Raw genomic sequence first — 68,958 nt, forward strand, 5'->3', positions numbered from 1 at the left:
CTAATCAACACTGTAACAGTTTCCAGCCAATTTAAAAAACATGATCATAAGAGTGCACTATTTTTCAACACCGTTGGAAACGAGCCTGTAATTCACAGTATTTCTGCAGAGTCAATTTGACTTCACTTCTGATGTAGGATTTCTTCACAAAGGAAAATGATGGACTGAAATTTCTACAACGATACTGAATTTAATAATGATTATTTTGTTAGATTTCAGAAAATCCAAAAAACAATGAAAACATAATGTTGCACATCGAAAGTGTTTCACATCCAAAAGGATGAGGTCTGAACCCCCCACTCCTGCAGTTTATATGTTACACACATGCCATCCAATGGGATCTTCTACACAGCTCTTCAACAGTGGTTCCTAACAGATGGCTCAACACTGCATCAGGCCATAAAAGCATGGCTGGTGTCCCCAACTACAAGCAGATGTTGCAAAAACAGTAAAAATGTATTTGAATAATTACGTATCTAGCTAAGTCTGACTTGGTCATCATCTGAAGAAATGTGAGAAAATTACTGGTTACCACTGCTCCACAAAGTCCATTTTAATATATATTTGATATGCAGCAATACTGACTTCTGAAAACTGCTCGGTTTAGTGCTACTTTCACTTACCTGATATGCAGTGCAATACTGACTCTGAAAACTGCTCGGTTTAGTGTTACTTTCACTTTAACCGATATGCAGTGCAATACTGACTTCTGAAAACTGCTCGGTTTAGTACTACTTTCACTACCTGATATGGTGCAATACTGACTTCTGAAAACTGCTCGGTTTAAGCATTTCACTTTACCTGATATGCAGTGCAATACTGACTTCTGAAAACTGCTCGGTTTAGTGTTACTTTCACTTACTTGATTATATGCAGTGCAATACTGACTTCTGAAAACTGCTCGGTTTAGTGCTACTTTCACTTTACCTGATATGCAGTGCAATACTGACTTCTGAAAACTGCTCGGTTTAGTGCTACTTTCACTTTACCTGATATGCAGTATACTGACTTCTGAAAACTGCTCGGTTTAGTTACTTTCACTTTACCCGATATGCAGTGCAATACTGACTGAAAACTGCTCGGTTTAGTGCTACTTTCACTTTACCTGATATGCAGTGCAATACTGACTTCTGAAAACTGCTCGGTTTAGTGCTACTTTCACTTTACCTGATATGCAGTGCAATACTGACTTCTGAAAACTGCTCGGTTTAGTGTTACTTTCACTTTACTGATATGCAGTGCAATACTGACTTCTGAAAACTGCTCGGTTTAGTGCTACTTTCACTTTACCTGATATGCAGTGCATACTGACTGAAAACTGCTCGGTTTAGTGCTACTTTCACTTTACCTGATATGCAGTGCAATACTGACTTCTGAAAACTGCTCGGTTTAGTGCTACTTTCACTTTACCTGATATGCAGTGCAATACTGACTCTGAAACTGCTCGGTTTAGTGCTACTTTCACTTTACCCTGATATGCAGTGCAATTCTGAAAACTGCTCGGTTTAGTGCTACTTTCACTTTACCTGATATGCAGTGCAATACTGACTCTGAAAACCTCGGTTTAGTGCTACTTTCACTTTACCTGATATGCAGTGCAATACTGACTTCTGAAACTGCTCGGTTTAGTGTTACCTTCACTTTACCCGATATGCAGTGCAATACTGACTTCTGAAAACTGCTCAGGTGTTACTTTCACTTTACCCGATATGCAGTGCAATACTGACTTCTGAAAACTGCTCGGTTTAGTGCTACTTTCACTTTACCATATGCAGGTAAGTGCATACTGACTTCTGAAAACTGCTCGGTTTAGTGTTACCTTCACTTTACCTGATATGCAGTGCAGAGCTCAAATTATGTTAAAATGCAAACCGAGACCTGATAATGCTTGGAAGATACATTGTATGGATTCTCACTGCCTGCAATATTGTGAAACATTGTGAACTATTCTGATTAAAAGAATTTTACTGTTACTTTGTTATGTACGTAGAAACAGAATTTAACTACTTTAAAGGAAAAACAAATTCCTGTTTCATAACAATGTTTGATGATCTTATTCACCAAAAACATTGGTGAATTATAGAAACTGACATTTTGACATTAAAATATGTACAAAACAACCATGTTATCAGCACTTGTATACATTTGTAGCAAAGAGAAAATTAAAAAACAAGCAGTTACATTCAGTGCAAACATCCTGCTAGTATACAAAACAAATATATCAATAAAAAACACTTAAACCATTCTTAACTTAGAAAATGCTGAATTTATTTATAACAAGGGTTACAAAACCATAGATCTACATTTTAGACAGTTAATGTAACAGTGCCCTTAATGACAAGAATAATTTCACCACTGAATTTACCCAACAAACATTGTGTACAACAATTAGAACAGAAATGATATAACAAACATTGTGTACAACAATTAGAACAGAAATGATATCACAAACATTGTGTACAACAATTAGAACAGAAATGATATCACAAACATTGTGTACAACAATTAGAACAGAAATGATATCACAAACATTGTGTACAACAATTAGAACAGAAATGATATCACAAACATTGTGTACAACAATTAGAACAGAAATGATATCACAAACACAAACAATTGTGAACATATCACAAACATTGTGTACAACAATTAGAACAGAAATGATATCACAAACATTGTGTAAACAATTAGAACAGAAATGATATAAACAAACATTGTGTACAACAATTAGAACAGAAATGATATAACAAACATTGTGTACAACAATTAGAACAGAAATGAAATATAATAAACATTGTGTACAACAATTAGAACAGAAATGATATCACAAACATTGTGTACAACAATTAGAACAGAAATGATATCACAAACATTGTGTACAACAACTAGAACAGAAATATCACAAACAAAGAAAGTTTATTCTTTTGGTAAGTAAGACCTTGAAATTCAAATAACTGATTAAACACAAACATAGTTGCCTTACACTACAAAAAACAAAGGAAAAAAAATCTGTCACATTTTACTCCAGCAAATTCTGTTTACTAAATGAGAAACTACATGTCAATACAGGTGATAGTCACTTCTTGTTCACTGGTTTTTACTTTTTTTATTCACTAGTTTCTCCTCCACTCTGTTTCTTTTCTTCTGCCTTCTTCTGCTTAAGGCGCATCAGTTCTGCATCCCTAAAATATACGAACAAAACTAAAACTGTTCACCTGAATTTTAACATGTTAAATACACTACACATTCCCTAGTTTAATGCTGTTAAAATTATACCAGGAAATAAAAATTAATTGGCTAATTACATTAATTATATACGAATCTGTCGAAACTGTAATGATTTGAAATATAGGTGATTTCAATAACTGTAAAAATGGAAAAAATATTTATAAAAAAACTAAAAGTGAGGAAACAAGGTAGGAATGGGTGTGATGATATAATAAAACTTCTGTATAATCTCATATTTGGTCCATGCCCACTTTGTTTACTTTTTATATTCTGTATACAATTAGCTAGTTGGACTAAACTTATCAAACTTGGTTATGTTTATCATACAATGACTTGTTTCCTCACTTACTATTTTTCCAATTGTTCATTTCTGTGCATTTTCTTTACCTAGTGTTCGTATACATTGTGAGTGTACGTGTGACGACACATTCCATTATGTGCAGTGTCATTTGGTTTATATGTAGTGTACACTGTATACATACTAAAGGTTGATAAGTTAATCTACACAACTATTTAATGCTAGTATTAGTACATAGTTCCTGTAATATTGTTCTATTTGGCACTATTATAAACTATGGTAAATGTTTGAAACTACGAGAAACATTAAACGATACCAATCGGTAAGTGAGGTTAAGAAACTTGTGGTCTTGTAAATTGTTTATATCTGTTTTACTAACTTTCTCAAACAATCCCATCACTTCTAATTTTGTATGCAGTTTGTTTATCACATCAGAGTCTCTCAAATAATCTGAAGATTTATTATTTTGTTGTTACAGGTGTATATGAATCAAGAGTTTGTACTGCATGTGTTGTGTATCCACATCATTACTGCATGTGTTGTGTATCCACATCATTACTGCATGTATTGTGTATCCACATCATTACTGCATGTATTGTGTATCCACATCATTCTTATGATACATATTATAAAAAGCCTGCTTGTTACCGATACTTAGTGTATTAGAAATCGAGTATATTACAAAATACTCAAGTGAGAAAAACTACTAACATACAATCTTATAAGTTATTTATTTCTCTTATAAAAGATTTGGCATCTTGTAAGTGTACACCTTTTAATATTAAGTTGTAAATACAACCAACTATTTTGTCATTAATTAAACAATAACTTAAAAAAGGTGGATTACACCGAACAATTGTCACAAGTGACTCCTTGCAGCCACAGAACAAATGTCACAAGAGTCTCCTTGCAGCCACAGAACAAATGTCACGAGCATCACAAAAGTCTCCTTGCAGCCACAGAACAAATGTCACGAGCATCACAGGAGTCTCCTTGCAGCCACAGAACAAATGTCACGAGCATCACAGGAGTCTCCTTGCAGCCAGATTACATTTAAAGATGTCAGACTCCTTTGCACTTATATCAAACTTGGTGATCATCCGCTATACAGTGTAATAATTCCATTAATGAATACACATAAGCTAGTCATAAAACAAATTATAACTTCAGCATCACAAAGCCAGGAGAAGCTGGATAAAACGTTTGTGTTTGGAGAAAGTTTCTTTACCGCTCACCAATTGCACTTTCAAGCTTCATGCTTTTAATCTATGCATCGAGGTGACGTTCAACCGAACCCAAGTTATTGTCCCCAGAAAGGAACCTTTACAATTAAAATAAACAAGAGAATTACTGAGAAGAATAATGGAACCAAACCCTTGTTGAACCACGTGTACCCCTTTACAACACTGGTTTCAGTTTATATACCTGTGTTTACGTTCCTCAAGTGTCAGTCCCTTATTTCCGGTTTTTAGTTCAGCACTTTTCTTTTTGTTCTGTTCCTGTTGTTTCTTCACGGCTTTCTGCCGGGCCAACTCACGCTGGTTTCCACCTGTTCACAAAACAAAACATTTTACACCACTTTGAGTGTACAAACAGCCACTAAGATCAAAGTCATTAAAAGAATTTGAATTCCTTGAAGGCCACAAAACTACATTCAAAATATTCAGTTTTTTTACTTTGTTACTATATTAAGGAAGTTTGTTTTCCATTCTAGTAAAAAATATTTTGTTGGAAGAAACAAAAGTAAAAGGAACTCAATAGAATATACAAGATTTTTTTCCCATAACTACATCTAGCAAAACACTTATCTTGATTTCCATTTCATCCTGGATAGAATTTGATCAATTTCTTTTTAAATTAATTTTAAGAATAACCTCTCTAAAGAGGTAATGTATGTTTAAAGATGGAATTGTGTTTTCTTTCTTTATGTGCACAGACAGGTGAAAATATTAACCCATGAGCTTTATCTCATTTGGTTTGTGTGACAGGTGAAAAATATTAACCCATGAGCTTTATCTCATTTGGTTTGTGTGCCACAAATGACCTTCATGCTGGTCTATCACATAATACATTTTATTGTCACTTTTATGAAGTATTGATGAAAAAAAATGAGAATGTTTTAAACAGGATAAGAGAAATTTAATTATAATGGTCTAAGATTACACGCGACATTGGTTTGTTTGAACAAGTTACATGATTGGCTCGAGAGGAAGAGTGTGGCGGAGTTAATTTATCCAACCATAAAGGTCTTAAAAATTTAAAAACTTCATGTGGCTTATAATTTTGATGCTACAACTATTAGTAATTTGATTATTTTAACACTAAACACCTGTGCTAATACTAACAGTTTCTCAACTAACCCTTCTATATTATTTCAGTTGTTTAAAAATATATCATGCCTAGCAGACAAGGTCGTTTTGTTTTTTTAACTGTTCTGAGGAGGAGTGTCATTACATCACAGTTTGACAAGTGAAAATCTTTATTATATATTCTGTAACACATTTCTTCTGCCAATACAGAAGTATGTCTAATACATGACATATAAGACAAAAGAGTTTTAATATAACATGGGACCTATTGGTCTACATTGCCTGTCCCAAACTCTCAACTAAAGAAAATTCTCAAAGCCAGTCCTTATCACTCATATAATTATCATTCTTTCTCTTAAACTCACTTAAATTTACTGTCTCTACAATATGTCTCCTATCCTACCAAAATGTATATTTGATCTCCTAGCCTTACTGTTCTGACTGTTAGATATGAAAAAAGAAGTTGACACATCAGCTATACCAATCCTCTTCACAATCTCAAACACCTCAACCAGGTCATCCCTGAGCTGGCGAGCCTTACTGTTCTGACTGTTAGATATGAAAAAGTTGACACATCAGCTCTACCAATCCTCTTCACAATCTCAAACACCTCAACCAGGTCATCCCTAACCTTTCTTCTTTCAAGATGACAAATTCACAAACTTCAACCTCTTCTTCCATTGTAGTAACCCTTCTTTTACATTCTTTCCAACAACTCAGTCTTTCCTAAGGTAAGGAGTCCAAGACTGGTCACAGTATTCCAAATGTAGATTACAATAAAATTATAACTTCTTTAGACTTGTATTCAATATGTCTGTTTATACAACCTAAAATACTATTTGCCTACCTCTAGCAACAGCACACTGCTTGGATAGCTTAAGAGATTGACTGACTCTTACGCCAATATCTCTTTCTTTTGTGATGCTGTTAAAGTTGTCTTACATTTATCATAATTAAAATACATATACTATTTATTTGTCCAAAAACCAAAATATTCATATCATCTGTAAATTTAAGTAATTCATTGACTATTTTTAGTCATTGTCATTCATGTAAATCAAAAAGAGCAAAGGTCCTAATACTGAGACCCAAGGTACCCCACTTGTGACAATAATCTAGTTTGGGTTAAACTCTAATATAACAACCCTCTTCTTTTTTCCATCCAGCCACTCTTCTATCTAATTTGCTAACTTAACCCCCACACCTACAGATGTTTCTTGCAAGCCCTTTATGTGACACCTTGTCAGATGCTTTCTGGAAATCCAGATACATGAAATATACACTCTATTCCTGATCTACATAAGCAGTAACCTTTTCAAGGAATGTCAAAACATTTGTGAGGCTTTAGTAAAACCATATTGACTATCCAACAAAATATTAAACTTTGTTAAGTGGCCTTGTGGTCCTACAGCATCTTTTATTAAACTTTCAAAAAATTTTTGCATAACTGATGTAAGACTAATAGGCCTACTATAACTGAGACAATTTTTAATCACTTCTCTTATAAAGATGATATTACCTAACTTCCAATCGTCTGGTACATGTCCACTATTCAATTTCAAGGATTTACAAAACAAAAAAGGCAGAAAGTAACTTGTATATCAAATCCTTAACTTTTTTCAAAACCCTTTTGTGCTACTGAAATATAAGAGAAGATAAATAATTTTCAAGTATAATTACGTTAGAAGTAAATACTATTAGGTTCCTACGTTTTGTTACAGTATACTATAATGTGTGATTGATGAACTACTAGTTTAGGCCTAGATGAATTAATTAAGAAGTGAATACAGTTGTTTAAATGTTAAACATCTGACGCATCCACCTTTTAATGTTCTTTTTTTACAATTTGATATTTAATGTTTACAATAGAGATAAATATTATCACTGATAATAATAATAATATAACGGTAAGAGGTAACTTGTATCACAAAGATAATAGAGCAGCTGGCCCAGTATTTGAACAACTCGTCTTATTATCTCGTAACAGCGGTTAAAATTTAAAAGTCAAATATTTATAAACTGATTGCCAGAATTGAAATGTTCTGATACTTACGCGCCATTAAAAGGATGGAATCAAAGACTGATTCTTCCACAGAAGAGAACAAACTACAGCTTCGTCACCAACTACACGTTACAACTCCAAACTAAAACATTAGTCATTACATTTCCTAATTTTAGAGCACTGTCATAAATTATGTATATAGGTTAATAAATACAACGTATCAATGACCCGTTGGATCGAAGTTTTCAGACTGCTCCATCGGTGGGTTAATCTCTAGATTTTAATGTCTGTGAAAAATACTTTTAAATACCAAGTATTCTGAAATTGAAATGCAACAAACTTTATTCTTTTAGTATAAGATATACCAAATGTTTTAAACCAATTATATAAAAAGAATATATTACTTAATATTCTAACTATTTTGTGACAGCTTTTACTTTTCGACATAATTTTTTATCGAGGGTTCATAGTATCCCAAATTATAAGTTGCATTTGATTTTGAAAATATTTAAATTTCGAACGCGCAGAGTTTCTTAGTTACTAAATGAACATTAATATATATTTTTTTACACTCAACCGTATATAGTAATGTATGTAGAGAACAATTTACACTTTCGTTTTTTTACTTTACTTTTAGACATAAACATTTTAAAGCTTTTAATATTATAAGACTCTTTAAAAGTATTGTGTTACAGAAAATGAAAGGATAATATGTAAGAAAAATAAATTATTTGTTTGGTTCGTTTTGCATATTTGAGCAGAGCCACACAGAGGCAACTGCCTTAGTCATCCACGATTTTCTTATTAATTAGAACACTTTGTAAGGCATGTAACACATAAGAGCAATTATTTTACACATATGCATTTCTAGATATCAGGGGGAAGAAAAGCGCACCCCTGTAGAGAGTGAAGTCTATTAGGTTTTTAAAATGTTAGGTTGTCGTTTTAAATTATTTAATTTACCCTCACAAAAGTATTGCTACCAAATCGTTCAAACGTCTATAAAAACTATCATCCATCAGTTGGTTTCTTTGGGTTTGCACAATTTGCACAAAGCGACAAGAGGACTATTTCGGGTAGTAGTCTCTAAATTAGCATTGAAAGACAAGTATGACGGGAGATAGTCGTCACCATCAACCGCCGACTCTTGGGCCACTCTTTTACTAACGAATAATGAGATTGACTGACACATATAACGCCCTCACAGCTGAAAGAGCGAACGGTTATGATTCAAGTGCCCTAATTATCTGGTTATGTCGAGCCGCCATCTGATGAAGAATGGTTGCTAGATTATAATACAGAAAACTCCATGGTGATTTATCAACAGAGACGAAGTTAGACGCACATGATGGAAATATTGCCTACCATATTCTCAGGCATCATATATATGCATAATATTCCTTATCATTAAATAAACTGCAAAAATTTTAGTTCGATTACATAGCACAAGCCCGCTGTGTCAGCTTGTATGAATTATGTTTATTTGCAATCGACAAATTTGCAAAACACTACTATGAGGGTTCTTAGTTTGTTTCTCAATTTGCTGCTTCTCAGAATGAAGTGTGTGATTGATCTAGCTGGGTTACAAGTGGCAAATACAAGACACACATGTCTCTCTCTAATCAAAGTACTTGAATTTGTTGGTGAGAGAAAACAAATGTTATGTAGCCTGAGCATTTATAATGTTTCAACATATATATGGATTTCTAGTCCGAGTACCAGAACATGGTCTGTACACAAATATTTTAATACTCTTTCTGAACACAAATTAATGACGGAATAAACATACTCAGTAGCTTCTGTACAAAGCGCTACAAATGTGAATTAAAATCTAATTATTGGCTACTTATAAATTGAGAAGTTTAAAATTTCAGAAGCAAGCCAATAAGTCGTAAATATATTGTAAGAGGTACAAAAAAAAAAAAAGTCTGGTATCAGGTAACTGACTGACACAAGAATGTGCATAATTAAAAGTTTAAACATGTATCTATTACCCAGAGAAAATGAGGCCTAACGATAACCGAGTTATTATATGTCAAATTTTATTTTTACGAGCACAGTGACCCCAAATGGAAAAGCGCGGAACTAGATAGAGACATATTACGCTTCACCACTACCAAGTTAGAAAACAACTCAAGAGTACCGAGATATAAAAAAAAGTCTTGATAAAGTCTCCTCATGTACGTGAAAAAAGTTTAAAGACAACTAAAATCAATGGATCAATAAAGCATTTTGTATGCTTTGAATTCAAGACTATTCCGTTTGTGCTGTTCACCACCGGGTAAATGCTGCCATCTAGGGATATTGTTTAACACATACGTAAAATAATTTTTTTAATTATTAACAAGCTTCACGATAAAAAAAACTGTTAGTTCAAAACACAACTTGTTAATTGAAATTATACAATAAAAGAATATCTGTGAGTTCAAAAACTAAGACTAAAAGTGTGCTAGTTACAGTCGTATAATTGTGGTTATGGCTTGTATATGTACCGGTACAATCATATAATCTTCATTAAAACAGTCCTCCGTTGATACAGCGGTAAGTCTTCGGATTTACAACACTAAAATTCGGGGTTCGATTCCCTCGGTTGATTCAGCAGATAGACCGACGTGGCTTTGCTATAAGAAAAAAAAACACGCACAAACTGCTGAGAATCTTGCACTTAACGTACAAAAGTATTTGGCCCGGCACGGCCATGTGGTTAAGGCACTCGACTCGTAATCCGAGGATCGCGGGTTTGAATCCCCGTCACACTAAACATGCTTACCCTTTCAGCCGTGGGGATGTAACAATGTGATGATCAATCCCACTATTCGTTGGTAAAAGAGCAGCCCAAGAGTTGGCGGTGGGTGGTGATGATTAGCTGCCTTCCCTCTTATATATGCATAGATCTTATAGATAACACCGCCTTCTACATTCCGACACTCAGTTACACAACCCCTTCCAAACATGTGGTCAGCTTCCGGTCAGTTACCTCTTTTTTTCTTTGTGAACCTGACGATGACGGAAGAAGGTCGAAACTTTGTTCGCTCTTCTATGTAAAATATTTTCTCAACCCAAACGAGCCGTTTTTGCATATATATTTCTCTACAAGTGGGTTTTTTCGACATCACTATTGGCCCGGCATGGCCAAGCGCGTTAAGGCGTGCGACTCGTAACATGAGGGTCGCGGGTTCGCATCCCCGTCGCGCCAAACATGCTCGCCCTCCCAGCCGTGGCGGCGTTATAATGTGACGGTCAATCCCACTATTCGTTGGCAAAAGAGTAGCCCAACAGTTGGCGGTGGGTGGTGATGATTAGCTGCCTTCCCTCTAGTCTTACACTGCTAAATTAGGGACGGCTAGCGCAGGTAGTCCTCTTGTAGCCTTGCGCGAAATTCAAATAATTAAACATGTATATATGTATCGGATTTATTTGACCACCTATTAGCCATATTTAATTTATCTCTATACTCTGGATACATCCCAGTTTCTTGGAAGCAAGCTAACATTTTAATGTTCCACAAAGAAGGAAAACCAGCCAATAAACCAAACAGTTATCGACCGATCAGCCTGACCAGCTGTGTAGGCAAAATTCTTGAAAGAACAATAAGCAACAGACTCTTCACATTTTTAGAAATTAATTCAAAATTACCAGAAGAACAAAACGGATTTAGAAAATATAGACAAACAACAAATCATTTAATTAGATTAACTGAAATAATAATAAACAGTTTTAATTAAAAAAAAAGAATGCACTCTCGCCTGCTTTCTCGATATCGAGAAAGCATTCGACACTGTATGGCACAATGGTCTTCCTATGAAATGGAACTACCGCGTGGAATTATTCGCTGGTTATCTAACTTTTTGGAAAATAGAAAATGTAGAATAAACGTAGAGGAAACCTTCTCGGTGTTCTTCACTCCAGAAGCTGGCGTCCCTCAAGGAGGGATGGTTAGCCCTATTCTCTTCATCATGTATGTAAATAATATGCCACTCAAAGACCCAAACTATGGATACGCGTCATAGTTCGCTGATGATGTAGCAATTTGGAAAAGTGCCCCTACACCAGAAATAGCAGCCACTAACTTACAACCATAACTAAACAGATTATGTGAATATTGTGAAAAATATAGAATTAAAATAAATACAGCGAAGACAGAATTAGTAATATTTTCAAAACCAACGAAACATCAAAAAGTTCAACCTCAGATTTACATGAACGGAGAGCTTCTCCAAACTGCTACATCTGCAAAATTTTTAGGGTTAACGTATGATTCTAAACTTATATGGATAAAACATGTAAATAACATAAAAATTAAAATTTGGCGAAGAATAAACAATGCTAGGAGTCTAACTGGTAAAAACTACGGAAAAACACCAGAAAACATCATTAAAATATACAAGACATACATTAGACCTGTAATAGACTATGCAGCTCCTGCATAGATCAATGTAAGTGAAAAACAAATACAAACCAAACTCCAAACATTACAGAATACACTAATTACGTCATCATACAGAATACCTAATACCACTTCCTCAAAGTTCATGCATAATTACTCAAACACACAAACAATACCACATAGACTTCTACATAGTACAATAAAATATTTTGATAAAAATTGGCGAAAAAATGAATTGTTATGTGAACTAGACAGATATTGCATATCTGATGAAGGAAGACCTAAACACCTCTTCCTGTTAAATTTGTACATCAGATCTTTAAGATAAAATAAAATTTTAAAATAATAATAATAATAAAATAATGCCAAAATAAAACAGGCCACCTACGTTCTAGACTTATTAAAAAGAAAGAACAACATAAATGGGCATTGTCCTGAAAAGGACCAGATTAAAGTTATATTACTTCAGCCATTCAGAATTTACTCGTAATATATTAATCAATCCACTCCAACTGGAAGGAGGAAGAGGTCTAGTGCACCTAACCCTCCTGGGTATACAAATATATATACCCAAACACCAGAGAGAGAGAGAGATCAGATGTAACCATATAGTCCTGGTTATAACACATATATACTAGGTATATAACGAAGTGAATTATTGGTATTGTGTATTGGTTTTATTTGTTCTTTTTCTTTTCTTTTCACGATAAAAAAATTGTAACTGAAAATACAAGATTGAAAAAGCAATAAAAATACTATACTAAAATACCAATGAAAGACAAATAACACGTTGAGCATACTAAGGATAAAATCCAATCATTATTTCGTCAAGCGGCACCTAATTAACGACACCAAAACAAATTAAATCCGATAAGAAGTAAAACCAATCTGTATTCAGCTAAAGTAGACACGAACAAAATCAGTTTGTTGAAAATAAAACAAAGTTCGAAGACGGCCCTAAGAGCATCTTGATGTACTCAATCGATTCGAAGTTCTCGGCGTCTTTTTAACCTATGAGATATCTAGTTAGCTCGTGCTGTTATTGTCACAGATCATAACGAGATTATACAGATGGGCTGAGCTTGGCTGAATGAAAAGTGGTATTTATTGATAAGATAAAGCATTAGGCTTTTAACAAGAGCTAAACTACGACACAGTTTTCCAGTTAATATGAGTATATATATATTAAACTGACGGTTTTATAATGTATATATTAATTCGAAGTTTAGTTAATTTTGTTTCATTGGTTTTAATTTCTAGTGTGATTTCACACACAAAATTCTGCAGTATTACATGGTACTGCAGTATCAACTGACATTACTTTAAGCATTGGTGTTTTATCTCTGACTCAGAGCATACAGCAAAGCGTGCCATGCAGTGTTTGTTAGAGATTAAGAAATATGATTTATTTTGTATCATGACTCGAAAGTTTAAACATGAACCTAAACTATGAACAGCAGGAACGTGCAGTCTCTAACACACCAGTCACGCTGAGTCGGTGACAGAAATGTCTCTCAACAGACATTTTATGGGGTCTTAGTTGTGGAAAATATTTGTCTGTTGTCAGGGTTCATTAGACTAATGCATCATGTACAGTAGGTTTCTACTGGTGTTTTTTTTTTAATTTCTCAAATAAATGGACGAAGATAAGTTCAAACTATATGTTATTAGTTTATCTTAAGTTATTTTTCTCTTTAATTAATATAAAGTTTTGGTTAGTAATATCTATGACAATTAAGGGCTAAGATTTTCTTTCCTTTTTTGCTGAAAACGTAGTTTACTGTGGACAGGGAAAAATGATAACTTATGCAAAACATTTTATCTAAAAAAATTGCTATAAAAGACCTTGATACTTGAAACAGATTTTCCTTACGAAAATAAAAATAACACCGAAGAAAAAAATTATACTATTTAGTGTTATAGATAGATTAGAAAGATATAAATCAGTTTAAGCTTTCGCTACCCAGCTGAATTTTATTTTTTAGTTTATTAAAAGTTTGGTGATAACTTCATTTTCTCACCAGAGGGTAGTCGTATTAATAAGAAACGAAAAACAATTTGCCGTCGGGAGAAAACCAAACAGTTACTACATGTCATGATTACGTTCTTTTTATCACGTTTAGTGTCTATTTCAATAAGAAACTACATTAATATACTAAATATATTACAAAAGAAATACTTAAGAGTTGGCTGCCGTTAAACAAGTTACGAGAAACTTCAAGTAAATTTAAAGTTTCCATAACCAGTTTGATGGGATTATAACACTTGTTATAAAAACAACGCCATCATCCGGACCCCAGGGAAAACGTTTCAGAGTTAATTAAAATATCTGCTTCGATTCTATTATTATCTGTCTGTACGAAAGAGCTCTTCTTGAAATCTTTTCGGTTTATTTCAATACTATATTTAAATTAAACGCCGTTATAGAAAAGTTTCTGAAAGCAGTTCCATGTTCGTTTTTGCTGTGATATATAAAGTATTTGTAATTTAACATAATTTTAGTAGGGCTAGGTGTTATCCTTGGTCCCGGCATGGCCTAGCGCGCAAGGCGTGCGACTCGTAATCCGAGGGTCGCGGGCCCGCGTCGCGCTAAACATGCTCGCCCTCCGAGCTGTGGGGGTGTATAATGTAACGGTCAATCCCACTATTCGTTGGTAAAAGAGTAGCCCAAGAGTTGGCGGTGGGTGGTGATGACTAGCTGCCTTCCCTCTAGTCTTACACTGATAAATTAGGGACGGCTAGCACAGATAGCCCTCGAGTAGCTTTGTGGCGAAATTCCAAAACAAACAAACTGTTTATGTAAACTATCCGAATTTGTTTTATTTCTTTCCTAGTTTTGATCTGTTACCCTTCAGTGGCATAGTGGTATGTCTGCGAACTTACAACGCTAGAATCCAGGTTTCTATACCCGTGGTGGGCAGAGCACAGGTAGCCTATGCTGCTGCTTTGTGCTTAATTTCAAAAAAATAAGACATTTTCACTGCGACGTGTATAAATTAACACCTTTTCTAGTGCCAGGTCCATTTTTAGATACACGATAAATAACGAAAATACTTTTTGGTTTTACTGTGTCATTAGCTGAAACTGGAAATGGATAAATGTAGGGAAGTTAAAGCGGAAGTATGGTTTCTTTGTGATGAGTTGGCGGTGGGTGGTGATGACTAGCTGCCTTCCCTCTAGTCTTACACCGCTAAATTAGGGACGGCTAGCACAGATAGCCCTCGAGTAGCTTTGTGCGAAATTCCCAAACAAACAAACAAAGTTATCCTTGGTTTCGTTACATAAATGTTGAGTAGGGGAGAGAGGCTACACTTGGTATTTTAATAAGTACCGAAGAAAAGAAAACTAACAAATGTGAATAAATTTTATTACTCAAAGTATTCCTGATTTTTTTTTAAAACTTATCGTGTTTTTCTTCATAAGTGCCTGTTATGGCCTGGTGGTCAGGACATCAGCAATCTGCAGGTCACAAGGTCGAATCGTCCCATTGAATCTTTTATAACCTTTCAGCTGTGAAGATACAAGTTCAGCCTCATTATTCATCAGTAAGGAACAGTCCAAGAGTTGGTGGTGTGTGGTGTTTCCTTCTTTATAGCCTATTACTTAAGAATTAGGAACAGTTTAACGTAGAAGATGGTTCTCGAGTGCGCGACATTCATCAAAATAAAATTTTACTAAATTTTTGGAATAACTAATTCACAACAGTATATCAGTTTTGATACATGTAAATAATAAGTATTTTATTTTTTATTATTAAAATATAGAGAAGATAATTTACGATTACTTCTGCTTATAGTTTTAAACTTTCAGGTTTATCATTACTATAGATACAAATAGGCCTAGAGTGTTAATATTACACATAGCAATGTAGATACGAACTTCAACATTTTGTATATTTGGCATTCCTCAACGATATACATTTTAACAGTTAGACCTAGTAATTAATTTAAGTGTTTAATATGTATCATAGCCGTTATAATTTATGATAATATTATTATATCATTTAATGCATAACATTTCATATAATATGATATATAATATTTGATGTATACGTTTGGTTTGAATTTCGCGCAAAGCTACACGAGGGCTATTTGCCCTAGCCGTCCCTAATTTAGTAGGGGTAAGACTAGAAGGAAGGCAGCTAGTCATCACCACCCACCGCCAACTCTTGAGCTACTCTTTTACCATCGAATAGTGGAATTGATCGTCACATTATGACGCCTCCACGGCTGAATGGGTGAGCATGTTTGGTGCGACGGAGATTCGAACCCGCAACCCTCAGATTACGAGTCGAGTGCCTCAACCCACCTGGCCATACGCTGTGACAAGGGTGCTGTGATGGTACACATTAATTTGAAGAAGAGAATCTGTACATTGGCCAATACTATAATCTAAGATGCGAACCACTCAATGATACAGTTTAATTGGATTCTACAATTAGTGCTGTTACTATAAGCAAGTGATTTTCAAGGTAGGTAACACTAGTTTTAATGGTTACTGCATTTACATTAGATTATTATATTATCACCATTACTAAAAGTAAGTAATATCCAAGGTAAGTCATACCAGTTTCAGTGGCTGTTACGTTTACCCTAGATCCTGGAACTGACATTTATTACAAGATAATTAAAAACAATCTAAATTACCAACTTAATAACAATATCTGTAATTAACACTGCTGTTACGACAGTTAGATTGAACAACAATACCTAAATTAACACTGTTACGACAGCTATATTTGGTAAATATACCTGAATTAACACTGTTACGACAGCTATATTTGGTAAATATACCTGAATTAACACTGTTACGACAGCTATATTTGGTAAATGTACCTAAAATAACACTGTTACGACAGCTATATTTGGTAAATGTACCAGAATTAAGTACTAAATTAACACTTTTACGACAGCTATATTTGGTAAATATACCTGAATTAACACTGTTACGACAGCTATATTTGGTAAATGTACTTGAATTAACACTTTTACGACAGCTATATTTGGTAAATGTACCTAAATTAACACTGTTACGACAGCTATATTTGGTAAATGTACCTAAATTAACACTGTTACGACAGCTATATTTGGTAAATATACCTGAATTAACACTGTTACGACAGCTATATTTGGTAAATGTACCTAAAATAACATTGTTACGACAGCTATATTTGGTAAATTTACCTAAAATAACACTGTTACGACAGCTATATTTGGTAAATGTACCTAAATTAACACTGTTACGACAGCTATATTTGGTAAATGTACCTAAATTAACACTGTTACGACAGCTATATTTGGTAAATGTACCTGAATTAACACTGTTACGACAGCTATATTTGGTAAATATACCTGAATTAACACTGTTACGACAGCTATATTTGGTAAATGTACCAGAATTAATACTGTTACGACAGCTATATTTGGTAAATGTACTTGAATTAACACTGTTACGACAGCTATATTTGGTAAATGTACCTGAATTATCACTGTTACGACAGCTATATTTGGTAAATGTACTTGAATTAACACTTTACGACAGCTATATTTGGTAAATGTACCTAAATTAACACTTTTACGACAGCTATATTTGGTAAATGTACTTGAATTAACACTTTTACGACAGCTATATTTGGTAAATGTACCTAAATTAACACTGTTACGACAGCTATATTTGGTAAATGTACCTAAATTAACACTGTTACGACAGCTATATTTGGTAAATATACCTGAATTAACACTGTTACGACAGCTATATTTGGTAAATGTACCTAAAATAACATTGTTACGACAGCTATATTTGGTAAATGTACCTAAATTAACACTGTTACGACAGCTATATTTGGTAAATGTACCTAAATTAACACTGTTACGACAGCTATATTTGGTAAATGTACCTAAATTAACACTGTTACGACAGCTATATTTGGTAAATGTACCTAAATTAACACTGTTACGACAGCTATATTTGGTAAATGTACTTGAATTAACACTTTTACGACAGCTATATTTGGTAAATGTACCTAAATTAACACTGTTACGACAGCTATATTTGGTAAATATACCTGAATTAACACTGTTACGACAGCTATATTTGGTAAATGCACCTGGAAACACTGTTACAATGGTTAATGTTACAATTAACAATGGTTAAAGTGCAGAGTACGTTTTTGTCAGCAACGAACCACAAACCCTGAATCTTTGGATCAAAGTCGGAGTACATTAAGAACTAAACCATGCGTGGCTTTAATAGCAATGCACAAAAATGTTGTCAGTTCCTCAAACTTTAGTTGCACAGCAAGTATTTAAGTTATTGTGGCGAAACGACATTTTTGGGCTATAGTAATCAAATGTTCAATACTTAATTTTATAGTTAGAACATTCACTATAACAACAAATATCTCATAAAGATAGCTAAGGGTTATGTATAACTAGGTGACTGTGTTACTTGTTTCGTTTCGTCAAAAAACAAACAAATATATATTAGGTTTGTTGTGCAACGACGAAACGTTTATTAGCACACATGTTGAACGTTTCACGTATGTTACAGAGCAGCGAAAATAAACAGAAAAGTAAAACAATATTTTAATCGAATTTCAATTTGTTTTGACCTTCGGTTTCCGAAAACCGAGTAAATGTAAGTGACAATTATGAACTTTACCAAGTAAAACGTCTAACCTAAATAACCTCAGAACAAAACTTTAACCTGTTTATCTACGAAACTAGAATAAAAACGGCTTTCTTACTGTTTCTCGAAGTGATATAATCCATTCAAAACTACAGAGGTTTAGTACTGATTTGGTAACAATACCACTGAAGGCTACAATATCTTATCACACCGTGTTTTACTGATTTGGTAACAATACCACTAAAGGATAAAATATCTTATCACACTGTGCTTTACTGATTTGGTAACAATACCACTGAAGGCTACAATATCTTATCACACCGTGTTTTACTGATTTGGTAACAATACCACTGAAGGATAAAATATCTTATCACACCGTGTTTTACTGATTTTGGTAACAATACCACTGAAGGCTACAATATCTTATCACACTGTGCTTTACTGATTTGGTAACAATATCACTGAAGGCAACAATATCTTATCACACCGTGTTTTACTGATTTGGTAACAATACCACTGAAGGATAAAATATCTTATCACACTGTGCTTTACTGATTTGGTAACAATACCACTGAAGGCTAAAATATCTTATCACACTGTGTTTTACTGATTTGGTAACAATACCACTGAAGGATAAAATATCTTATCACACCGTGTTTTACTGATTTGGTAACAATACCACTGAAGGTTACAATATATATTATATAAGAGATTCAATCCATTTTTTCGCTGAACTTCTAAGATAGAGATGATATAAGAGACAAGACTTTAATTTAATAGACAAGAGATAGAGAGCCGTAAGAAACGTAGATAGACGATGAGAGACAAATAGAGAAACAGTGCCAGGAAAAGAAAAATTACAAGATAAACGGATAAGAAAAAACAACAACTTACGTTTAGAAATGCAAAAAGAGACAGATACAATGTTTTACTTACTACTAATGAACGTTAGCGCAGTGCACCTAGCTATAAGTAGTTTTTCAAACCTACATTTGTCACAGTATTACTTACACCTCTGTCACACCCTCCCCCTAGAAACTTGCTGGTCTTGAATCACCCAGAAACCTTAGACAATCTCAGCCTGGATTTAGGCGTTCCGGCGAAGCTTCTAAGAAACGACTTGCGTAAAAATCCGATGAAGTTAACTCAAATTAATAGAAACTTTCTACTGTATCGATCGCACATAAATACTGATGAGGATTTTGTTGTTTTTTGCGTCAGAAATGTAATAGTAGAAAGCACTAATTATCACGACAGAAATCATGCTAAGATTTGACTATAGTCGAGGCTCAAGAAAACGACTGCTGTTAGAAATGTATTGTTTAATAGGAAGAAAAGAAAGCAGAAGTTAGTATAATTTATTCTGGAGACAATTAGTTAAGAGAGAGACTCGTTATGGAAGATTTTGAGCCAAGATACAGGAATTTATTTGTTGTGACACACAGTTACATAATGGCCTATTGTGATCTGCCCACCACGGGGTCGAAACCCGGTTTTTAGCGTTACAAATCTTCTGACTTATCGATGAGATACATGGATAGGTTTGCTTGGTTTTGAATTCCGCACAAAGCTACATAAGGGCTATCTGCGCTAGCCGTCCCTAATTTAGCAGTGTAAGACTAGAGGAAAGTCAGCTTGTTATCACCACCCACCGCCAACTCATAGGCTACTTTTTTTTCCTGTCTTGAAAGAAAAAATATATTTTGTGTTAAAACTTGCAGTTAACATTGTGGGGGCGTTATAATGTTAAGGTCAACACCACTATTTGTTGTTAAAAGACCAGCACAAGAGTTGGCGGTGGGTGGTGCTGAGTAGCTGCCTTCTCTCTAGTCTCACGCTGCTGAATTAGGGACGGCTAATACAGATCTCGTATAGCTTTGCGCGAAATTCAAAACAATCGAACAAACAATAAACTTAAAGTTCAACACACATCTTACTTTTACTGTTCGTATCTTCTGATGCAGATCGAATCTCAAGCGCTACCTAACGGTAGCAACAAATATTATTATTATCGACGTGCAGCTGATCGTTTCATAATATACGTTTGTGTTTCCATCCCTAGTGAAACCTGTCACACTCTGATAAAAAGAACAACTTTAGTAATGTATGAATGCATTACTCTAAGTGTGTTTAAAACTGTATTATTTTAACACATGTGGTTATCTGTGGTATATTTCTAGTTAAGCTTCCAACATGGACACATCAACCAGAAAGAAAAGTGTCAAATAATTCCTCGAACAAGAACCAGAATGCCATTATAACCACCATGAATCTGAAGATTTCAAAACTTAGGAAATGGTAAAGTGAACAACACTATAAATATGTAGTTACAAGCTAGTGACATCGCTGTGTATTATGTGTACTACATGAAGTGACATCACTGTGTATTACGTGTACTACATGAAGTGACATCGCTGTGTATTATGTGTACTACATGAAGTGACATCGCTATGTATTATGTGTACTACATGAAGTGACATCGCTGTGTTATATGTGTACTACATGAAGTGACATCACTGTGTTATATGTGTACTACATGAAGTGACATCGCTGTGTGATATGTGCACTACACTATAAATATGTAGTTACAAGCTAGTGACATCGCTGTGTATTATGTGTACTACATGAAGTGAAATCGCTATGTATTATGTGTACTACATGAAGTGACATCACTGTGTATTATGTGTACTACATGAAGTGACATCGCTGTGTGATATGTGCACTACACTATAAATATGTAGTTACAAGCTAGTGACATCGCTGTGTATTATGTGTACTACATGAAGTGACATCACTGTGTATTACGTGTACTACATGAAGTGACATCGCTGTGTATTATGTGTACTACATGAAGTGACATCACTGTGTTATATGTGTACTACATGAAGTGACATCGAAGTGATATATGCACTACACTATAAATATGTAGTTACAAGCTAGTGACATCGCTGTGTATTATGTGTACTACATGAAGTGAAATCGCTATGTATTATGTGTACTACATGAAGTGACATCACTGTGTTATATGTGTACTACATGAAGTGACATCACTGTTGTGTGATATGTGTACTACATGAAGTGACACCGCTGTGTCATATGTGCACTACAAGAAGTGATACCGCTGTGTGATATGTGTACTACATGAAGTGACAATCGCCTGCTGTGATATGTGTACTACATGAAGTGACACCGCTGTGTGATATGTGTACTACATGAAGTGACACCGCTGTGTGATATGTGTACTACATGAAGTGACACCGCTGTGTGATATGTGTACTACATGAAGTGACACCGCTGTGTCATATGTGCACTACAAGAAGTGACACCGCTGTGTGATATGTGTACTACATGAAGTGACACCGCTGTGTGATATGTGTACTACATGAAGTGATACCGCTGTGTGATATGTGTACTACATGAAGTGATACCGCTGTGTGATATGTGTACTACATGAAGTGACATCGCTGTGTGGTATGTTCACTACAAGAAGTAACATCGCTGAGTGTTATGTGTACTACATAAAAATACAATATCAATTCCGTTTTAAGTGGCGGCTGTAGAAAGTCATATTTTTGCATGTTTCGGGGCGTTTTACCCATTTTAGCCCCCCCTTACCCCAAATGACACAGCGGCATGTTTGCAGACTTACAAGCTAAAAACCAGGTTTTGATACCCGTGGTGGGCATAGCACAGATATCCAATTGTGTTGCTTTGTGCTTTACTTCAAAGAAACTTTTTTTATATAAATCTAACGTGTAATATCCTCTTTCAGTTAACAGACAACCTACAATCATGCTCGCTGATTCACAATACAGGGAATATCGAACGCCTCCTGGTTGTAGAATTGATCGATATCAGAATTTGTTTTTATTCTAGAAAATATTAAGTGCGTCTATGAGTGAAGTTAGAATAAATAAATGATATCCAGTGTTGTTACTTTCATCGGTCGATCGGGCTACATGAATTTTGAACGACAACAACTCATAGCTTTTATAATCAAGTCTTTTAAAATCGTAATAATTTTGTAATGTTTATAACTTCCATTTTGCTTGTCTCATGGTGGCTGAGCGGTAAGTTTAAGATAATATAAATTGGGTTTTGATACTCGCGGTGTGTAGCTTTGATCTTAATAACAAACAAATAAAATTCATAGTGGCGATAATAATCAGTGATGACGGGAAAACCGACTTGTAGAGAAAAATATATATGTAAAAACGGCTGGTTTGGGTTGAGAAAATTTTTATGTACAGGAGCGAACAACGTTTCGACCTACTTCGGTCATCGCCAGATTCGCTCCTCTACATAAGAAATTTTCTCAACCCAAACCAGCTGTTTATACGTATACAGTGGCGACAATCTGTTTATTAAAGAAAATAAACTGGTTTACTCAGCGCTTACATATTGTGCGTCAAATTATCAAGGTCATTTGTAGAGGTCAAAGTTCACAAAGGAGATTATCTGAAATAAAAAACTCATGAGATTCCATAATTTAACGAATAACTTTTATCATTACGACAGTGATAACGTGACTGAGTCATTTTCTTAAATTATATTTTAACATAGTAACAGATTAGTGGACTGAACATGTCGATTAACAAGGAGCCTAAAATCGGAAGTCAACCAGTTATCTATTTATATTAACAATAAATGTTAACAATAATAGGTTTTAACGTACAAGTAATCACTGCCGAGACCCTGGTTGTTAACAATAATAGGTTTTAACGTACAAGTAATCACTGCCGAGACCCTGGTTGTTAACAATAATAGGTTTTAACGTACAAGTAATCACTGCCGAGACCCTGGTTGTTAACAATAAAAGGTTTTAACGTACAAGTAATCACTGCCGAGACCCTGGTTGTTAACAATAATAGGTTTTAACGTACAAGTAATCACTGCCGAGACCCTGGTTGTTAACAATAATAGGTTTTAACGTACAAGTAATCACTGCCGAGACCCTGGTTGTTAACAATAATAGGTTTGTTTGTTTGTTTGTTTTTGGAATTTCGCACAAAGCTACTCGAGGGCTATCTGTGCTAGCCGTCCCTAATTTAGCAGTGTAAGACTAGAGGGAAGGCAACTAGTCATCACCACCCACCGCCAACTCTTGGGCTACTCTTTTACCAACGAATAGTGGGATTGACCGTCACATTATAACGCCCCCACGGCTGGGAGAGCGAGCATGTTTGGCACGACTCGGGCGCGAACACGCGACCCTCAGATTACGAAGCGCACGCCTTAACGCGCTAGGCCATGCCAGGCCCAACAATAATAGGTTTTAACGTACAAGTAATCACTGCCGAGACCCTGGTTGTTAACAATAATAGGTTTTAACGTACAAGTAATCACTGCCGAGACCCTGGTCGTGTGTGATGATAATGGTGCAAAACATTGTGTTTTATATTATATTATCGTAATGATTCACGGGAAATAACAACTTAGTAAGATGAAGCACAGATGTGATGTGTGTAGCAGTTGTAGATGTTACGGTAGAAATTACCGATTGTGAAACCAAGAAACAAGGTAGAACCAACTTACAACAATAAGGTTTCAAAATGTATTAAATCACAATGAGAATATCTTTTAAAGTAATAATAGTTGCACAACTTTTAGTCTAACAATATTTACATAATTACGAATCGATATTGATACACGCACAGAAATATTAATAATTAACTGACCTGAACAGAATCGATAATTTTAAATGAAATATACGCCTTAACAAGTCCAATTTTACCGTCGAATACAATTTCAGCTTTTGTATTTTTTATCTTACCGCCACTCGCAATTTCAGGTTTTCTAACAGCTCGAGCGTTATGGCTTTCGGCAGTCTGTTAGGCCTCTGCAGAAGGTATTAACTTCACGCCTCTATAAGAGCGAAATTTATCACTGAACTGTAGAAACTTCTAGACTGTAAATAATTACCGCACGTTAATGTCATCTCATTCTATTTGGAAAGTTCGATTCCAGTAAGTTCGTTGACCTCCAATGTGCATTCCAGAAAGTTTCGGCACGTTACGAATTTCTAGGCCAAGTCAGGAGCGGTCCTAAATATTCAACAACTTTTCCGTTGTTAAGGGGTATTCGATTAGAATAATTCCTATTAATTACGCTGAGGATCTGATCAGGTTTATTTGGCATTTAAATTTTGACCACGTATTGAGTTCAATAGAAACAAACAGCAAGATTTACGTCTAACCATTATAGGATTATTATTTAAAATTAACATGAAAATTTTGCTCAAGATGTAAAATCTGTATGGAACAGTTCTTCCCAAATTTAATCCCAATCCACACTCGAATCTGGATTAGGAATAACTGACACATTTTCTGTAGTTGGGAGATAGGGCATTGTCTGGGTTCTGAGTTAATAATTCTGCAAAGTTTGACGGGACTTTTACCACATTTAATAGGCACATTAAGGTTGAACTTTCATACCTCGCTACAAAAAAATAATATGGATTATTGATCATTCTGGATCTGAGAAGGGTTTTTGAGCTTTCGAACGTGACATCTGACGTTATCCAATATAAAACACGATGTTTTGAGACGTAGCTGTGGGAACATGGTGTGTAATCTTTGTGATTACTCTTGTTTTTAATTGGATTAACGTGACTTTCGTAAAAAGAACTGGCGAATCAGCAAACTCGTCTTATTGTCCCTGAAGTGAGTGAAGCAACCGCAGCGTCGACGGAAGGAAACTGAGTTATCAATTCTAAGAAATTATGAATGAAAGGAAAAAAGGACATTTATTAATTTGTCAAGCACCATGTATCTGTAATACGAAGTGCTGGCGAGGCCTTTTGCCAAATACCGGAACTTACCAAACCGTCTGAGATAGTTAAAAATATAACTGCTAAGCCTAATCTAATCGTTACATAGAAAAGTTAAGAATGTTGTCATAGAAACCTATGTATGTATTCAAGCATGTTTCTCCAAGTAAAACTTTACGTTTTTAAACCTAAGCTTCTAGGTAATCATGTAAGTGAAGACTAGTTGGTTAGTTTTTAGTCAGGTGGTTGTTTGTTTTTTTATGGAGGGAGTTCCTTCGAAAGGAAAACGTTAATGCTAATTATTCATATATTTTCCTTAGGAAACAATTTGGTTTGTATTTCGCGCAAAGCTACACAAGAGCTATCTGCGCTAGCCGTCCCTCATTTAGCAGTGTAATACTAGAGGGAAGGCAGCTAGTCGTCACCACCCACCGCCAACTCGTGGGCTACTCTTTTACCAACGAATAGTGAGATTGAACGTAACTTTATAACGTCCTCATGGCTGAAAGGGCGAGCATGTTTGGTATGACGGGGATTCGAACCTGCGACCCTCAGTGCCTTAACCACCTTGCCATGGCGGGCCGAAACAATTTGGTGTTCATTAATGTTGAATTTTTTTTTTTTCGTTAACTCTGCAGATGTCAAATCAGTGTTGTTACGAACAGTTTAGTCAGTTTGTTGACGTCACCAATTTACATCGATTTATCTTAAGACTATATTAAAATAAGAACATTTCCCGAGGTAAAATAAAGAATTGAAATTGATTAAAACACGAGCTAGGTCTGTTTAATGAAAAACAGTAGGGGGCGTACTTAAGTGTATATATTATCTTTATAAATATTTTTATATACCGATAACAAAGTTGTGTGAACAAGAGAAAAGAAAAACCAGTTTCTTCTCCAAATACGAACTTCAGGAAGTCCTAACGACTTCCCAGCAGCACAATGGGTTGTCTGCGGACTCTCGCCACTAAAAACCGGTTTTCAATACCCGTTGTGAGCAGAACACAGATTGCCCATTGTTTAGCTTTGTGCTTAATTCTAAACAAACAAGTCTTAAAGTGTCGCAGCTTATGGTATTCAAATATCTATTAACTGAGTTTTCTTTTTTTCATCATGAATCTTCCCACACGTTTTTATTTACTAGAAACTAAAACAGTGTGTTTATTTTTACCTTTGTTTTGATCCGACAAAACTTCCTTCTGTTCTGTGTCCACTACAGACTGTGGAAACAAAAAGGAATGATTTAAATACACTTAGAGATTAATGACTTTGATTTAGAATACACGAGTTACTTTTTCCCAGTCATCACGTATTGGTTCACATTCTGCTTGTATCGTGAATGTCGTATCTTAACATTCCTACGAAAAGTGGGGCCTAATAGGCCCCAGAGCAACTTGAAAGGTTATTAATATTAGGCTAATAATTTTGTATTTAAATGAAATTGCCATTTAAATCCATTAATGAATGGATTAACGAGATTCCCACTGTCCCTATCTACTATCTAGCGAAACCACAGCCAGGGGAACGGGCTTGGAGAAATCAGGACTAGAAACGTCTTTTCATAGGAGTGTTAAACACTGAAAAGGTTTCTTAACTCATTAATTTCACATGTCGTCATATTTAGTTAATACGATTATTTTCCACTAAGACCTTCCAATCTTTTTCTTGGTTTGTTTACTCAACATGCTGAATGAATTTATTAAAATAATTTTCTCTTACCTATCTTCAATTAACTCGTGTGTAGTTATCGAGGAATATTTTAAGAGACAAAACAACAATTCTACAGAATCAATCCTATATTAACACAAAATTATCTGCACCAGAGAACATGAACATGCTCGTGTTTGAGTTAAAACGAACACGGTTTGTTCGTTTCGCATAGTTTGAGGAGCAATGTAACATCAGTTAGCAGGATTGAAAGGAGAAACGTTCTTAAACCAGTTAGAAACTTCATTTGCTCAAAGTTTTAAACCGTGATATCAAATACTTGATGTATGAGTTATCTAACAGCCAAAGTTTTAATTTCAAGTTTAATTCAGCTGATCAGAATCTTATAATTTATACAATTGGTCTCCAAATACTGTGAAACCAATTATGTACACCGTCTATATTTATTCTTGAATATCTAATATTTATCCGTGAGTAAAAAAAAGTATTAAGTTGTAACAAAGATATATTTATTACTTGTAACCTGAACGGTATGTTTTGGGTCACTTAGGTTAAGCAGCCAGGTCAAAGGTCAATAGGACTCAGTTTTGAAATAAGTAACAGAATAAAGGCAGTTATTCAGCAGTATCTCCTTGGATGGATTTAATATGAATATGCGGATTTGTAATCAGTCAGTATCATCTTGCGCGCGAACTTTGGACCTTCAACTCCGCAGCCCGACACGCCAGCCACTTGGTCTGATAACAAATATTCCCTTTAAATCTAAATAATTAAAACCCCAATATGCCATTAGTGATTTTCTACTAAATTATCATTGACGGTTTACATGTATCTGTTTTATTTCGTGTTACTATCCAATAACATCTATATTTCTGTGGTGTTCGGAGTAAAAGATAAACAACTGTTTATATTTGTTGGTTTTTTTTATGTGAATAACTGTATCTAAAATTCAAGTTCAAGAACGACCGAGAACTGAGACCTTTGACCTGAAACATTTCCACAAGATTTAGCATAAAGTGCTAAGTTTCATGTTCTAGGTAATTAGAAATGCCCTGTTAGTAGCCCTGTGAGAAGGTCCTTAAAATATTGCAATTAGAAATGTCTTGTTCTTACAATATTACAATTAGAAACGTCCTGTTCTTACAATATTACAATTAGAAACGTCCTGTTCTTACAATATTACAATTAGAAACGTCCTGTTCTTACAATATTACAATTAGAAACGTCTTGTTCTTACAATATTACAGCTAGAAACGTCCTGTTCTTACAATATTACAATTAGAAACGTCTTGTTTTTACAATATTACAATTAGAAACGTCTTGTTCTTACAATATTACAATTAGAAACGTCCTGTTCTTACAATATTACAATTAGAAATGTCCTGTTATGTCAGTGGCCCTGTGAGAAAGTTCTTACAATATTACAATTAGAAACGTCTTGTTCTTACAATATTACAATTATAAATGTCTTATTAGTAGCTGAATGTGAAAGTTCTTAGAATAGTTTAAATACAAATGTTCTGCTATGTTAGTAGTTTTGTAGAAAGCGTTTTAGTGGTTGTCGGAAAAAACAAACCACTTTGCTCCTACAGTGAGCACGTAAGTGTTTGGTATTAAAGTGTTACGTGCATGTGAAACACAGTGGTTGAGAAGAGACAGTAATAACGTAGAGAACATGACACAACAGTATTTTAAACCACAGGTTGTTTATTATATGCACCAACTCAAATATTAAATGTACGTTCTAGAGATTCCTCATGTTTTCTGCTGTGTCTCATCAGTAGTGCTATTTTTTCTGCTGTGTCTCATCAGTAGATTTCCCCAAAGTGCAGTTTGGTCTTATAAACTGGAAATGCGTGACGTTTTGAATGCAAAGAGTCCGAACTTTCTAACAAATTTTATTTTAAACAAAGAGAAAAAATATGAGTATGTTTTGTATTTATCATAGATTAAATAGACTTCTGTTACAAGGTAACATCTATAATACCTCAAATGGTAACATCTATAATATCTCAAATGGTAACATCTATAGTTCCTTAAACGGTAAAATCTATAGTACCTCACATGGTAACATCTATGGTACCTTAGACGGTAACATCTATAGTACCTCAGAAGGTAACATATATAGTACCTTAGAAGGTTATATCTATAGTACCTCAGAAGGTAACATCTATAGTACCTCAGAAGGTAATATCTATTATACCTTAGAAGGTAACATCTATAGTACCTGACATAATAACATCTATAGTACCTGACATAATAACATCTATAGAACCTCACATGGAAACATCTATAGTACCTGACATAATAACATCTATAGTACCTGACATAATAACATCTATAGAACCTCACATGGAAACATCTATAGTACCTCATATAATAACATCTATAGAACCTCACATAGAAACATCTATAGTACCTCACATAATAACATCTATAGTACCTCACATGGTAACATCCATAGTACCTTACAAGGTATTATCTATAGTGAAGACACTATGTAAGAAGACTCGATTATTCCGTATAACAGATTTAAATTTGATAAAACTTTACAGTTTCTGGTCAAAACCCTCAGTTAAAAACATCTTAGAGAATCAGTAATCGAATCAATTTTTATTCACTTTTGCTCGCTACTCTAATTGCTGAGATACGTTTAAGACAATTACATTATCAGATAATCGTGAAGCGTTAGCTTCCTTATATCAGAGCAACAGAAAAACTGTAATGGTTTTGACTTATGCGCATGCGTTAAATGAGAAGATGAATTTCATTTTTAACAAAGTTGCATCAAACTCTCGCTACATTTTCGTCCTATGTTGCTCGTGTGATAAACATTTAGTTTCCCGAAAGAAACACGAAAACTGGGTCTTTTTTAGGAAACTCTAAAACTTGTTCATTTCCAATCAGCTTGTCCTAAAGTTAGAAAACTTAATTTTTGTGGATGAACAATTACCCCTTCTTCTACCTGCTAATAATTTTACAAACATGCACCGATCAACACAAAAGCACACTATCCATAGAAGTTAATTATTACACAGAAATGGATAAAGATACGCTTCAGGTATAGCAAATTTCTACTCGTTAAAGAAATTGTTAAACGTAAATATTATTCAAAACTAAACAGTATTAACAATAATATGAATAACAAAACACTAAATAACCAACATTGGCAACATTTATGTATATATTTAATTTTCCTTTGTTAACGTTCGATATGAAATGTCTAATCAGGTTTGTAATAAAAACACATCTTTTAGAAACTACGTTGAAAACTTCTAATCAGAATCTAATATTCTTCACCCTAATTGTCGTGGATGAGATCATAATTAATATAAGAAATTTGGATATTAATAAAATAAGCGTGTCAAGTCCATATAAAGAACTGGTGATTTAGTTGGTCTGATACGAAGAATATATAATAATATTACAAAAGAACCACCTAGAAACTTCTAACATTATTTTGCTATAGTAGTGTTTCACAACCAATCCAACAGCCAATTTTACTTTTATTCCTATTCTCTAAAATAAAAGAGCTATTTACTTTAATTTGTTTGTTTGCAGTTCGCCACAAAGCTGCACAATGGACTATCTGTGTCCTGCCTGCCAAGGGAATCTAAACTCGGTTTCTAGGGTTGTAAGTCCGAGGACATATTGCTGTGCCACTGTGGGGCTACCACCAAACTTCGCTGGGTCTACTATTTTCAAATGGGTTTTATCTTTTATTTGTAACTAAACACAAAGCTGCACAATGGACTATCTGTGCCCTGCCCGCCACAGGTATGAAAACCTGATTTATAGCGTTGTAAGTCCGCGGATGTGCCTCCGCGCCACTTGGAGGCATTTGCTTCCGATTGGAAAGGTTTGTAATATATATTGTAATATATTATCAGGTGCTAGTTCAAATTTCAAAAGTTTCAATATACAGTTTTTGCAGTATCAGACATTTATCACAGACTAACTGATTTAGTAGATAAACACAGATTTACACAGCTAATTCTGTTTGATTTATGGAAAGCATCCGATACGGTTCAACATAATTATTTTTATTAAAAAGCGCCATCATTACATTATAACAAGGCGTTGTTCTTGAACCAGTTGGAAGTTATCTTACAACTAGACCTTAATGTACACTTGTTCAACTCACAGTTAGAAAACATTTCTTTCCAAGGACCTTCGTTACTTTTATATCAACATGTTTATTTGTTAAGAATATTAACCAGTCACGACCCTTAAAACGTTGTGGTAGTTTTCATTCTGTTGTTGTTTTGAGCTTCGAACACAGTTGGTTTCATGTGTCTCTAAACGACATTTAAACAATATATTACAGCCGTTATCTTTTCGTTAAATCATTACAGTTTCTACAATGACAAAGGAGTGTATGTTTCTAGGTTCAGTAATGTATCTTCGATATTTCATGTTCTGGCATCTGAAACTTCTAGTATCGTTATAATACAGCGAACTTTTGTTGTCAGCACATGTAATTTAACAAAAACCTGTTTCTTATTGCATATTTTCACGTTTAATTTCTATTTTATAAGCACCCGAATGTACGAATCTGTCTCACAAATACATTAATATATGTATACACATTTCAATGATGTTTTGATATATAAGAAAAATAGATATCATTTCTCACAGATATGTATACAGTAGGTGGTAGTTTTAAATATGAGTAGACTTGTTGGTAAGTTTAAACTTTTTATTTCGTTTTCGCAGTAGAGTTTTTAAGAAAACATGTTAAATGTTATTTACATTGTATCCCTACAGCTGGGTATTGAGGGCCTACCTCTACACATATTTATCCTACAAGGATTCATCTCACTATCCGTGCTCTATTGTTTATACATTATTTTTATGGCCTGGTGGTTAAGGCGTTTGACTCGCAATTTGCCGGTAGTGGGTTCAAATCCCTGTCATTGACTATTCTTGTCTTTTCAGCCATGGGGGCGTTATAATGTAACTATAAATTTCACTATTTGTTGGTAAAAAGGTAGCCCAAGAGTTGGCGGTGAAAGGTGATGACTAGCTGCCTTCCCTCCCTCTAGTCCATCACTGCTAAACTGAGGACGGCTAGCGCAGATAGCCCTGTGTAGGTTTGCGTCAAATTCAAGCCAAACAAACAAATTTTCGTTAAAACTGTCACTTCTTCGATATGTTTGACAAGTTTTGTCTTTTATGTAAAGTACGCGAAATAAAAGTCACTGTTAAAGCTGAACGAGTACATAATCTTAGAGATTGGTTGTGTTACGAAGAGACACTTTCTTTACATGCATTCTAATTAACAGTTGATTTTGAACAGAAAGGTAAAGAAATATTTATTTTTATGTTATATTGGAATACAATGAAACTGTTTAAGGTAGAAGTGAATGTAGAAAAAAAAAGAAACAAAGAAAACCACACAGATAACACATTCCTCAGCTGCTCTGTTCCCACGCAGCTCGTAGCGCCATCTGTAGAGATGGAATCTGTGCTGATCGCATGGCCGATGTCCTACAGTTTATCGGAAACTTTTGAGCGGTTACAAACGAGATAACACTGCTTTATCGACTGGCCCTAGATACCGTCAAACTAAGCTCAGAAGCTGTCTTTTGAGCAGAAAGCAATGAAACATAAGGACTTCTTGTTACCCATGGAGGATTGAAATAATACCCGACATGGGAAATCTCCCAAACTTGTTAAAGCAAAGCCGTTTGCTGATAGTTGTCTTGTTTGTCGCAACGTTTAAGTGTAAGTAACTCGATTACTAGTCATTTTTATTGACTTATTCCTAATGTGTTTCCATTTTCGATGAAACACTTGTTCTGTTAACAAATCATTTTGGATATTCGAGCAGGAATTACTTCTCTAGCGGTCAATAATTTTGAACTGATAGGTATTGTTCATTAGTATTCTAACAAAATATTTTATTCTCTGTTAGATTTAAAAAGACAACAACTTATCTTTACGTAATGGTTTTCATCTATCTGTATTTTCCACGACTAAAAATATTTATATAGTTTGAAATCACCGAATTTTCACTTCATTCGTAATATACTGATTTAAGTTTTACTTCAAGCGGTGATGATATTTATTCGACTAAAATAACTTTACTGGAAACCTTACACTATATAATATAGATACATTTTCACACTATATAATATAGATACATTTTCACACTATATAATATAGATACATTTAAAGTGACCATTATGTTTTTATCGGATACCAAAACATCAACTGCTACATAATATCCAAGACTTATTGGTCTACTATTGAGATAGACGTTGGTAATGTAACTAAAGGCGGAGTCCTTCACTGCTGATGGCAAGGCCTACCTGAGAAAATCTAATTAACTATTCAGGTTGTTAACAAATAAATTTACCATTTTGTTCACCCGAATAATGTTGTAAAACATATATATATATATATGATAAATCTGTCGGCTGGAGCAGTTATTCTGTAAGATGGCTAATGCTAGTTATTCTGTAGGATGGCTAGAGCTAGTTAATCTGTAGGATGGCTAGAGCTAGTTATTCTGTAGGATGGCTAAAGCTAGATAATCTGTAGGATGACTAGAGCTAGTTATTCTGTAGGATGGCTAGAGCTAGTTAATCTGTAGGATGGCTAGAGCTAGTTATTCTGTAGGATGGCTAAAGCTAGATAATCTGTAGGATGACTAGAGCTAGTTATTCTGTAGGATGGCTGGAGCTAGTTATTCTGTGAGATAGTTAGAGCTAGTTATTCCATAGGATGGCTAGAGCTAGTTATTCTGTAGGATGGCTAGAGCTAGTTATTCTGTAGGATGGCTAAAGCTAGTTATTCTGTAGGATGGCTAGAGCTAGTTATTCTGTAGGATGGCTAGAGCTAGTTAATCTGTAGGATGGTTAGAGCTAGTTATTCTGTAGGATGGCTAAAGCTAGTTAATCTGTAGGATGGTTAGAGCTAGTTAATTTGTAGGATGGCTAGAGCTAGTTATTCTGTAGGATGGCTAGAGCTAGTTACTCTGTAGATTGTATTATTATTATTAATAATTATTAGGAATCATGACTAAGAAGTTTTATTATTATAAATCATTATTAAGAAAATTTTGTTATTATGAATAATTATTAAGAATAGTTTATTATTATAAATCATTATTAAGAAAATTTTGTTATTATGAATAATTATTAAGAATAGTTTTATTATTACAAATCATTATTAAATATGATCTATGAATATAAACCATTATTAAGAGATGTTATCTTATAAAGCATTATTAAGGGTTTCTATTAACACAAATTGTCATCACAAGCCTAGGTGTATGAATAATATATCTTCTGTGACTCATATTTTTATAATAATAATAGTCCCTATTAACACTTACAAGTCTGACTGGAATAAAATTAATACGCTTCTGAACAAATTGAAGCTAATGAAATAAAATTTAAAGCAAAAATGTGTTTTCTTATAGCAAACCTACAGTGGGCTATTTGATGAGCTTAACAAGGTAAATCGAACCCCTGATTTTAGCGTTGTAAATCCGTAGACATACCGCTGTACTAGCTGGAGAGGCAAGTCAGAAATATGTCATACTGAGTAAAGATATAAAAAATAACAGTGAACTGGACCATCATGAGTATGCCTAGATTGTGGAGATTTTGTAGGAGTAAAATTTCGAGAAGTTTATTTTATGAATCATTATTAAGAAGATTATATTATTATAAAATATTGTTAAGAAGATTGTATTATTATAAAATATTATTAAGAAGACTGTATTGTTATAAAATATTGTTAAGAAGATTGTATTATTATAAAATATTATTAAGAAGATTGTATTGTTATAAAATATTATTAAGAAGATTGTATTGTTATAAAATATTATTAAGAAGATTGTATTGTTATAAAATATTATTAAGAAGATTGTATTATTAAAAATATTAGTTAGAAGATTGTATTGTTATGAAATATTAAGATTGTATTATAAAATATTAAGAAGATTGTATTGTTACGAAATATTAAGATTGTGTTATAAAATATTAAGAAGATTGTATTGTTATGAAATATTAAGATTGTATTATAAAATATTAAGAAGATTGTATTGTTATAAAATATTATTAAGAAGATTGTATTATTAAAATATTATTTAGAAGATTGTATTATAAAATATTAAGAAGATCATATTGTTACGAAATATTAAGATTGTATTATAAAATATTAAGATTGTATTGTTGTAAAATATTATTAAAAATATTGTATTATTATGAATAATTGTTTAGAATCTTCTCCGAGCGCTTGTATACTTTTCAGTTGTTTAATTATTCATAGTACTGTATATTTATTGGAATCCGTTTTACTTCACTATATAAAATATTTAAAATATATATTGTTTATTTTGTACGTAGCACAAAACTGCACAGTAAACTGTTTGTGTTCTATCAACATACGGATCGAGATTTCAATTCTGGTCTGGAATATTATGGCTGACCCACCAACAAGAAGCAAAGTGACAAATTATTCGTTTTTATTTATATCCAAGATTGTTTACGTAAATGATGTCGAGGTAGAACTTGTTTCGTTCTGTCGGATTTAAAAGCTACCAATAACTTAGGTTTCTTGAATATAAATTGCTCAAGGTTATGAGAATTCCTTGAAGATATAACTTTTCATTGCTGACTAAACAGACAAATAAATGCGGATGACAACTGGTTTTCTTCGTCTGTTTCTCATGTTCTTAGTTTGATAATTAAGCTATAGCTAATCACAGAACATATAAAAATATGGGAAAATCATTGATTTATCGTCTCGATGTTTATTAAACTTGAAAGAAATACATGGCGGGAAAATCTTACATACGTCATGCTGTTCAAGTAGTAACGGTTTAATGATAGCTCTTGTAGTAATATTATTATTTTTCGTCGCTTGTTGCTAAGTTCGATTAGTAAGAGACAAATGTACAGAAAAAAGTTATAGTGCTTCTTGGAGCTGCAACTGACAGAATCAGGTCAATCAAAGAGTTCGTTTGGTCATAATTCAGTGGACCAAATATCCGAAAACGATGTCATAATACTTTAGCTGCAAGTCTGCTTTAATTTATGTAGCTACTTTCTTGTTATTGCTTTTAAAGGAAATACGCATCAATTTGGAACGAAACCCACTTTTACTGCGACAAAAGTCACACCGAAATGTTTTGTTAGTTTGTAGTTAAGCACAGAGCTACACAATGGCCTATCTGAGCTGTGCCTACAATGGGTATCGAAAACCATTTGTTAGCGTCATAATTCCGTAGGTTTACCGCTGTGCCACTTTGAAACATGGTCACTACCTTGGTCCTCAAAAAAACACCGAAGTTCACATTTTTCTTAAACATCTAGTAGAGTACAACAGAGTAAAACATTCAATAAACACCTCTAGGTACAATAGAGTTATGTAACTTATGCAATCTGTAGTGTTAAAAAACAGTTTACCAATTAATTTTACTTCGTAAGTAACAGCACATTCTTAATGCAATAAAAATTCTGTAAGAGAAACCAAAGGAGGATTAGATTAGAAACTTTAAACAAACAACATTAAAGAGGTTAATATCTTGTGTTCGGTTTAATACAGAGTGAATTAAAAGATTTATGTTGTTTTAGATATAAAGTATATAACCCTTACGAAACTTAATCATCGTAGACTTTACTAGACATAATCCGAATAATAATAGTCCGTAGACATAACCTGAATAATATATTTTTCAACAGATATAACCCGAATAACATTATAACTGTAGAAAGAAACTCCTATGAGGGAAGTTACAATAGTTACAGAAATGATTATATCTGTTAGCAGAGATAAAGACTTACAATCAACATGCAACATGAAGTAGGTACTTACAATTAACATGCAACATGAAGTAGATAACCCCCTTTCTTTATAATACAATCAACATGCAACATGAAGTAGATAACCCCTTTCTTTATAATACAATCAACATGCAACATGAAGTAGATAACCCCTTTCTTTATAATACAATCAACATGCAACATGAAGTAGATAACCCCCTTCTTTATAATACAATCAACATGCAACATGAAGTAGATAACACCCTTTCTTTAAGACTTACAATCAACATGCAACATGAAGAAGATAACCCCCTTTCTTTATAATACAATCAACATGCAACATGAAGTACATAACCCCCTTCTTTATAATACAATCAACATGCAACATGAAGTAGATAACCCCTTTCTTTAAGACTTACAATCAACATGCAACATGAAGTAGATAACCCCTTTCTTTATAATACAATCAACATGCAACATGAAGTAGATAACCCCCTTTCTTTAAGACCTACAATCAACATGCAACATGAAGTAGATAACCCCATTTCTTTATAATACAATCAACATGCAACATGAAGTAGATAACCCCCTTCTTTATAATACAATCAACATGCAATATGAAGTAGATAACCCCCTTCTTTATAATACAATCAACATGCAACATGAAGTAGATAACCCCCTTCTTTAAGACTTACAATCAACATGCAGCATGAAGTAGATAACCCCTTTCTTTATAATACAATCAACATGCAACATGAAGTAGATAACCCCTTTCTTTATAATACAATCAACATGCAACATGAAGTAGATAACCCCTTTCTTTATAATACAATCAACATGCAACATGAAGTAGATAACCCCTTTCTTTATAATACAATCAACATGCAACATGAAGTAGATAACCCCCTTCTTTATAATACAATCAACATGCAACATGAAGTAGATAACCCCTTTCTTTAAGACTTACAATCAACATGCAACATGAAGAAGATAACCCCTTTCTTTATAATACAATCAACATGCAACATGAAGTACATAACCCCCTTCTTTATAATACAATCAACATGCAACATGAAGTAGATAACCCCTTTCTTTAAGACTTACAATCAACATGCAACATGAAGTAGATAACCCCTTTCTTTATAATACAATCAACATGCAACATGAAGTAGATAACCCCTTTCTTTAAGACCTACAATCAACATGCAACATGAAGTAGATAACCCCATTTCTTTATAATACAATCAACATGCAACATGAAGTAGATAACCCCCTTCTTTATAATACAATCAACATGCAATATGAAGTAGATAACCCCCTTCTTTATAATACAATCAACATGCAACATGAAGTAGATAACCCCCTTCTTTAAGACTTACAATCAACATGCAGCATGAAGTAGATAACCCCTTTCTTTATAATACAATCAACATGCAACATGAAGTAGATAACCCCTTTCTTTATAATACAATCAACATGCAACATGAAGTAGATAACCCCTTTCTTTATAATACAATCAACATGCAACATGAGTAGATAACCCCTTCTTTATAATACAATCAACATGCAACATGAGTAGATAACCCCTTCTTTAAGACTTACAATCAACATGCAACATGAAGTAGATAACTCCTTCTTTATAATACAATCAACATGCAACATGAAGTAGATAACCCCTTTCTTTAAGACTTACAATCAACATGCAACATGAAGTAGATAACCCCTTTCTTTATAATACAATCAACATGCAACATGAAGTAGATAACCCCTTTCTTTAAGACTTACAATCAACATGCAACATGAAGTAGATAACCCCTTTCTTTATAATACAATCAACATGCAACATGAAGTAGATAACCCCCTTCTTTATAATACAATCAACATGCAACATGAAGTAGATAACCCCCTTCTTTATAATACAATCAACATGCAACATGAAGTAGATAACCCCCTTCTTTAAGACTTACAATCAACATGCAGCATGAAGTAGATAACCCCTTTCTTTATAATACAATCAACATGCAACATGAAGTAGATAACCCCTTTCTTCATAATACAATCAACATGCAACATGAAGTAGATAACCCCTTTCTTTATAATACAATCAACATGCAACATGAAGTAGATAACCCCCTTCTTTATAATACAATCAACATGCAACATGAAGTAGATAACCCCCTTCTTTAAGACTTACAATCAACATGCAACATGAAGTAGATAACCCCTTCTTTATAATACACTCAACATGCAACATGAGTAGATAACCCCTTTCTTTATAATACAATCAACATGCAACATGAGTAGATAACCCCTTCTTTATAATACAATCAACATGCAACATGAGTAGATAACCCCTTCTTTAGGACTTACAATCAACATGCAACATGAGTAGATAACTCCCTTCTTTATAATACAATCAACATGCAACATGAAGTAGATAACCCCTTTCTTTAAGACTTACAATCAACATGCAACATGAAGTAGATAACCCTTTCTTTATAATACAATCAACATGCAACATGAGTAGATAACCCCTTTCTTTAAGACTTACAATCAACATGCAACATGAAGTAGATAACCCCTTTCTTTATAATACAATCAACATGCAACATGAGTAGATAACCCCTTCTTTATAATACAATCAACATGCAACATGAGTAGATAACCCCTTTCTTTATAATACAATCAACATGCAACATGAGTAGATAACCCCCTTCTTTAAGACTTACAATCAACATGCAGCATGAAGTAGATAACCCCTTTCTTTATAATACAATCAACATGCAACATGAGTAGATAACCCCTTTCTTCATAATACAATCAACATGCAACATGAGTAGATAACCCCTTTCTTTATAATACAATCAACATGCAACATGAAGTAGATAACCCCCTTCTTTATAATACAATCAACATGCAACATGAAGTAGATAACCCCCCTTCTTTAAGACTTACAATCAACATGCAACATGAAGTAGATAACCCCTTCTTTATAATACAATCAACATGCAACATGAGTAGATAACCCTTTCTTTATAATACAATCAACATGCAACATGAGTAGATAACCCCTTCTTTAGGACTTACAATCAACATGCAACATGAGTAGATAACCCCTTTCTTTATAATACAATCAACATGCAACATGAGTAGATAACCCCCTTCTTTAAGACTTACAATCAACATGCAACATGAGTAGATAACCCCTTCTTTATAATACAATCAACATGCAACATGAGTAGATAACCCCTTTCTTTAAGACTTACAATCAACATGCAACATGAGTAGATAACCCCTTTCTTTATAATACAATCAACATGCAACATGAGTAGATAACCCCTTTCTTTAGGACTTACAATCAACATGCAACATGAAGTAGATAACCCCTTTCTTTATAATACAATCAACATGCAACATGAAGTAGATAACCCCTTTCTTTAAGACTTACAATCAACATGCAACATGAGTAGATAACCCTTTCTTTATAATACAATCAACATGCAACATGAGTAGATAACCCCTTCTTTAGGACTTACAATCAACATGCAACATGAAGTAGATAACCCCTTTCTTTATAATACAATCAACATGCAACATGAGTAGATAACCCTTTCTTTAAGACTTACAATCAACATGCAACATGAGTAGATAACCCTTTCTTTATCATACAATCAACATGCAACATGAGTAGATAACCCCTTCTTTAAGGCTTAGAATCAACATGCAACATGAGTAGATAACCCTTTCTTTATAATACAATCAACATGCAACATGAAGTAGATAACCCTTTCTTTAAGACTTACAATCAACATGCAACATGAGTAGATAACCCCTTTCTTTATAATACAATCAACATGCAACATGAAGTAGATAACCCCCTTCTTTAAGACTTACAATCAACATGCAACATGAAGTAGATAACCCCTTCTTTATAATACACTCAACATGCAACATGAAGTAGATAACCCCCTTCTTTATAATACACTCAACATGCAACATGAGTAGATAACCCTTCTTTATAATACACTCAACATGCAACATGAGTAGATAACCCCTTCTTTATAATACACTCAACATGCAACATGAAGTAGATAACCCCTTTTTTATAATACAATCAACATGCAACATGAAGTAGATAACCCCTTTCTTTATAATACAATCAACATGCAACATGAAGTAGATAACCTCCTTCTTTATAATACACTCAACATGCAACATGAAGTAGATAACCCCTTCTTTATAATACACTCAACATGCAACTTGAGTAGATAACCCCTTCTTTAAGACTTACAATCAACATGCAACATGAGTAGATAACCCCTTTCTTTATAATACACTCAACATGCAACATGAAGTAGATAACCCTTTCTTTATAATACAATCAACATGCAACATGAGTAGATAACCCCTTCTTTATAATACAATCAACATGCAACATGAGTAGATAACCCCTTTCTTTATGATTACAATCAACATGCAACATGAGTAGATAACCCCTTTCTTTATAATACAATCAACATGCAACATGAAGTAGATAACCCCCTTCTTTATAATACAATCAACATGCAACATGAAGTAGATAACCCCCTTCTTTATAATACACTCAACATGCAACATGAAGTAGATAACCCCCTTCTTTATAATACACTCAACATGCAACATGAGTAGATAACCCCTTCTTTATAATACACTCAACATGCAACATGAAGTAGATAACCCCTTCTTTATAATACACTCAACATGCAACATGAAGTAGATAACCCCTTCTTTATAATACACTCAACATGCAACATGAGTAGATAACCCTTCTTTATAATACACTCAACATGCAACATGAAGTAGATAACCCCTTTTTTATAATACAATCAACATGCAACATGAAGTAGATAACCCCTTTCTTTATAATACAATCAACATGCAACATGAAGTAGATAACCCCCTTCTTTATAATACAATCAACATGCAACATGAGTAGATAACCCCTTTCTTTATGATACAATCAACATGCAACATGAGTAGATAACCCCTTTCTTTATAATACAATCAACATGCAACATGAGTAGATAACCCCTTCTTTATAATACAATCAACATGCAACATGAAGTAGATAACCCCTTCTTTATAATACACTCAACATGCAACATGAGTAGATAACCCCTTCTTTATAATACACTCAACATGCAACATGAGTAGATAACCCCTTCTTTATAATACACTCAACATGCAACATGAAGTAGATAACCCCTTCTTTATAATACACTCAACATGCAACATGAGTAGATAACCCCTTTCTTTATAATACAATCAACATGCAACATGAGTAGATAACCCCTTTCTTTATAATACAATCAACATGCAACATGAAGTAGATAACCCCTTCTTTATAATACAATCAACATGCAACATGAGTAGATAACCCCTTTCTTTATGATACAATCAACATGCAACATGAGTAGATAACCCTTTCTTTAAGACTTACAATCAACATGCAACATGAGTAGATAACCCTTTCTTTTATAATACAATCAACATGCAACATGAGTAGATAACCCCTTTCTTTAAGACTTACAATCAACATGCAACATGAGTAGATAACCCCATTTCTTTATAATACAATCAACATGCAACATGAAGTAGATAACCCCCTTCTTTATAATACAATCAACATGCAACATGAAGTAGATAACCCCCTTCTTTATAATACAATCAACATGCAACATGAAGTAGATAACCCCCCTTCTTTAAGACTTACAATCAACATGCAGCATGAAGTAGATAACCCCTTTCTTTATAATACAATCAACATGCAACATGAAGTAGATAACCCCTTTCTTTATAATACAATCAACATGCAACATGAAGTAGATAACCCCCTTCTTTATAATACAATCAACATGCAACATGAAGTAGATAACCCCCCTTCTTTAAGACTTACAATCAACATGCAACATGAAGTAGATAACTCCCTTCTTTATAATACAATCAACATGCAACATGAAGTAGATAACCCCTTTCTTTAAGACTTACAATCAACATGCAACATGAAGTAGATAACCCCTTTCTTTATAATACAATCAACATGCAACATGAAGTAGATAACCCCTTTCTTTAAGGACTTACAATCAACATGCAACATGAGTAGATAACCCCTTTCTTTATAATACAATCAACATGCAACATGAGTAGATAACCCCTTCTTTATAATACAATCAACATGCAACATGAAGTAGATAACCCCTTCTTTATAATACAATCAACATGCAACATGAAGTAGATAACCCCCTTCTTTAAGACTTACAATCAACATGCAGCATGAAGTAGATAACCCCTTTCTTTATAATACAATCAACATGCAACATGAAGTAGATAACCCCTTTCTTCATAATACAATCAACATGCAACATGAAGTAGATAACCCCTTTCTTTATAATACAATCAACATGCAACATGAAGTAGATAACCCCCCTTCTTTATAATACAATCAACATGCAACATGAAGTAGATAACCCCCCTTCTTTAAGACTTACAATCAACATGCAACATGAAGTAGATAACCCCCTTCTTTATAATACAATCAACATGCAACATGAAGTAGATAACCCCTTTCTTTATAATACAATCAACATGCAACATGAAGTAGATAACCCTTCTTTATAATACAATCAACATGCAACATGAAGTAGATAACCCCCCTTCTTTAAGACTTACAATCAACATGCAACATGAAGTAGATAACTCCCTTCTTTATAATACAATCAACATGCAACATGAAGTAGATAACCCCTTTCTTTAAGACTTACAATCAACATGCAACATGAAGTAGATAACCCCTTCTTTATAATACAATCAACATGCAACATGAAGTAGATAACCCCTTTCTTTAAGACTTACAATCAACATGCAACATGAAGTAGATAACCCCTTTCTTTATAATACAATCAACATGCAACATGAAGTAGATAACCCCTTCTTTAAGACTTACAATCAACATGCAACATGAAGTAGATAACCCTTTCTTTCATAATACAATCAACATGCAACATGAAGTAGATAACCCCTTTCTTTATAATACAATCAACATGCAACATGAAGTAGATAACCCCCCTTCTTTATAATACAATCAACATGCAACATGAAGTAGATAACCCCCTTCCTTAAGATTTACAATCAACATGCAACATGAAGTAGATAACCCCCTTCTTTATAATACAATCAACATGCAACATGAAGTAGATAACCCCTTTCTTTAAGACTTACAATCAACATGCAACATGAGTAGATAACCCCTTTCTTTATAATACAATCAACATGCAACATGAGTAGATAACCCCCTTCTTTAAGACTTACAATCAACATGCAACATGAAGTAGATAACCCCTTTCTTTATAATACAATCAACATGCAACATGAAGTAGATAACCCCCTTCTTTAAGACTTACAATCAACATGCAACATGAGTAGATAACCCCTTCTTTATAATACAATCAACATGCAACATGAGTAGATAACCCCTTTCTTTAAGACTTACAATCAACATGCAACATGAAGTAGATAACCCCTTTCTTTATAATACAATCAACATGCAACATGAAGTAGATAACCCCCTTCTTTAAGACTTACAATCAACATGCAACATGAAGTAGATAACCCCTTTCTTTATAATACAATCAACATGCAACATGAGTAGATAACCCTTTCTTTAAGACTTACAATCAACATGCAACATGAAGTAGATAACCCCTTTCTTTATAATACAATCAACATGCAACATGAAGTAGATAACCCTCTTCTTTAAGACTTACAATCAACATGCAACATGAAGTAGATAACCCCTTCTTTATAATACACTCAACATGCAACATGAAGTAGATAACCCCCTTCTTTATAATACACTCAACATGCAACATGAAGTAGATAACCCCTTCTTTATAATACACTCAACATGCAACATGAAGTAGATAACCCCTTCTTTATAATACACTCAACATGCAACATGAAGTAGATAACCCCTTTTTTATAATACAATCAACATGCAACATGAAGTAGATAACCCCTTTCTTTATAATACAATCAACATGCAACATGAAGTAGATAACCTCCTTCTTTATAATACACTCAACATGCAACATGAAGTAGATAACCCCTTCTTTATAATACACTCAACATGCAACATGAAGTAGATAACCCCCTTCTTTAAGACTTACAATCAACATGCAACATGAAGTAGATAACCCCTTTCTTTATAATACACTCAACATGCAACATGAAGTAGATAACCCCTTTCTTTATAATACAATCAACATGCAACATGAAGTAGATAACCCCCTTCTTTATAATACAATCAACATGCAACATGAAGTAGATAACCCCTTTCTTTATGATACAATCAACATGCAACATGAAGTAGATAACTTCTTTCTTTATAATACAATCAACATGCAACATGAAGTAGATAACCCCCTTCTTTATAATACAATCAACATGCAACATGAAGTAGATAACCCCCTTCTTTATAATACACTCAACATGCAACATGAAGTAGATAACCCCCTTCTTTATAATACACTCAACATGCAACATGAAGTAGATAACCCCCTTCTTTATAATACACTCAACATGCAACATGAAGTAGATAACCCCTTCTTTATAATACACTCAACATGCAACATGAAGTAGATAACCCCTTTCTTTATAATACAATCAACATGCAACATGAAGTAGATAACCCCCTTCTTTATAATACAATCAACATGCAACATGAAGTAGATAACCCCTTTCTTTATGATACAATCAACATGCAACATGAAGTAGATAACCCCTTTCTTTATAATACAATCAACATGCAACATGAAGTAGATAACCCCTTCTTTATAATACAATATCCTCTCTTCCTTTACAATCCATTTTATAATACATTATATATTTGACCAGAATAATTATATATTTTATAATACATTGTATATTTGACCAGAATAATTATATATTTTATAATACATTATATATTTGACCAGAATAATTATATATTTTATAATACATTATATATTTGACCATAATAATTATATATTTTATAATACATTATATATTTGACCATAATAATTATATATTTTATAATACATTATATATTTGACCAGAATAATTATATATTTTATAATACATTATATATTTGACCAGAATAATTATATATTATATAATACATTATATATTTGACCAGAATAATTATATATTTTATAATACATTATATATTTGACCATAATAATTATATCTTTTATAATACATTATATATTTGACCATAATAATTATATATTTTATAATACATTATATATTTGACCAGAATAATTATATATTTTATAATACATTGTATATTTGACCAGAATAATTATATATTTTCCACTAACATTCTGGCTTAGTTTAAAGACAATGATTTACCGGTGTCCTTAACAAACACTTAGTAGAGAAAAGCTAAGTAAACACTTGATATTTCTTGGTACACCTGGGTCCGAAAGATGACAGCTGTCATAATAATAGATAGATACAGTTATGTGAAAAAGTTAGGACACCCTATGAAAGCCTGTGTATTTTTGTAACATTTTTGGATATATAGATATTTATTCTCAATTTTAACAATACTGAGAGATTATAGGAATATAACTAAACAATTAAAACTGAAGAAAAGACTTTTCAAGATCTTCTGTAAATTTAATTCTACAAAAATGTATATTCTAACTGAGGAAAAAGTTAGGACACCCCCACATTTATACCCACTTAAAATGGCTCAACTCACACACAGGTGTGTCACACCAGGTGCACACGATTAGAAGATAGTTACTCAGCATTTTGAATGAGGCTTGCCCTATTTAAACCTCAGACATTTAGTTTGGTGTGCTCGTGACTGTTGAAGTGAGAGTGAGCACCATGGTGAGAGCAAAAGAGCTGTCTGAGGCCTTCAGAAAGAAAATTGTAGCAGCTTATGAGTCTGGTAAGGGATTTAAAAAGATCCCAAAAGATTTTGAAATTAGCCATTCCACTGTCCGGAAAATAGTCAACAAGTGGAGGGCTTTCAAAACAACTGCCAACATGCTCAGGTCTGGTCGTCCAAGCAAGTTCACCCCGAGTAGACCACAAGATGCTAAAGAGGTCTCCAAACACCCTAACATGTCATCACGGAACCTACAGCAGGCTCTGGCTACTGTTGATGTGAAAGTGCATGCCTCTACAATCAGAAAGAGACTGCACAAGTTTAACTTGCATGGGAGGTGTGCAAGGAGGAAACCTTTGCTCTCTAAGAGAAACATCAAGGCCAGAGTGAAGTTTGCCAGAGATAATGTAGACAAAGACCAGGACTTCTGGAATAATGTTCTTTGGACAGATTAGTCCAAAATTGAATTATTTGGACACCAGAACAAAGGACATCTTTGGCGTAAACCAAATAAAGCATTCCAGGAAAAGAACCTCATACCAACTGTGAAGCATGTAGGTGGAAGTGTCATGGTTTGGGGCTGCTTTGCTGTAGCAGGACCTGGACAGCTCACAATCATAGAATCCACCATGAATTCTACTGTGTATCAGAGGGTGCTTGAGGATCATGTGAGACCATCTGTACGAAACTTAGAGCTGAAGCGGAACTGGACCCTGCAACACGACAATGACCCAAAACATACCAGTAAATCCAGTTCTTGGTGGATTTCAAAGCCCAGATCTTAATCCCATTGAGATGATGTGGGGTGATTTGAACGGGCTGTACATGCAAGAAACACCTCAAACATCTCACAACTGAAAGAATTATGCATTGAGGAGTGGGGCAAACTTTCTTCAGACCGGTGTCAGAGACTGGTAGATGGCTACAAGAAGCGTCTCACTGCTGTTATTTCAGCCAAAGGGGGAAACACTAACTATTAGGGGGTAGGATGTCCTAACTCTTTCTCAGTTAGAATATGCATTTGTGTTGAATTACATTTACAGAAGATCTTGAAAAGTCTTTTCTTCAGTTTTAATTGTTTAGTTATATTCCTATAATCTCTCAGTATTGTTGAAATTGAGATTAAATATCTATATATCCAAAAATGTTACAAAGATACACAGGCTTTTATAAGGTGTCCTTTTTCACATGACTGTAGGTGGTGAATTAGAATTATTTTTAAAAAGTGTATTCACACGTAACAATGGTTTACAACAGAGAACAACTCTGTGAACAATGGTTTACAACAGAGAACAACTCTGTGAACAATGGTTTACAACAGAGAACAACTCTGTGAAAGTTATACACTCAAAACAAACCTGTTTCCTTTCCTAATGTGATATCAATATTTATACTTATAATAATTATCACTCTGTGTCAAGTAAAACGTTTGGTTGTATTTAAAATTATCCATCCAACAATTTATAATAATCGCTTTGATTCTGGAAATTATGGATAAAATAAGTCGTTACTTTAACAAATCATCATTTTAAAATATATGTTTTAATATTATTTACAGATATTAATGTATAACTGATTTGTACAATGGATTAATAAATGAACAACCTGTAACAACTGTTTGTTTGGTGTCAAACTTGTGAAAAAAGACTGGTTTGTTATTTTAATGAAATGTTTCTATCTATCTTTCTGTTTGTCTATTGGATATACAAAACTGTTTAGTGTAAATGTTATTACTTAGTTTATCTGGGGATTTAATATTTAATTTACTTTTATAACAAAAGGTTAAAAGTAATTATTTTGTAGGAGACAGTTATGATAGGCCTGGTTGCTTAACTCTGTACGAGTCGTCGGTTGTGTCTGCAAATACAGTGTTACCTAGGCTTAACTAATATTTTTGATGTCACGTTAATCGAATCTTCGGTATTTTTCTCTTTACGTAAACTAGGTGTTGCTATATCATAGTGCCGCTCGTGTAGTTTGTCGTAACTTCGAAGCCTCAGTGAACACAATATATATATATATATAGGTAGCTTGCAAACGCAGATTAAGAAGCAGAGAAAAGTACAGAAAAGGTTGAGTAAAGGTTAGTCAGAAAAAAGTGAGAAAACGCGAAGATATTCGGAGTGCAAGTTATCAGCCATAACGGGTGATATTTTAAAGTGAGTTCACAGTTTAATAGAGACAAGGAGAACATATTATTTAGTCAAAGAATGTTCTGAGGTAATAGAATCAGTCTGTGCGGACGTTTAATAAGAAAATGAATATTTATAGTTTTAAATATAACTGTGATATTCTATAGTGTAACGAATTTTTGTACATACATTTAACTTGTTTTGAATATATTATTTTGAAACAAATGGATTTTGTGCTGTTCCTTTATTGTTTAAATTTATCGCCAACAAGTCACAGACACCTACCGTAGAAGAATACCAGCTCACAAATATACATAAAACCCTGACATTGTCTTTCTCTTTAACTGTCTCTCTGTCTATCTACCTTATTTCTGTATATCTAGGTGTCTGTATTTTTGTCTGTCTATTTATCAGTCTGTCTGTCTAGATATCCGCTGAGGAACTTGACAATGTTATAGTATGAAATACTTTTAGTCCATCTACTTAAGGGTACATTACAAGAGCATATGTCGCAGGTTACACGAGTATATATGGTAATTCAACAGTTTTATCGTAGGCAATCATTCTTCTTCTCTCGCTGTTTCTGACGGCATTTCTCTTCTCCATTACTGTACATGTATTCGGATCAATTATAAATGAACATCCTCACTTAAGCCAGAGTATAATTAATGAGCATTGGTGCAGGTATCCATGACCGTGCTAGTTTGAACAGACCTGAACGCAAGGTAAACCACCAATGTAATCTTCATGGTTCTCTGTAAGGTTTAAAAAAACAGATTATTACTGTTATTATTGTTGTATTTAATTCCTCAGCCTATCAGACACGTGCTTTATAAAGTTTATTAATGACAGTAAATAATTTAACGATGTAAATATTTTGTTCTCACTGAGTTAAAAGCTCAGAGTTTAAAAGAAACATTATCTTCCATATTGGGCGATCACATCACCAATGAGACCTCTAGTATCGTTAATTTAAAACAATAATTTAAGGGAGTTCTTTAAATTTTAATATAGTAATCATGCGTACTCTTTGACCCCAAAAGATCCATATACTTTGACGCATGTTAAAACCGCCATGACGAATTATGACGTGTAAGTGAATTTTCGTTAATGTTAATCAGAATAAGACTGATACATTGTTGTTGTTTTTTTTTCAATTTCGCGCAAAGCTACACAAGGACTAACTTCGCTAGCCGTCTCTAATTTAGCAGTGCAAGACGACAGGGAAGGCAGCTAGTCATTATTACCCACCGCCAAATCTCGGGCTACTCTTTTAACAACGAAAATCAGGATTGACCGTCGCTTTATAATGCCCCAACGGCTGAAAGGGTGAGAACGTTTGGTGTGACGGGGACTGGAACCTGTGACCCTCAGGTCACGAGTTGAGCACCCTAATCACCTGGCCATGCCGAGCTCCCGATACATTTGTCAACTTTATCACGAAGATGCTCATTGACCCGTAGGACCGGCGTCCCCATGACCTTCAAGAAAGGTTAACAACGTGACAGGTTCAAAGATTTAGAAAAGTAACTCTGTAGTAACTCTGAATTTTGTATTCACTGGTTGCAACTTAATGCGTTGACTATGACCGTAATAACCGACAAACAATCATATTTCCCGACCGAAACTGTATTATTTACTGACCACAAGTGATCTGCGAGAGAAGATCTGATAAAAAGTACAAACAATTCCTATTCGCACAGAATAGCTTTTGATTTTGATGTTCGCTTAATGTGACCCCCACGTCCAACGCGTAGGCTACAACGGCCTTACTGACATCAGGACCGCCTCCATAAAAGAACCGTTATGATTTGTATGTGAATATTTAACCAGTTTTTGTGAAATCCCACGTCTCGGCAAGATGGTTGACAAACACAGAACTACAACATCCGAGTACGAGTCTTCGTCTATAAAGCTAATTTATTTGTACTTGAATTTAGTTGTTGTACAACAACACGCCTCTGCCTCCTTATTTTCGTACTAGTAAGGTTCAGAAAAATGGTTTCAGTTTCTTTTATCCTCGTGCTTGACAGCCATGTTGAAAATCAAAACATGACCGTTATTGTTGCGAGCATAAAATAGATACCTGAGAGTTACGTCTTATAATCGATATCAGGGTTCTCTGAGTTTCTAGTGTAAAGAATTACTCCTGTTCTATGCAGTGAGATGGATCGAATAACGTTCTAAGTCTCTAAGGTTACTGCCGACATAAGTACTCCAACTTCTATCTACTCAGAGCTTTATAATAGTCATGGACAACTGAATGCAAAATGCCAAACATATCATGAGTATTCAACCGGTCATTCAGATAGCTACATGTATTAAATAATCAATTAAACCATTACATGTGTTAACAATAAATTAAACTACTACATGTTACGTCAACAGTGTTGCTCTTAGTACTGTTCATGAAGCATGAGTACTGTTACGTCAACAGTGTTGTTCTTAGTACTGTTCATGAAGCATGAGTACTGTTACGTCAACAGTGTTGCTCTTAGTACTGTTCATGAAGCATGAGTACTGTTACGTCAACAGTGTTGCCCTTAGTACTGTTCATGAAGCATGAGTACTGTTACGTGAACAGTATTGCTCTTAGTACTGTTCATGAAGCATGAGTACTGTTACGTGAACAGTATTGCTCTTAGTACTGTTCATGAAGCATGAGTACTGTTACGTGAACAGTGTTGCTCTTAGTACTATTCATGAAGCATGAGTACTGTTACGTCAACAGTGTTGCCCTTAGTACTGTTCATGAAGCATGAGTACTGTTACGTGAACAGTATTGCTCTTAGTACTGTTCATGAAGCATGAGTACTGTTACGTGAACAGTATTGTTCTTAGTACTGTTCATGAAGCATGACTACTGTTACGTCAACAGTGTTGCCCTTAGTACTGTTCATGAAGCATGAGTATTGTTACGTCAACAGTGTTGCCCTTAGTACTGTACATGAAGCATGAGTACTGTTACGTCAACAGTGTTACCCTTAGTACTGTTCATGAAGCATGAGTACTGTTACGTCAACAGTGTTGTTCTTAGTACTGTTCATGAAGCATGAGTACTGTTACGTCAACAGTGTTGCTCTTAGTACTGTTCATGAAGCATGAGTACTGTTACGTCAACAGTGTTGCCCTTAGTACTGTTCATGAAGCATGAGTATTGTTACGTCAACAGTGTTGCCCTTAGTACTGTACATGAAGCATGAGTACTGTTACGTCAACAGTGTTACCCTTAGTACTGTTCATGAAGCATGAGTACTGTTACGTCAACAGTGTTGTTCTTAGTACTGTTCATGAAGCATGAGTACTGTTACGTGAATAGTATTGCTCTTAGTACTGTTCATGAAGCATGAGTACTGTTACGTGAACAGTGTTGCTCTTAGTACTGTTCATGAAGCATGAGTACTGTTACGTGAACAGTATTGCTCTTAGTACTGTTCATGAAGCATGAGTACTGTTACGTGAACAGTGTTGCTCTTAGTACCATTCATGAAGCATGAGTACTGTTACGTGAACAGTATTGCTCTTAGTACTGTTCATGAAGCATGAGTACTGTTACGTGAACAGTATTGCTCTTAGTACTGTTCATGAAGCATGAGTACTGTTACGTGAACAGTATTGCTCTTAGTACTGTTCATGAAGCATGAGTACTGTTACGTGAACAGTATTGCTCTTAGTACTGTTCATGAAGCATGAGTACTGTTACGTGAACAGTATTGCTCTTAGTACTGTTCATGAAGCATGAGTACTGTTACGTCAACAGTGTTGCTCTTAGTACTATTCATGAAGCATGAGTACTGTTACGTCAACAGTGTTGCCCTTAGTACTGTTCATGAAGCATGAGTACTGTTACGTGAACAGTGTTGCCCTTAGTACTGTTCATGAAGCATGAGTACTGTTACGTGAACAGTATTGCTCTTAGTACTGTTCATGAAGCATGAGTACTGTTACGTGAACAGTATTGTTCTTAGTACTGTTCATGAAGCATGACTACTGTTACGTCAACAGTGTTGCCCTTAGTACTGTTCATGAAGCATGAGTATTGTTACGTCAACAGTGTTGCCCTTAGTACTGTACATGAAGCATGAGTACTGTTACGTCAACAGTGTTACCCTTAGTACTGTTCATGAAGCATGAGTACTGTTACGTCAACAGTGTTGTTCTTAGTACTGTTCATGAAGCATGAGTACTGTTACGTCAACAGTGTTGCCCTTAGTACTGTTCATGAAGCATGAGTACTGTTACGTGAACAGTATTGCTCTTAGTACTGTTCATGAAGCATGAGTACTGTTACGTGAACAGTATTGCTCTTGGTACTGTTCATGAAGCATGAGTACTGTTACGTGAACAGTATTGCTCTTGGTACTGTTCATGAAGCATGAGTACTGTTACGTCAACAGTGTTACCCTTAGTACTGTTCATGAAGCATGAGTACTGTTACGTCAACAGTGTTGCTTTTAGTATTGTTCATGAAGCATGAGTACTGTTACGTCAACAGTGTTACCCTTAGTACTGTTCATGAAGCAGGAGTACTGTTACGTCAACAGTGTTGTTCTTAGTACTGTTCATGAAGCATGAGTACTGTTACGTCAACAGTGTTGCTCTTACTACTGTTCATGAAGCATGAGTACTGTTACGTCAACAGTATTGCCCTTAGTACTGTTCATGAAGCATGAGTACTGTTACGTCAACAGTGTTGCTCTTACTACTGCTCATGAAGCATGAGTACTGTTACGTCAACAGTGTTACCCTTAGTACTGTTCATGAAACATGAGTACTGTTACGTGAACAGTGTTGCTCTTAGTACTGTTCATGAAGCATGAGTACTGTTACGTGAACAGTATTGCTCTTAGTACTGTTCATGAAGCATGAATACTGTTAGGTCAACAGTGTTGCTCTTACTACTGCTCATGAAGCATGAGTACTGTTACGTGAACAGTATTGCTCTTAGTACTGTTCATGAAGCATGAGTACTGTTACGTCAACAGTGTTGTTCTTAGTACTGTTCATGAAGCATGAGTACTGTTACGTTGACAGTGTTACCCTTAGTACTGTTCATGAAGCATGAGTACTGTTACGTGAACAGTATTGCTCTTAGTACTGTTCATGAAGCATGAGTACTGTTACGTCAACACGTAAGTTATATCCCTTAAAATAACAACTCATGATTACCTGTGTTTAAATATTAAATAAGTTTAATTAAAAAGTACGATTTCGTTGGGTAAGTTGTAACAGTCATTATTTTGAAACTTTTGACAATCTAATTTGGCATATTACCATAACTTTGTGATAGTAAGACCTCTTCAACCATTTTCAGAAGTGGATTTACTGGAAATATCTACTATATATGATATTTAGTCTTCTGTTTTGGTCTGCGTATTTGGTTTTTCTTTTCGATCAGCTATAAAAAGTTTACGAACAGTCATTTAATCTCTCGAATGCAGTCAATCACACTGCGTTGAGACTTTATTTGTAGAATTTGTACGAAATTAAATGTGACCGAAAGTTTAAGTATGGCATTAAAACCATTTACAGATCTACACGTGTAGACACACACTCGTTTCTTTCTGATGATCTAGACGGGTAGACACACACTCGTTTCTTTCTGATGATCTAGACGGGTAGACACACACTAGTTCCTTTCTGATGCTCTAGACGGGTAGACACACACTAGTACCTTTCTGATGATCTAGACGGGTAGACACACACTAGTTCCTTTCTGATGATCTACACGGGTAGACACACACTAGTTCCTTTCTGATGATCTAGACGGGTAGACACACACTAGTTCCTTTCTGATGATCTAGACGGGTAGACACACACTAGTTCCTTTCTGATGATCTAGACGGGTAGACACACACTAGTTCCTTTCTGATGATCTAGACGGGTAGACACACACTAGTTCCTTTCTCATGATCTAGACGGGTAGACACACACTAGTTCCTTTCTGATGATCTAGGCGGGTAGACACACACTAGTTCCTTTCTCATGATCTAGACGGGTAGACACACACTAGTTCCTTTCTGATGATCTAGGCGGGTAGACACACACTAGTTCCTTTCTGATGATTTAGACGGGTAGACACACACTAGTTCCTTTCTGATGATCTACACGGGTAGACACACACTAGTTTCTTTCTGATGATCTACACGGGTAGACACACACTAGTTCCTTTCTGGTGATCTAGACGGGTAGACACACACTAGTTCCTTTCTGATGCTCTAGACGGGTAGACACACACTAGTTCCTTTCTCATGATCTAGACGGGTAGACACACACTAGTTCCTTTCTGATGATCTAGACGGGTAGACACACACTAGTTCCTTTCTGATGATCTAGGCGGGTAGACACACACTAGTTCCTTTCTCATGATCTAGACGGGTAGACACACACTAGTTCCTTTCTGATGATCTAGGCGGGTAGACACACACTAGTTCCTTTCTGATGATTTAGACGGGTAGACACACACTAGTTCCTTTCTGATGATCTACACGGGTAGACACACACTAGTTTCTTTCTGATGATCTACACGGGTAGACACACACTAGTTCCTTTCTGGTGATCTAGACGGGTAGACACACACTAGTTCCTTTCTGATGCTCTAGACGGGTAGACACACACTAGTTCCTTTCTCATGATCTAGACGGGTAGACACACACTAGTTCCTTTCTGATGATCTAGACGGGTAGACACACACTAGTTCCTTTCTCATGATCTATACGGGTAGACACACACTAGTTTCTTTCTCATGATCTAGACGGGTAGACACACACTAGTTCCTTTCTCATGATCTAGACGGGTAGACACACACTAGTTCCTTTCTGATGATCTAGACGGGTAGACACACACTAGTTCCTTTCTCATGATTTAGACGGGTAGACACACACTAGTTCCTTTCTGATGATTTAGACGGGTAGACACACACTCGTTTCTTTCTGATGATCTACACGGGTAGACACACACTAGTTCCTTTCTGATGATCTAGACGGGTAGACACACTAGTTCCTTTCTGATGATCTAGACGGGTAGACACACACTAGTTCCTTTCTCATGATCTAGACGGGTAGACACACACTAGTTCCTTTCTGATGATCTACACGGGTAGACACACACTAGTTCCTTTCTGATGATCTAGACGGGTAGACACACACTAGTTCCTTTCTGATGATCTAGACGGGTAGACACACACTAGTTCCTTTCTCATGATCTAGACGGGTAGACACACACTAGTTCCTTTCTGATGATCTAGACGGGTAGACGCACACTAGTTCCTTTCTCATGATCTAGACGGGTAGACACACACTAGTTTCTTTCTGATGATCTAGACGGGTAGACACACACTAGTTCCTTTCTCATGATCTACACGGGTAGACACACACTAGTTCCTTTCTCATGATCTAGACGGGTAGACACACACTAGTACCTTTCTGATGATCTAGACGGGTAGACACACACTAGTTCCTTTCTCATGATCTAGACGGGTAGACACACACTAGTTCCTTTCTGATGATCTAGACGGGTAGACACACACTAGTTCCTTTCTGATGATCTAGACGGGTAGACACACACTAGTTCCTTTCTGATGATCTAGACGGGTAGACACACACTAGTTCCTTTCTCATGATCTAGACGGGTAGACACACACTAGTTCCTTTCTGATGATCTAGACGGATAGACACACACTAGTTCCTTTCTCATGATCTAGACGGGTAGACACACACTAGTTCCTTTCTCATGATCTAGACGGGTAGACACACACTAGTTCCTTTCTGATGATCTAGACGGATAGACACACACTAGTTCCTTTCTGATGATCTAGACGGGTAGACACACACTAGTTCCTTTCTCATGATCTAGACGGGTAGACACACACTAGTTCCTTTCTGATGATCTAGACGGGTAGACACATACTAGTTCCTTTCTGATGATCTAGACGGGTAGACACACACTAGTTCCTTTCTCATGATCTAGACGGGTAGACACACACTAGTTCCTCACTGATGATCTAGACGGGTAGACACACACTAGATCCTCACTGATGATCTAGACGGGTAGACACACACTAGTTCCTTTCTGATGATCTAGACGGGTAGACACACACTAGTTCCTTTCTCATGATCTAGACGGGTAGACACACACTAGTTCCGTTCTGATTTTCTTTAAAATTTTCTTTAAGGAAAATGGTGTTCAATTTTCGGAAGTAAAAACATCTTCGCTCAAAAGGAATGGAAGTATGTGTTAAAACTGTGGAAGTATGTGTTAAACTGTGGAAGTATGTGTTAAAACTGTGGAAGTATGTGTTAAAACTGTGGAAGTATGTGTTAAACTGTGGAAGTATGTGTTAAAACTGTGGAAGTATGTGTTAAACTGTGGAAGTATGTGTTAAACTGTGGAAGTATGTGTTAAAACTGTGGAAGTATGTGTTAAACTGTGGAAGTATGTGTTAAAACTGTGGAAGTATGTGTTAAACTGTGGAAGTATGTGTTAAACTGTGGAAGTATGTGTTAAAACTGTGGAAGTATGTGTTAAACTGTGGAAGTATGTGTTAAAACTGTGGAAGTATGTGTTAAACTGTGGAAGTATGTGTTAAAACTGTGGAAGTATGTGTTAAAACTGTGGAAGTATGTGTTAAAACTGTGGAAGTATGTGTTAAACTGTGGAAGTATGTGTTAAACTGTGGAAGTATGTGTTAAAACTGTGGAAGTATGTGTTAAAACTGTAAACCCCCAATGTTATTTACCAAGAAACATTCTGCCATTTTACTATTATGTAACACATTACTGTAAATATTCACTTCAGAAATAGAAGCCATTTCTCTTCAATGTAAACATATTTTTACAAAGTGTTTAAACTTGAAAGACGAAATAATCTCTGAAAATACTACAAATATACAATGATGGTTTTAACACGTTTTATGAGAATCGCTCAACGTTTATAACGTTCGCTAAAGGTTTTGGTGCAAAACGTAGTTATGGTGGATAAAGGAAAATATTTTAACAGTAACAACAGACAACTTTATCACATCCAGACTTTGTTAATTTAATTGGATAATAGCAGTTTATTATTTCAACAGGTCCAGCATAGCCAGACTCGTAATCTTAGGGTCGCAGGTTCGAATCCCCGTCACACCGAACATGCTCGCCCTTTCAGCTGTGGGAGCGTTATGATGTGACGATCAATCCCACTATTCGTTGGTAAAAGAGTAGCCCAAGTGTTGGCGGTGGGTGGTGATGCCTAGCTGCCTTCCTTCTGGTCTCACACTGCTAAATTAGGGACGACTAGCGCAGATAGCCCTCGTGTAGCTTTGCGCGAAATTCAAAACAAACCACTATTACTAAGATCACGTATACTCATTTTTGGTTTTCTAGATACGGAAGCGAACCCCGATGCAAAACGGCTCTACGATGACCTAATCTCTCCATACAACAAGCTTGTCCGGCCTGTGCTGAATGTTAGTGCCGCACTCACCGTACGGATTAAGATGAAACTGTCCCAATTAATCGAAGTGGTAAGTCCCTACCTGGGTTTCTGTGTCTTGGTGACCTCACACTAATTAATAATACGTAGGAGAAACAGGTTTAATTTTGATAATAGACGACCGTCTAGTGAGAGGACACGAGAACCACGTGCAAAGGTAAACATGACTGGACATATTTGTTTAACCAGAAATACATTGTACGGAAAAAATATTGTACGTTTCAAAAATATAACAGAAAACATTAAATGTCTCATGCTTATTTCACACCCACTTTTTAAAACTCGCCGGAGCGCGAGCTTACAAGTAAACTGTTTGACGACATATACATAAACTTCTCTCCAGCCTCAATATTCTGTACTTGCTGTTCTGTTTTTCACTAGTTACAGGTAAAAAATATCTTATATATTAACTAGAATCTTACCAACTTACAGAAAGTTAAAGCTTATTTTAATTAAAACATAATTAAAGTCACATCGTGTTTGAACTTAACAATATTTCTATTTTGTAAAATCTGTTGGGTTATTACTCCTAGCTTACTGAGTCAAACCTCAAACAATCCTGTCAGGTAGACAGTGTTGAATATTCTAAACGGATTGAAAGTAACAGTATCGAAGTTGTTAGATTGTTTCTCAAACAAACTCACATTAACTACTTTATTTAAGTTATAGTTAACTATATTATTTAAGTTAAACACACATTAACTACCTATCATTGAAAATACTATAGCTTTTCTTTAAGCATCGTTCCTTTATTTACAAAACAGGGACCATAACTTTCCTATTTCATTAATAAGTTTCTCACTGTCTACCGTATTTTATCTGCAGAAAATTGTCACTGTGTAAAGCCACGAAATGTGTTACTCGCCCTCTGTCCACCGCCAGGAATGTAATTCCAAATATTAGCCATGTAAGTTTGTAAACTTTCCACTAGAGGACTCGTGTATAGATATATATATATATATATAATTCTACTAGAGGACTCGTGTGTAGATATATATATATATATATAATTCTACTAGAGGACTCGTGTGTAGATATATATATATATATAATTCTACTAGAGGACTCGTGTGTAGATATATATACACATATACTATATCTAATTCCACGAGAGGACTCGTGTGTAGATATATATATATATATAATTCCACTAGAGGATTCGTGTGTAGATATATAAATATCTAATTCCACTAGAGGACTCGTGTGTAGATATATATATATATATAATTCCACTAGAGGATTCGTGTGTAGATATATAAATATCTAATTCCACTAGAGGACTCGTGTATAGATATATATATATATATATAATTCTACTAGAGGACTCGTGTGTAGATATATATATATATATCTAATTCTACTAGAGGACTCGTGTGTAGATATATATATATATATATACTATATCTAATTCCACGAGAGGACTCGTGTGTAGATATATATATATATATATAATTCTACTAGAGGACTCGTGTGTAGATATATATACATATATACTATATCTAATTCCACGAGAGGACTCGTGTGTAGATATATATATATATATAATTCCACTAGAGGATTCGTGTGTAGATATATAAATATCTAATTCCACTAGAGGACTCGTGTGTAGATATATATATATATATATATACTATATCTAATTCCACGAGAGGACTCGTGTGTAGATATATATATATATATATAATTCTACTAGAGGACTCGTGTGTAGATATATATATATCTAATTCTACTAGAGGACTCGTGTGTAGATATATATATATATATATATACTATATCTAATTCCACGAGAGGACTCGTGTGTAGATATATATATATATATATAATTCCACTAGAGGATTCGTGTGTAGATATATAAATATCTAATTCCACTAGAGGACTCGTGTGTAGATATATATATATATATACTATATCTAATTAACACTGATATTTCTCAAATAATATTTTCAAAAACGACAAAAATCTGTAGTCATATTAACACTATTAAAAAATTGTATAATTTATAACATTCTCTGGGCCGTGTGTATTCCTATAGCAAACTATCCGAACTGAGAAGGTTTGTATTCTTGGTTTGCGTATATTTAAAATCGTGGGTGCAACATAAGAATGACCGTTAGTTTCCATTATTCGGACGGACAAGAGTATTCGAAGAATTAGCGGTTGGCGCCGTTGACCATCTGCCTTTCGTTCAGTGAATCAAGTCAATATTAGAAACGGCTATACATAGATAGCCCTCGTGTATCTTTGGGCAAAACTCGTTAAACCACTAAGTGTTTATTCCTTACTTGCTGTATATGTTCCACAACAGTCCTGAATAAGACAGTATTGATAAAAGTTTTCTTAACTTATCAACCAGGTAATATTATATTCAAATCTATCAACCAGGTAATATTATATTCAAATCTATCAACCATGTAATATTATATTCAAATCTATCAACCATGTAATATTATATTCAAATCTATCAACCAGGTAATATTATATTCAAATCTATCAACCATGTAATATTATATTCAAATCTATCAACCAGGTAATATTATATTCAAATCTATCAACCATGTAATATTATATTCAAATCTATCAACCAGGTAATATTATATTCAAATCTATCAACCAGGTAATATTATATTCAAATCTATCAACCATGTAATATTATATTCAAATCTATCAACCAGGTAATATTATATTCAAATCTATCAACCAGGTAATATTATATTCAAATCTACCAACACAATAAAAACTTTTGAAAATATCCTGAACGGTATCACAGTCAGATTTAGTAATACAAGTTCAAATAATCTGTTAATATGTCATGTCATAAATTCGAAGTCAGATAAATGGACAATGAGACATTAGCTTATACCCCATCAACCATTTTAACAAAATTACCCAGAATCGAATCCTGATTGCAAACATTCCTTCTCAAGACTTTCCTGAAACCAATAGCTGATTAACAATGGAAACAAACGATAGAAACTAATTAGTATATAATAAATATAAATATATCATAATTAGACTTACATAATTGTACCAGTAACTATAACCTGAGGTTAATGTATTTTGCTGTTCGGTATTTTTTATGGTAAAGTTCTTATTCTGAAGTTCATTATGCTGATACAATAGTAAATTTACCAACAACGATATCTGACCATAATGACGAATATTAGGTAGAGAAGACACTAGGTGTCTTAATAGAATATTTGTGTGTCTTTTTCAGGTTTATGATAAACATAACTGTTAATTGAGCGCAGTAAAACTGACAACAGGTCAGGAGCGGCGTTACTTGAACCATAGTTTGGTCAGAAATCACTGGTTTAATAATTTAATAATTTCTTTCCTTTCTAAGCAATATCTTTTTTTTGGGAAGAGGAGTTGTTAGAGAGGAAACCCCCCCCCCCCCCAAATATCTTATGACTTGATTCAAAGTGATAATAATCGGTACTTCAGGATTCTGAAAGTGAGGGACAAAGGGGAGTCTTTGGGGGAGAAACTCTTATTTTAAATAATAAATAGAAAGATGTAAGGGTATGGAAAATACATTAAGCTCCTAGAGCAAACAGGAGATTGGATAATATTGTGATGGGTGGGTTTTTCTTGTTTAGGAGTCGCCTAGCAACTGAAGACTTATATTCTGGGAGATTTAGCTTTTAATAAACTTTTTACAGTAGAGGCAAACAAACATCGACCACCTCTTACCTCCTCTTGGTGTCACCCATGTTTAAATATTAAGGGGGATTTCTAAAATACACCTCTCTATATATAACGTGTGACGTCCAAGAAACCCGAGGTTTGTCCTAAATATTTCTTATCACATTAATAAAAAAACTAGAATATTGTAAATATTCATGTCGGTTTGTTATTCTACCCAGTTATTGTTAGTTCATTCATATCTTTGTGTGACAGAGAACAAGGGTAAATTTATATCAGATTATATTAACCCTACTTTGTATTCATTAACTTGGTTTGGGTAATGAAACCACGTTATTAAAAACTGTTTAGTGTTAACCGTTAGTTTATATTATTATCTTCAAGAATAAACTTCCAGATACAAGCAGTTTGTTGCACCATCAACTCACTTAAAGAGGATTTTTTGTATATTTTACACTTGTGTTGTTGTTAACGAGAGTATGGAAGTAGTTTGTGCTGTTAACGAGAGTGTGGAAGTAGTTTGTGCTGTTAATGAGAGTGTGGAAGTAGTTGCTGCTGTTAATGAGAGTATGGAAGTAGTTTGTGCTGTTAACGAGAGTGTGGAAGTTGCTGCTGTTAATGAGAGTATGGAAGTAGGTGTTGTTGTTAACGAGAGTGTGGAAGTAGTTTGTGCTGTTAATGAGAGTGTGGAAGTAGTTGCTGCTGTTAATGAGAGTATGGAAGTAGTTGCAGCTGTTAATGAGAGTATGGAAGTAGGTGTTGTTGTTAATGAGAGTATGGAAGTAGTTGCTGCTGTTAATGAGAGTATGGAAGTAGGTGTTGTTGTTAACGAGAGTGTGGAAATAGTTTGTGCTGTTAACGAGAGTGTGGAAGTAGTTGCTGCTGTTAATGAGAGTATGGAAGTAGTTGCTGCTGTTAATGAGAAGTATAGAAGTAAGTGTTGTTGTTATTAATGAGTAGTATGGAAAGTTGCTGCTATTAATAGAGTATAAAGTAGAGTGTTATTATTAACGAAGTGTAAATAGTTTATTGCTGTTAACAGAAGTGTGGAAATGAATTGCTACTATTAATGAGAGTATAAAGTAGTTACTACTATTAATAAAGTATAAATGGAAGTAGAATGTTATTTGTTAACGTGAAGTGTGGAATGAAGTTTATGCTATTAATGAGAGTGTAATGAAGTAGATTTATTACTATTAATGAAGAGTGTAGTAGAAGTAGTTACTACTGTTAATGAAGTATGGAAGTAGGTGTTGTTAGTAATGAGAAGTATAAGAAGTAAGTGTTATTATTAACAGAAGTGTGGAAATAGTTTAAGCTATTAACGAAGTATATGGAAGTAGTTGTTGCTATTAGTAGAGAGTATGGAAGTAGTGTTATTGTTATTAACGAAGTGTAGAAATAGTTTATGCTATGAGAAAGTGTGGAAGTAGAAGTGTTATTGTTAATGAGAGTGTGGATGTAGTTACTACTGTTAATGTAGTATGGAAATGAATTGCTGCTGTTAATGAGAGTATGGAAGTAGATGTTGTTATTAACAGAATGTGTGAAGTAGAATTTTATGCTGTTAATGAGAGTGTGGAAGTAGTTGCTGCTTTTAATGAGATTATGGAAGTAGTTGCTGCTGTTAACTGAGAGATGTGAAATGAGTTTATGCTGTTAATAGAGAGTGTGGAAGTAGCTGTTGTTGTTAATGAGAAGTATAGAAGTAGTTGCTGCTGTTAACGAAGTGTAAGAAGTGGATTTATTGCTGTTAACGAAGTGTGGAAGTAGCTATTGTTGTTAATGAGAGTATGAAAGTAGTTGCTGCTATTAACGAGAGTGTGGAAGTAGTTTATTGCTGTTAACAGGAAGTGTGGAAGTAGTTGCTACTGTTAATGAGTATGGAAGTAGTTGCTGCTGTTAACGAGAAGTATGGAAGTAGTTTTGTGCTGTTAACAAGAGTGTGGAAATAGCTATTGTTGTTAATGATAGTATAAAATGAATTGCTGCTATTAATAGAAGTATAAATGAATTTATTACTGTTAACGAGTGTGGAAGTAGTTTGTGCTGTTAACGAAAGTGTGGAAGTAAGTGTTATTGTTGAGTATGGAAAGCAGTTTGTTGCTGTTAACAGAGGTAATAGAGAAGTAAGTGTTATTGTTGCTGAAGTGTAGAAGTAGTTACTACTGTTAATAAGAGAAATATGGAAGTAAGGTGCTATTGTTAACGAGAGTGTGGAAAGTAGTTATTGCTGTTAACGAAGTGTGGGAAATAGTTACTACTGTTAACAAGAAGTATGGAAGTAGGTGTTATTTATTAACAGAAGTATGGAAGTGAATTTATTGCTGTTAACGAAGAGTAAGAGAGAGTAGGTGTTATTGTTAACGAAAGTGTAAATGAATTTATTACTTTTAATGAAGTGTGGAAAGTAAGAGTGTTATTATTAACAAGAGTGTGGAAATGTAATTTATTACTGTTAACGAAGTATAGAAACAGTTTTGTGCTATTAACAGGAAGTGTGAAATAGAGTGTTATTGATAACAGAAGTGTAAGAAAGTGGTTAACTTACTGCTATTAATAAGATGGAAGTAGGTGTTACTGTTGTTAACGAAGTGTAAATAGAGTTTATTACTATTAACAGAGTGTGGAAAGTAGTTACTGCTATTAACAAGAATATGAGAAGTAAGTGTTGTTATTACGAATATGGAAGTAGTTTTGTGCTGTTAACGAAGTGTGGAAAGTAGGTGTTGTTGTTAACGAGAGTGTGGAAGTGGATTTATTACTTTAATGAGAGTGTGGAAATGGAGTGTTGTTGTTAACGAAGAGTGTGGAAGTAGTTGCTGCTATTAACGAGAGTATGGAAGTAGTGTTATTGTTAACGATAGTGTGAAAGTAGTTTGTGCTGTTAACAAGAGTGTGGAAGTAGTTACTGCTATTAACGAGAGTATGGAAGTAGTGTTGTTATTAATAGAAGTGTAATGGAAGTAGTTGCTGCTGTTAACGAAGAGTATGGAAGTAGTGCTACTGTTGCTGAAGTAATGAAAGTAGAGTGTTATTGTTGTGCAGAAGTGTGAAGTAGTTTATTGCTTTAATAGGGAAAGTAATGAAAGTAGAGTGTTATTGTTAACAAAGTGTGGAAAGTAAGATTTATTACTTTAATGAGAGTGTAGAAAGAAAGTGTTATTATTAACGAAGTGTGGAAATAGTTTATTACTTTTAATAGAAGTGTGGAAGTAGGTGTTGATTGTTAATGAGAGTGTAAATAGTTGCTACTGTGCTGGAAATTATGGAAGTATTGCTGCTATTAACAGAGTTAATGAAATAGAGTGTTATTGTTAGCAGAGTGTAATAGTAAGTAGGTGTTATTGTTAGCTGAAGTGTATGGAAAGTAGGGAGTGTTGTTGTTAATGAAGTATGGAAATGAATTTACTGCTGTTAATGAGTATAGTATGGAAGTAGGTGTTATTGTTAACGAAGTGTGGAAATAGTTTATATACTGTTAACGAAAGTGTAATGAAGTAGTACTACTATTAATAGAAACATAGAAGTAGTTTATTACTATTAACGAAGTGTGTAAAGTTACTGCTATTAATGGAAGTATGGAGAGTAAGTGTTGTTATTAACGAAGTGTAGGAAATAGTTTGTGCTATTAACAGGAAGTGTGGAAGTAGTTTGTGCTGTTAACGAGAGTATGGAAATAGTTACTGCTATTAACGAAGTATGGAAATAGATTACAGCTGTTAATGAGAGTATATAGAAATAGGTGTTGTTGTTAGCAACGAAGTGTGGAAATAGTTTGTACTATTAATAAGAAGTATAAAGTAGTTTGTGCTGTTAACGAGAGTGTATGAGAAGTTACTACTGTTAATGAGAGTATAGAAGAAGGTGTTATTTATTAGCAAGAGAGTGTGGAAAGTAGTTTATGCTGTTGTTAATGAGAGTGTAAAAAGTAGTTTGCTACTGTTAATGAGTATGGAAGTAGTTACAGCTATTAATGAAGTATGGAAGTAGGTGTTGTTGTTAATGAGAATATGGAAATAGTTGCTGCTATTAATGAGAGTATAGAAGTAGGTGTTGTTGTTAACAAGAGTGTAGAAATAGTTTGTGCTGTTAACGAGAGTGTGGAAGTAATTACTGCTGTTAATAGTATATAAATAGTTACAGCTGATTAATGAAGTAAATATGGAAGTAGGTATTGTTATTAACAGAGTATAAAATGAATTGCTACTATTAACAAGAGTGTAGAGAAATGTGTTATTGTTAACGTGAAGTGTGGAAGTAGTTTATTGCTTTTAATAGAAGTGTGAAGTAAGTGTTATTGTTAACGAGAAGTGTGGAAAGTAGATTTATTACTTTAATGAGAGTGTGGAAAGTAAGGTGTTGTTATTAATAGGGAAGTGTGGAAATAGTTACTGCTATTAACAAAGTATGGAAAGTAGTTGCTGCTGTGCTGAGAGTAATGAAATAGTGTTGTTGTTAACGAGAGTGTGGAAGTAGAGTGTTATTTGTTGAAATTATGGAAGTAGGTGTTGTTGTTAATGAGAATATAAAGTAGTTACTGCTGTTAATGAAGTATGGAAGTAGGTGTTGTTGTTAACGAAGTGTGAATGAAATGGATTTATTACTGCTGTTAACAGGGAGTGTGGGAAGTAGTTGCTGCTGTTAATGAGAGCATGGAAGTAGTTGTGCTGTTGCTGAAAGGAGTGTGAAAGTTGCTGCTGTTAATGAGAGTATGGAAGTAGGTGTTAGTGTGTTGTTAAGAGAGTGTGAAGTAGTTTGTGCTATTAACGAGAGTGTAAGAATAAGTTTATTGCTGTTAACGAGTATGGAAGTAGATTACTGCTATTAACAAGAAGTATGGAAATAGTTAACAGCTGTTAATAGAAGTATGGAAGTGGAGTGTTATTGTATTATTAACGAAGTGTAGAGATTACTGCTGTTAATGAGAGTATAAGAAGTAGAGTGTTGTTGTTATGAAGTGTGGAAAGTAGTTTATTGTGCTGTTAATGAGAGTGTGGAAATAGTTGCTGCTATTAATAAGTATGGAAGTAGTTACAGCTGTTAATGAAAATATAGAAGAAGTGTTGTTGTTAATGAGAGTATAGAAATAGTTGCTGCTATTAATGAGAGTATGGAAGTAGGTGTTATTGTTAACGAAGTGTAGAAATAGTTTATACTGTTAACAAGAGTGTAGGAAGTAGTTGCTACTGTTAATGAGAGTATGGAAATAGTTGCTGCTATTAATAGAGTATAAGAGAAGTAGGTGTTGTTATTAATAGAAGTATGAAATGAAGTTACTGCTATTAATGAGAGTATGGAAAGTAAAGTGTTGTTGTTAACGAAAGTGTGAAATAGTTTGATATGCTGTTAACAAAAGAGTGTGGGAAAGTAGTTACTGCTATTAATAAAAGTATGGAAGTAGTTGCTGCTATTAATGAGTATATGGAAAGTAAGGTGTTATTTATTAACGTGAAGTGTGGAAGTAGTTGTGCTGCTATTAATGAAAGTGTGGAAATGGATTTGTGCTGTTAACAGGAGTGTAAAGAATTACTGCTATTAATAAGGAAGTATGGAAGTATGAGTGTTGTTGGTAATAAGTATGGAAATGGAGTGTTATTTGTTAACAGAAGTGTAAGAGAAAGTTTAAGCTGTTAACAGAGTATAGAAATGAATTGTTGCTATTAGTGAGAGTATAGAAGTAGTGTTGTTGTTAATAGAGGTGTGGAAGTAGTTGCTGCTGTTAATGTAGGTATGGAAGTTACTGCTGTTAATGAGTATATGGAAGTAGATATTTGTTTGTTAACAAGAGTGTGGAAATGGTTTATTACTGTTAATGAGAGTGTAAGGAAGTAGTTACTGCTATTAATGGAATTATGGAAGTAGTTACTGCTGTTAACTGAAGTGTGGAAATGATTTATTGCTATTAATGAAGTAATGGAAATAGCTGTTATTGTTGTTAATAGAGTATGAGAAGTAGTTGCTGCTGTTAACAAGAGTGTGTAAAGTAGTTTGTGCTGTTAACGAGTGTGGAAGTAGCTGTTGTTGTTGATGAGTATGGAAGTGGTTGCTGCTATTAACAGAAGTGTGAGAAAGTAGTTTATACTGTGTTAACGAGAGTGTGGAAGTAGTTACTGCTGTTAATAAGAATATATGAAGTAGTGCTACTGTTAACGAGTGTGGAAGTAGTTTGTGCTGTTAACGCAGAGTGTGGAAGTAGCTGTTGTTATTAATAGGTATGGATAGTAGTTGCTGCTGTTAATGAGAGTATGGAAGTAGTTTATGCTGTGCTAACGAAGAGATGAAGTTTTGTGCTGTTAACGAGAGTGTGGAAGTAGGTATTGTTGTTAACGAGAGTATAGGAAGCAGTTTATGCTGTTAACTGGAGAATGTGGAATAGAGTGTTATTTGTTAACGAGATGTATGGAAGTAGTTGCTGCTGTTAATAGAGTATATGGAAATAGAAGTGCTATTGTTAACAAGAGTGTGTAAATAGTTGTGCTGTTAACGAGAGTGTGAAATGAATTACTACTGTTAACAAGTATAGAGTAAAGTGTTATTGATAGCACAAAGAGTATGAAGTAGTTTGTGCTATTAACGAAAATTAATGAAAGTAGTGCTACTGTTAACAAGAGTATGGAAATAAGTGTTATTATTAACGATAGTGTAAAGTAGTTTATGCTGTTAACAGAGAAGTGTAAATGAATTTACTACTTTATTAACAGAAGTATAGAGTAAATGTT

At 34.4% G+C, this 68,958-nt stretch overlaps 1 protein-coding gene and 1 long non-coding RNA gene across 2 annotated transcripts; one reads left to right on the forward strand and one right to left on the reverse strand.

The window, feature by feature from the left end:
• Nucleotides 1–2,899: 2,899 nt before the first annotated feature.
• LOC143231450 (small EDRK-rich factor 2-like) lies at nt 2,900–8,108 on the reverse strand. The gene is made up of 3 exons (XM_076465988.1): nt 7,889–8,108; nt 4,952–5,075; nt 2,900–3,182 (listed from the first exon to the last, which is right to left on the reverse strand). The coding sequence occupies exons 1-3, from the start codon at nt 7,893–7,895 to the stop codon at nt 3,107–3,109; spliced, it is 207 nt and encodes a 68-aa protein (XP_076322103.1). The 5' UTR covers nt 7,896–8,108; the 3' UTR covers nt 2,900–3,106.
• A 24,650-nt stretch (nt 8,109–32,758) lies between these two features.
• On the forward strand, nt 32,759–35,956 carry LOC143231451 (uncharacterized). The gene is made up of 2 exons (XR_013016927.1): nt 32,759–33,017; nt 35,651–35,956. It is a non-coding gene; the product is annotated as an uncharacterized LOC143231451 (long non-coding RNA).
• The last annotated feature ends 33,002 nt before the right edge of the window (nt 35,957–68,958 follow it).

The sequence above is a fragment of the Tachypleus tridentatus genome, chromosome 11 (assembly GCF_004210375.1).
Source record: "Tachypleus tridentatus isolate NWPU-2018 chromosome 11, ASM421037v1, whole genome shotgun sequence".
Classification (NCBI taxonomy): Eukaryota; Metazoa; Arthropoda; class Merostomata; order Xiphosura; family Limulidae; genus Tachypleus; species Tachypleus tridentatus.

Bases quoted from the DNA above. Each gene is read 5' to 3' on its own strand.
- LOC143231450 (XM_076465988.1), bottom strand. The intron at 3,183-4,951 runs GTATATAAACTG...CGTATATTTTAG, and splicing joins CTTGAGGAACGTAAACACAG to GGATGCAGAACTGATGCGCC.